Here is a 72089-nt window from a genome sequence, read left to right as displayed (position 1 = left end):
AATATAGAATGGAAGCATTTTCATGTAGAGAGCTCAGACTAAATCTTGATGCTGCCATGTCTTGATTTTTCTCCTCCTTTAGCTCATCAGCCCATTTCTATAGGATCTTTGCTGAAGTATGTGGCAAACAACACCATAACTATAATTTTGTAAATTATGTGTGATAACAGAACTATATTTTCTTCCAATTCCTTGTTGTGGAAATTAATAATTTCTTTCATGAAGATACGTAAGACTTGAAGCCTCTCTGTAAACTGAAACTCACTGACAGCATCACCAGATGATTTACAAAATCAAGTGCCTAATTACACACTCTCATAAATATTCATTCTCATGTTCACAGTTATGGAGGAGAGAAAGTGAACATGTTGATTAATCAATTGATAGTATCTGATTCATCTGGCTATACAAATGGGAAAGAAAAGGCAGCAGAGCAATTTCCAACAAATCTCGGCTCCAGCAGATTGCATTGCTTAGGAATGTTAACATGAAATGAAAAGTTAATAAGTGCTAAAATTTAAAGGGTGCAGGCAAAGTGAGTAGTTTTTCCACATCAGCTGGCCCTGTTGCTTAATTCAGGTGGTAGTATAAAATTCATGCTTCCATTACTGAAGGTCATAACATTTGCCTTTTTAAGCTTTGCCAAACTGGAGATATTGTGGCCAAATGGTCTGATTCATGCTGGGTTTTTTTTTATTTGGACATAGGAAAAACGACTTAGCCTTTTCCACAAATGCAAGTAGTAAGGAATAATTGTTTTATCTGCTTTAACAAAATGTGAGGAAAATAAACCCTCAGTGCTAGTGCTAATGGCTATTAAATCCAGAGGAGGAAAATGCCTGTCAGTTTCCAGTTATTCCGGAAAGGGTGGGGAAGCACAGTGGATTTGTGTGCATCATAAATCTTTGAAGAATTGCAAGCTCACATTAGAAACTTCCTATGTCTTGGCAGGTTGAGCATTAGAACAACACCTTGGAACACCTGCACCTCCCCTGGTCTGCTGAAATAATCCACTTTTGGGACATGATTACACTGCTCTGTAGTGCTTGGAAAGGAGGAGGACAGAGACATCACTGAAATCTCCTCAAGCAGATAGGAATTTTTGTGACCTCTGTCTCCAGAGACTCTCAACAGCCTTTGGAAAATTGGTTGCTAATTAGGCACCTCAGCTGTGCTGAGCTCCTGATGAACTGAGAGGGGTCAGGCCTGACTGAGGAAAAGGCTTGAGGAATTTATTCCTACAACAGCTGGTCAGAGATGGGGGAGCAAGGAAGGGATAGGGAAAAGGATTTGTCTGAAGCTAGACACAAGGGTAGGAAAATGACACAACTCCCTGCTCTCTCTCTGTTTCCTATCAGCAAGACCACAGGGCTCATTTGGGGTCACCTCCTGCCAAATACCCCTTGCTCTGCTCAGATGAATCCCCTCATTGACTTCATGGCTTTGTGACTGTCCATGCCTTCACACCTTTTAATTACGCTGCTGTAACTCCTCTGCTAATGCTCTGCAAGCTCCTGTGCTTCTTGCTAATTGCTGCTTATTCTAGCTCTACTTTATCAAGTGCTAATACAGTCTCCACTAGAGACTGATACTAAAACTCTTTCCCCACACAGAAGTTTTTTTTCTTCTCTTTGCCACCACATTTTTTTTCCTTCTGCCTTCCTTACTTTTAGCTCTCACTGTGGATGGTTTGCTGAAATCACCTTTGTTTTTTTGCAGTCCACTGAAGGGGAATTCAGGAATGAGAATGTGCAGGAAGGAAATGCAACTATCACTTTGATAAAGAAATAATTCATTACCTATTCTTACAGAAATTAAATCATAGTGAAATGCCTAACGTGAAAGAGTTATGCTCTTTATTGTACTAAATGCATTAAACAGTATTAAATGTGTACCATTCTGTATGTTACAGACATTCTTATACATTACAGGCATATTTCCATATGTCTTTACAGAGGAAATCAGATATTTGTATGTTATTGATACAATTAAAATATCCATGTAAGAAAAGTTATTTGATTGTGCGTGTCAATAACCAAAATTGTACTCTCTATTGTACTGTCATATTAGATGTCCACAGTCACTTTTCAGGGATTATAATAGCATGATGGCTGTTTTTTATTTTCCCCCCCGGATTATTTACTGATTTTAGCTGTAGGAATATAAGATTTTTTTTTTTCATTGGAAAAACATCTTGGCTGCATGCAGACATTGCCTTTTACTGAAGTCCTTTCCTGTTTCAACTCACATGACTTCCCAAGAATAGGAATTTTTATTTTGGGAGTCAGACTCAAATTAAAGCAGTCAAAAAAAGGATTGATTTTCAGATCTCCTAAGCTACATCCTAATGCAGCCAGAAACAGAGCAATCCAGACTTCCTTCATCCTGAGCTAAGGATTTTTAGGATGCTCCAGCATTTCCTACCTCTATCACACATTGGTCTCCCAAAACACGTGTTTTGGTTTTTTTTCTTTCCCCACATGATTTTTCAGCTTTACAGTCCCATTGTTGTAATGAAATACCCTTTCTCTGCACACAGCGGGTTTTGTGAAAGTCCTCAGAGCAGCCTCTCACACCCTGTGCCAGCCACTCCTCTCCATGGGCCAGCAGCCCCATGGCTCTTTCTGAGTGCCAGAGTGCCCCATGTCCTTATGGCCATGGGATGCAGTGGCTGGCTTGCAGACTTGTGCCTTTCTAGTGCCACTTTATAGCTTCATTTTTAGGCCTATAGTGCAGTAAATTGGTTCCCAACAGGCTGTGAATAAACCACTTTTTTTTTTTTTTTTTTTTTATGCTACATTTGTTTTTATGATAAAAACGCATTATGTGTGAGAATGCATAAAGCTGGTAACATAGTTATGGTGCCGGGCTCCATCTGGGAGGAGGGATGAGTGTGACCATTTTCCAGCATTAATGACTCCCAAACTAACATCTGTGAAAATGCTTCTGTCCCAGCCATGAAGCCTTACTAAAAATTGGAGCTATGGACTGAATTATTCCAGGCTTCCAGAGACCTTTTGATTGGCTCGTTGATGCCTTGGGAGGACTGACCTGAAACAGAGACTGGACAGAGCTAGAGAATAAAGCAGGTATTTATTGAAAGGTCTCCAGGGTATACCTTGGCCAGGGCTACACCCAAGGTGGACAAAGAATGGTCACAAAATGGACAATTGGTCAGGAGTTCTTATATTTTAATAAGTTTTGGTGCATTTGCATATCAGTGTTTAATTGTCCAGTTACAGCTTCAGGTTGTGAAGTCCCATCCTTCTTGTTTTCTCTCTTCTGCCCACCATTGTTTGTGCTTTTGGGCCTGAAAGTTGTATCCATTGTTATTGGTCTCCAGCAGGAAAAGGATTTGTTCTGTCTCCCTGCTCTGTGAAGAGAGCTGACTGGCACTTAATATGAGGCTCAGAACTGCACCCCTGGGCAGCACAGAATCTGAAAAAAATGAAAGCTGAAACTTAAGGCATCATTGTTAGCAACATCATCTAGCCAGGAACCAGCCAGCGTCTATGTACCTTTCTCAAGTTCTGTGTGGTTTTGCCTTGCTTGTACCTCTTGCATTTTTCTTTGTTTTCAGTCCTGAACATGGTGCAAATCACAGGGGTAATGAAATCAGAGCATATTGCTCAGCGGGTGTTCAGACATCAATGCACAGAATAACAGAAAATGGAGCAGTGCTTTGGGTTGAAGGGACCTTAGAGATTATCCTATTCCAGCCCCTGCCACGGCCAGGAACACCTTCCACTATCCCAGGTTGCTCAAAGCCCCATCCAACTTGCCTTCGAACATTTCCAGGAATAGTGAATCCACAACGTTCTGGGCACAATTCCACTGCCTCACCACCCTCACAGTAAAGAATTTATTCCTAATATCTAATCTAAACCTGCCCTCCTTCAGTTAAAGGCCTCTAGAGCTTTGCTGGTTTCACAACTGTAAACAGAATTTAGCTCAAAAAAAAAAAAATCTGGGGAGTAAATGCCTGTAAACAAGACAGCTGAATAAATTACCAAAAAATGTTGTTGCTTTTGTTTCTGGCTGTGTCCACAAATTCTAGATGACCTTGTGAGAATAATCTCTTAGGAATGGAAAACTGAAAACTCATTACTAATAAGAAAGGCTTTAAAGGATGGAGTTTTATTACATTTACTAAAGTTAATGCTTCTTCAATTCTCTCTCCTTTGACCCGTTCCAGTATTATCAGATTAAATATATTCTCTATAGAAGAATTCTGATTCAAGAGTCATCAGAAACAAATAACATTTGCAGAAGGACTTGCTAGTAGAGCTTTATATTCAAGTGCTTTATTAAACTCACCTAAAGTACTGATTAAACTGACCTAATGGAGTAAAGGACCAGCAAAGTGAAGATTTGAGAGCAGGATAGCTGACTAAGTCTGGATTTGGTCATTTATGTCAATCTTCTCAGGATATACTCAAATCAAAGTTTTTTAGTATGTGTCACCCTATTTATTTATTTATTTATTTATTTTCCTTTTTAACATCCTGAAGACCAGAGCCCAAACTTTTCCTTGAAGCAACCTTTTTGTTAAATACAGTGAAAACTGATTGGACACTTTTTGCCTTATCATGATTTTCAGTATATAATTCAGTCTATTGTGAGGAAAATGTGAGAACTCTCCGAGCATTTGGTTAACTAAGGAATCCCAGGTCTCTACTATTCTTGATTTTATTGAAATTTAGGTAGCTGAACAGAAAACAGAAATTTACACTATTGGTTTTCTCCCTTTTGTAATAGAGAAGCAACTAATCAGATGATGCAAATACCGAATGTTAGTGCAATGAAATTCTCCAACTATTGAAATGTGTAAGCACTTCCACATTTCTGTGCAACCTGCAATTTTTCTATGAGCAAAAGTTCCTCTTTCCCTCACTCATTTAATGATTTTATTTACACGTAGAATGACAGAATCACAGAATGGTTTGGGTTGGAAGGAACCTTGAAGATCATCTTGTTCCACCCCCTGCCATGGGCAGAAACACCTTCCACTACCCCAGGCTGCTCCAAGTCCCATCCAGCCTGGACTTGAACATTTCCAGGAATGGGGCAGTGTTCCAGTGCCTATTTGTTTTTAAGAAAACCTGTATAAATCAATGCAGAAAAATTATGATGAGGAACTAGAGAATGCATTTCCTGATACAGGATGTACTTTAACACTTCTGTCCCAATGTCTCTGTAAAATAACTTTCTTATACGTATGTTTTACAGTAATTTCTCTCCTTCCCTTTAAAAATACTTGTTTGTGTAATTTCCTTTAATTTCTAGATTAATATTTGCAAAATGCCTCGTTGCTGAAAAAAGCACCAGCATTGCTATTATTATTTGTGCTTGGCTCCTCAGATGCTGGTGCATGAAATGCATGAGAGAGAACACAGAGTAATTTAAAATCCTTCTTTGTAGTTTGAGACCTATCTTCATTTTTCATTTTCTTTTTCTTATCATGCCCAAGAAAAAAAAAGCACAAAAGACAGGCTTAAAAATTGGTTCTGAAGATGCTTCCACTTTATATGTACACAGCCAACAAGGCAGATTCAAACACAGCCAAAAGCTTCCAGACTGGAAATTAATATTGGATTTTTTTTATATTTTTTTTTCCTCCAGTACAAACACAAAAAAACTAAACCCAAACCAAAAAAACACAAACAAATCTGCAGGAAGTGAAAGCTAATTCTGAAATTATAGTTGAGGCTACTTATTTTTTGCAGAAGACCTTCCTAAATGAAGGAGTTTGCTGGATGCACAACATGCTCTTGGCTTTATTGCACAAAGCTGCAAGAAATCAATACCCACAGCCATGGTATTCTGGGGCCATTGATAAGAGAATTCACAGGAAGAGGGAAATGAGAGTAAAATTGCTCTGGTAAACCATTAATGTGCTTTAGTAATATAGCCTGTGCTTAGGACACAGGTAAGAGGACCGGAAATCAAATTACAAGTGTTTGAAATAAGAGGAGATTAAAATTATCCAAATTGAATGTTGTGTGAAAAGCTCTACCGATAGAACCAAATCAGAGCTCGCTACAGGTTGATGTCCAGCAGGAGAGTTCAGGAGAGGGATTTCCTCATGGGGGAAATAAAGGAGTGACATTTCCTTCTCAGCTGAGCCTGTGTCACTGACTGCTGCATGGAGCCAGCAAGGACAGCTGGGGTGTCTGGCACTTCCCAAGTGAGGGAAAAGCCTCTGGAGCTGTCTTGGAGGGGAGAAGACCAAGTTCATTTGCAGAGCTCCTTGGGTTGTTGTGCCTACACATGTGGAGGCTCCTTGGCTCCCACAGGTCAGTATTTGCTGTGCTCCCAAGGGAGGAAGGGCAGTTTCTCAGCCTCTATTAAGAGGTGACAAACCCTCAGTTTTCTGTCTGAAACAGCTGTTCCCAATCTCCAGAGGAGTGCTGTGTGCCTTCCTTTTGCCTCTTAATTAACCTCAATGAGTTCTGCCTGTTGCATTGCATCCCCACACCCAGGCAAATGGTTCCATTTTAGGAAAAGAGTTTCAGTTTCACCCCTTGACTTTTAAGGAAGCAGCACCAGAACCTTTTGTTCTTCCCTCATTGGAACTGGCCCAGTGCCAGCACAGGGGTACCCCTCAGACCTTTGAAATGTACCTCAAAACTTGTAGCAGTTTCTATTGGGCAGCTTGCCAAAAAACTCTCCTAATAATTTTGAACATTAGAAAGAGCACAAGGCTTCTCAGTGCTTTTTGGGGTGCCTTAGCAGGTGCTAGAGGCTTCTCTGCACTGTGCACGGCTTTTGCTTTTGTTTTGTATCATTTATTATTTTCTCATTTTTTTAAAAACCCTTTTGCTTTTCAAAGCACACCTGATCAGCCATCCTGCTAATTATTTTAAGCCATCTCTGAGAAGCTGCTGGTCAGCCCTCAGAGCTTGATACACCTTCATAGGTCTCATAACATGCTGGTCTCATGCAGAATTATATCACCTGCCCATCCCAAGGGACAGTGTACAGTGCAGGGTGAGGCCAGACCCTGTTGGAATTCTGGAAACTTGGATTTTGGGATTTTAGTATATAGCAGTGTGTGTGAGTCAAGATGGAGGTTTTAAGGCATTGTCTAAGTCTTTCTTCTCCACCTTCTTCTTTTTTCTTCATGGGTATGGGTGGTTTTCTGTAATTGGGTAAAAAGAGCTTGCATTGCAAGTCATTATTGGGTCAGAAATATAAATAATAGAGGTGTCATCTTTTTATTGGGTATTTGGCCCTTAAATAACCTTGGAAAGAGTGAGAAGCACTCCGTTTTACCTCACTTCTCTAACTTGCTAGTTAAAGCTCACAGCTCATGAGTCTGTAAATAGATAAGAAACAATAAACATCCAAGTCTGAACTCGAAAACCTACATTTCCATGTCTTAATGCTGACCTCAGCAGAGAAAAAGGAACCAGAACTGTCACAAGATCCTACCCCTTTTCCTCAAGCACTGGGCTTTAAGTGCTCCCTTCTTCCTCTCAACACGAAGTTCAGCTCAGCAATAGCAAAGACCCCTAGGTGACAGAATGCAGTTTGTCTGTCTACATGAGACACTCACCCAGTGTAAATTGGCCTTTCCACATAGTGGAAAAAGAGGGGCTCATACAAAGTGAGAAATGGGCTCATGACCTAGAAAATGATGAAATAAGAACAAGATATGAGTAATTGAAATATAGGAATGCTGTCAATTTGTTCCCAAAGGTCTGTCCTGTGAGGGTGAAAAGGAGGGACTACATCCCAATCTGGGTTAAAAGAGCCCACCTCATGCTGGTATTGTGGTATATTCGGGTTTGTGTTACATTTTATAAGCAACAACTCAGGTAATCTGCTCATAAAGAAAAGCAAAAAAGCAAGCACACTCAGAAAACCCTGGGATTAATGTGTTATCCACCAATATTTAGAAATTGAGGAGAATAGTAGCTCTGAGCTTCCTCTGCAATGAATATGGAAAATGAGCCCTTCTACAGGGCTGCATCTCTGTCCTAAAGATCTGACTCACCCCCTGCAGTCCTGTTTTGTCCATATTGTCTGCTTTTTCCCCTGAAAGAACTTGGGACAGCTCCTCCAAACTGCTCTCACTTAACAGCCTGAAATGAAGTCAGGTCAATCTGTGGCTCAGGTAAGATTGGAGCAGGACTGCATTTCAATACTTTGTATTTGGCCCATTCATCCAGAATTAGATTAAAGCTAAGATTTCTCTCCTTTCTTTAAGACAATGGTTATTTTAGGAACCTTTTATCATGACTTTGAATACACTCATGAATTTGAATATGTATTAAGTACTCGTGTGTATTTTCCTTAGTGTCCTGACTGAAAAAAGTAAAAGCTTGGGAGGGATTAGTATAAGGTTCCTGTAAGAGTGAAAGAAAAATTGTCATAGAAGAAGAGATTAAAAAAGCCCCAAAAACCTAATTACTTCTAACTTGGAATCTGATATGTCCAAAAAGAGTATTTTATGATCAGATGTACTTTTAAGGCCTCACTGACCCAAGAGTTTTTTTGTCATGTTGGTGGTTCTGTTTTGTTGAAGATGAGATTTGCAGTCAGACCTGCAATATTTAAATCATTGTCAAAACAATACAAAGCCCCATAAGCATACTGGATCATCTTGATAAAAACTCTGAAGAGTTCACAGTTTAGAAATACTCAGGCTCAAAGAGATAGCTTGTCCTTAAATTGAGCCAGTCCCTTCCACAGTGAAAATAATGAATTTATTCTCATGCAAAAGTATCTGTGGCACAGAACTGGAGATTTAATTTTACATGCAGTAGAGCAAAGAACACAAAAAATGTCTGTTGGAAAGCAGTCCATTACATTGATCCGCTATCTGTACACATTCATCTTCCTCTTTATTTATCATAATTTGTAAAGAAGTATTATTGCTTGCCATCCAGTAGTGCTCATCTCATATTTATCCACAGTGTTAAGCAGATGGCTGTGAGTGTAATTAAAGGGAGAGGAAAAAACCCATTGTTCTTTATTGATAAAAGATGCAGAATGAGACAAAATTATTTTTTCAGTTTGCGAGCTGGTATTTTGTGACATTTACATGTAAGAATAACAGGTCAGATAATAGGTCTTAAAACTATACAAATGTAATTGTCTCAGCACTAGAGACATAAACAGGGAATTTGTTTTTCCCTGTTTTCAAAGAGAAATAAACTGGAGGATTTGGTCCAATCTTTTGTATTTGTGCTATAATGTCAGAAGGCATTCTACATTTTAAAACTGTTAAAAAGTGGCACTCAGTTTGTGCAAGCTTGTTTTTGAGTGCCTGCTTTAACTTGCTGTTGTCATCATGAGGTACTTGTTTATTTTGCCTCTCACCATAGTTCCCCAGGGCAGGATTTCAAGACCAGTGGAGATGATCTTTGCATTGACACACTCAGGGTCTCTTCAGAGGCAGATAGGTAAAAGATTAGACTTGTGAAAGACAAGAAAACAATTTTTTAGTCTCCATTATAAGTGCCTCATCAAAGAGGCATATTTACAAATCTGCCGCTGTTACTTTATTGTCTTCAGTATGTGCCCAGGCCATCACAGAATCACAGAACAGTTTGGGTTGGAAGGGGCTTTTAAAGGCCATTTAGTCCTACTCTGCTTTCTGAGCCGGGACATCTTTGGCTCCATCAGCTTACCCAAAGTCCCATCCAACCTGGCCTTGAACGCTTCCAGGGATGGGGAAGCCACCACCTCTCCGGGGAAGTTGTGATCCACAACTTTGGGAAAACTGGGCTTTTCCTTTCCTGGTTTCCTGAAATTCCTTATTGTGCTGAGTATAGGGTTTGGGGATCTCTGTCCTATCCTCTGTGGGAAACAGGACCTCCTTAGCTGAGAGTAATCCCTTTTGCTTTCATCCCCCTCCACAAGGATCACAACCTTCATTTGCATCATGACACCTCCACCAGCCAGATGAAGAGGAAGGAAGAATTGTTGTCCTACAAGCATCCTCTCTTCTGCCCTGGTCACCGCAAGGGTGGGATGCTTGGGCAGAAGGCCATGTTTTACAGAGGTCATTTATCTATTCTGGAAATCACAAGGTAAGAACTATTTCTATCATTCTGTGTATTTTCCTTCAAGCCTCAAACCTGCCCTGAGTAGGGGCACAGAAGGGGTGCAGAGAAGACAGGCAGAGCCATCCTGTTATTATGATCACACATTACAGTAAGGCCTGAAGATCTTGTCCAAGAACAGACCTGAAAACTTTTACAGCAAGAGGCAGTGCCAATGCCCTCAGAAGATGCTGCTTCAGTCTCAGTTTTGCTGCTGTGCTTGCAGTAAATTCTGGTTCACGTTTATGTGGGAGCTTGGAGGCTTGAATTCTGTATTTGGATCTTGCTCACGGCAGTGGCTCAGGAATATGCCAGTACCACCTCCAGCTCCTAATACATTTTTAATACATTCATATATTTTAGAGCCAGAAAAGAACCATTTTACCATCTAGCCTGATCTCCTTTAACTTACACACTCAGCTCATAAAGTTCACCCAGTTACTCTTCCGTTGAGCACTGAAGAATATCTTCTAGAAATGGCTCCATCCTTCATTTGAGGGACAGTCTGCCTCTTTCCCTGGAAACTTGCTTCAGGAATTAATCACCCTCACTGCTCCAAGCTTGTACTTTACTACTGAGAGGTATTGGTGAGGACAACCTTCTACCACCCATTTCTCTGAAGTTTTTCTCTGCTGGATTAGATGACCCTCTGCTGACTGGCATTTTCAGATTCAGCTGCAAGTCCCTTCACCACCTTTTTTTTGATAAACTGAGCAGATAACAGGAGAACAATATAACACTGAATCTTGTTTTATTGAGTCTCACTGATTATTTCCTACCCTCACTATAGTCGTCATTACTTTTGGTTCGAGTCAGTGACCTGAGACCCAATGTTCTGAATTTTTTGTACTTGTGTGAACTGGAAGCACTCCAAGTCCTGCCCAATATTATCACTTTTAATAATGTACACTACCATAGCTCCTATTCTCTGAACATTCTCTTCCCAAGGGAAGCGAGCAATAAACTGCATCATCTAAGTTAAATGTGGACTTTTCCCATTATTCTCAGCATGATTTGAAGAGTTTCTGAGACTCAGGCAAAAGCTCTGAACCAAAAGTCAATGACAGGAGTGGGGACTGGCCATTTCCATTACCTTAAAATTGTTTGTGAGGAAAAGACAGCTCTGCTCTTCAGAGACCAGAGCAGAGTAAAAGTTTTTCTGAGTCTGGGTAAAAGTTTTACCCAGCCCCATATCTTGCCCTTGACATCATCAACCGTGGTTGTGGAAGAAAGGAATATAAAAGATCGTTCTTCCCATGATCGTTCAATTCCCACAGTTATTGATACCATGATTTTCTGGTATGGAGATTGGACTATCACTTTTATTCTCTGCTTGGCCTCCTGTACAGTTTTGCCCATTTTTACCCCAATTCTGACCTGCAGCAGGGGAAGTTCCACAATTTAAGTATGTGCTGTGTGGAAAGTGTGACAGTTCCCTTTTTGAAGTTCAAACCTGCCACCCCAAAGTGTAGTGTGCTTCCTCACTCCTATTTTTTGAGGAACTGTGGGCAGTTTTTCTCTCTTCAGATTCTTTGCAATTTCCTAGCTGTAGAGGTGTATAATTTCTGAACAGAAGAGAACATATAGTCAGTGCTTTTCACACCTAAGAAACTCTAATCCAAGCTCCTGGTTGGACTGAAGCAGGAATCCTTTGGTCATGTAGAACATCAGAGTCCAGAGACAAGACACCTATAGACTTGGGTCCAGAAGGTGAGCATGCATGAAGGCGCCTAGTTTCAAAGCTGGAGCCAATATTTTCAGTCTGACTTTACAGCAGCCCTACTTTTATGAGATTACATTTGTCCTTATTAGTTTTTCACCTCAGCTTTCCCTCTCCAGTTCATTCTGTAGGTACACACTGCACCCACCCACAACCTGCAGGGGGGCTCTGAAAATGGATCTCCAGTTAATACATGGTCACTTACAGAGCTGAAAGGCTGTCTGGCTTCTGAGGAGACCTCTTTGTAAAGAGTCAAACAATTTGGTTTAGATTTGGAAGGGGAGTGCTGGATTTTAAGTGCAGTGATCACAGATGCAGCTGTCACCACCTTATGTTCCATTTCAAATGATTAATAATATTTGTCAATTCTGGTATGTCACTGTGCTTTATTGCTGTACAGCATACTCCAAATGATGGTACTCTCTTTTGGATTGATCTGTTTAATGATGGATGAATCTGTTCCATTTCATCGTAAGCCTCTCTTAACTGAATGGCTTAGGTTAAAAGAGAACAACCTCCACCAAATGTTATGAATTATTGCATCATTTAAAGCATGTTTCCTTTCTCCTTTTGCTAACAGTTTAGTGACAATACCTGAAGAATTTATCTTAATTACTTTTGATCAAGCCCTGCTCCTCCGGATATAAACATGCCCTCAATTTTACTTTTATGATTTAATTTTTATTTTTCCCAGCGATGAAAGTGTCCTTCTGTTGTTACAGTGCTTTATGCTCTACAACAGATCGTTTCAGCACTGCAGATGCCCATCTTGTTCCTGGTGAAAATTGCTCACCACACCACAAAACCCTCTGATGATTTATCCTCCTTCCTGTGCCCCCATTGGAGGAGCTGCTTTGACGCAATGGCTGCAGCTCATAACAAAAAGCTCGTATTTAGGCTCTATACATAGCTCTATTGTTATGTGACCTGAGGCTTTGTTTTCATGTCAATTGACACTGCTTGTCCAATTCCTTGTCAGCCTTGTTTAATTAGCTGGTGTGGCCCTGTATGGCAAGGACTTTCTAATGTTCGTTGTTTGCTTAGTGCTTAGCCTCAAGAGTGCCTACATCTCTGCTGTTGTAATGCACAGAATAAATAATATTAGTAGTTTAACCAAAAACAGCAAGAAAATCTTCGGTTTCCTCTCCTAATTAGTATTGCCCATGTATTCTCTGTAGTTAGCACTGGCAAACATATGTTGATGGTAATCACTTACAAAAAGTAATAGCAGAGGTTTAAGGGTTGACTACTACATCAGTTAGAGACCCCAACAACTGTTTTTATGCATCAAAACCTGTCAAAATATGTTGCTCTAGTAAGAAATAGAGCTTCTGACTACAAATGTTTCTCTAGGTGTCATATTTTCCATGACCTGTGAAAGAACTTGGGGGAGGTTTACTTGTTTCATCCTTCAGATTGTTGCCAGAATAATGTGAAATATAAATAGCAGAACCACAAATCTTCACACAGCATCAGAATTAGTCTCATCCAGAAGCCTTTTTCTCTTCTGAGACTTCTACTGAGACTTTCTTTCAGTCACTCACACCTTAAGATCCAGCATTTCTGGTCTTTAAAACAGACACGGGGTGTTCTTCTGGAGATACTAAAGATTTAATCTTCTGGACTATCTCACTGTCCCCCTTTTCCATCCTGTCTGCAAGCACATGAAATGGCATTTTAAACTCCTTAATGCAGGTAATGCAGTCATCTAAATCATAGACTTTCCCTGGGTTCCTACGCAGGTTTTGTAAACACATGGTGAATTTAGTAAAAATTAGTGAGTGCTTGCCTGAGATGTATAAAATCTGCAGGCTCTACAGCTGGGCTGTTTAGAGAAGGATAAATCAAATTTAGGTAACCTACTCATACATCCTTGAACCTTGAGGGTTTTCTACTAAATAAAATAATAATAAAAGTATTTATTTTCAGGAGAAGGAGAGCTTTGCTTCGGCCACAGGTTTTATCCAGAGTTTTAAATGACAACACTTATTGCAGTCTACCAATCCTTTCTTTCTGGCTCTCTGCCTCTTAGTGTCTAAAGACACTGCATAAGATCATTGTGGGTTCCAATTTTATCGGTGTAAATACTCAAGAAAAGTAAATATTTTCTTTAGGTAAATATAAAAGCCCAAACACTGGGCATACCTAAAACTCACATATGCTAATTATTTTATATTTGCAGTAGCCTGAGAGGAAATCTTCTCAAGATGATACACACAATTTAAAATAATAAACAGAATTTAAAAAGAGAACTAGACTGAACTCAATAAAGATAAAAATAAACATATGAGTTATAACAGAGTAGAACTGTCTTCTTAACAAGCACTTCTGTTTTATCCACTCTAACATACCTTCTTGCATCTTCCTATCTGACACTTATCTGTTGAGTACCAAGAGCTGAAGAAAGAAAAAAAGTAATTTTTTTTTTCCCAAGAAATCAAGAGGAATGACTGATGGTGCCCACAAACTGGTTCTGTTTAGCCTGAAAGTATCATTTTAGTGTGGTAATCTCAGAATACACGAACGGCACATTGACTCATAATGTGTTACTCAAACATTGTAATGTGTTTTTATACTTTATATTTGTGAAAAACTTCCTTCCCAAAGCTCAGCTGGGCTCAAGATGCTTCACATTCACCTCAGAAGCAGCCCACAGACTTTCTGGTGAGCTCATTTGATCAGATTTTCTTCTGACTCACTCAAGTGTTTGCACCAAAAGGCAGATGAAGTTAATGGTGGTAGAAATTCCCTTTAATCAAATTGGTTTGACCTTTCTGCTCCATAGAAAACCTTGGCTTAAGGAAAACAGATGCTCTTCACAATATTAAGGTATTTTTGCTTTCCTCCCACATAAAATGAGCAAATTACCCACTGCATTTCTCAGTCTAGACTGCTTTTACTTTGGGGGACAAGGGATGAAGAAACATAAAAAGTCTATGGATGTGAGGGGAAGTACACAGTGATTCACTGTAACAATTTGCAGAACAACATAAAAATAGTGGTTGAGTCACAGCTGACCTTTCTGAAAAGGTAGATTCGCATCTACATTTTAAAGGGTGCACAATGCTAAAATAAGAATGACACAGGTTCCATTATTTTACCCAAGCCTTGTGTCAGAAATAAAGTAGTAGAAGGGCTTTTATTCTGTAGGGTGCACAACTAAATTGATCTATTATCATTCTTTCCCTTTTCCCCCCACAAACTCCTTTATTCTTCTGGAGAGATATTTTACTCAGGTTGTTTGGGATAGCTGCTTTAGCGTGGCTCCTATCTCAGCAGAACTCCATTATATGGAATCTGAGGAAATGGAATTGGCATGGGATTTTTGCCTTTTTTTTATCCCAGTGAGTCATGTTTGGTTTTGTGGCCCAGCCTGGCTTTCAGTAAGGTGCCTGCCTGGTGGGGTTTGGAATCACAGCTCAGTGAGTGTTCTTACTTCCTGAGATCCAGGTTGACTGCTTTTGAAGATTGTGAAGCCAAGTCTTCCACACCTCAGCAAAGTGTCCTATATACTGATTCATCAGCCAAGAAGATAAGAATTATCTCCCTCCCCTCCTGTGAGAAATGGCTACTGAAATGGCTACCAAATGGCCTCATACCCGCTTTCCTGTGTAACCAAATTGTTCTACAATTAACCCATGTATATCTTTACAAACACAGATTTTCCGCTGTCATTTCACTCTAATTCACACTGAGGGATGTATTAACAAGATTTTGGGTTACCCTGACCTTCTGTGGCAGGTCCATGGCACTTAGGATGGGGAACACTGAGCAGGAGAAGGAGCTCTAGCCCATACAAAAAAAAGTGGGGAATGAATGCCTCTGTGCAGCAGCAGGAAAGCTGCACAGACATTCACTTGTCTCCAAAAGCCACATGACTGGATGTTCCACCACTGCAAGAGGGCCAGCTGAGGCAGATAGAATATCCAAAATTGGAGTTATTAGCTCTGATAGATCCGAGGTGTGATGTGCAGGTCCTTAAGAATTTAACCACAAGATAGGGAAAGCAAGAAATTCCTCAGTCAAGAATCAGATGACTCTCTCTATGCTTGGAGGTGAATTTATAGATGCTTGAGTGATGTAGGTTTTCCAGAGACATTCCTGTCTCTCCTGAAACTCATCTCCCTGCAGCACATGAGACAAATGAAGCCTTTGTCTGCTTTATCTACTCAGTCACCGGCTCTTCATTAACACTTTGCACTGGAAGCAGTGTGTGAAGCTTGCTGTTAGTAAGGTTCAGAGAAAAATATGAGTAATCAATTAAAAAAAATCCATAAAGACATGCTGTATGGCAAATTAAACATGTTTGTGATGAAGAACAACAGCATAACACTAGAGGTGTAACTGCATTACTTCTCTGCATTATCTCAGCATTTGAGACAATTACTGGTCTATCAAAAATACAATTAGAAGACAAATTAAGCAACACTGTACTAGTTAGGGCACATGAACAACTCAGTTGGTCACTTTTAAGGGGAGTGTTATTTAGGAGACCAAAGCTACCAGAGCAGCAAGGCATGACAGATTTTGCTGTAATTTTTGCTCCCATTGCAAGGCTTCCTGTTACAATTATGAGATGTCATAGGTGAATTCTGGTGTAGAGAAAAAAAGTATTTACCTATGCTTGTTAAGTGACAATGATATTTTTTTTTTCAGCATTGTGAATTCTATTTTCATTAGTTCCTGCAGTAGACATTCAGAAATGTGGCAGTACTTCCAAGCCTGTATTATTATTTTCACATGGGCATGACCTTTCTTTATCAAACCTACCTTTGAGTGTTGAGACACATATGCACACCCCCAGTTATTTATATATTTATTTAGTTAGCTGGTTATTAATATTTAAAAACTTCAGGCATTTTCCCCCCCCTGAATAATAGCCTTGATTTCAGGAGAATGGATTAATTCAGGATTAGGGGAATCATGATGTTGCTGAAGACCTAGGGAATGACAGTTCCACTACAATAGGTCTTGACAGAGATCTTGCAATATTATACATAAACATCAACTCCAGTGCCTTGGGATGCAGTGTCCTTGAGATCCAACCATCAGAGTTAAGTCCCACTTGCAAAGTTTGTCGATTTCATTTTTTGGCAATTCTTAAACACAAGCATTTTTGCACTAAGAAACTCTGTTACTTTTACAAGGAGTTTCTGTTTTGTGTCTTACCTCTCTTTACATTCTTTGTAAAAGTAGGTCTTGAAGCTCAGCTGCCTTTTAGGCTGATGAAAGAGAAACTGCTCTGATATAGGTGCTTCAGACTGCTGGGATGAGTTTCGTTTTGGAAATTGCCTCCCCTGTAAAGGCTCCAGGACATCATCTGTAATGGTAGAGCAGACTGTCAGCAAGCCAGGATGTTGTAATTACAGATTGCCAGGTGAGATAAACCTTATTCTTCCCAAATTAGTTCTAATTTCCAACAGAGAGAGAGAGCTTGATAAGACCCTTTCCTGTGTGCTCTGCTAAGATTGACCTCTCTTTGATGAGGGAGCATTCCTGCCTTCACTGGGCACAACAGGCTGCAGACAGGCAGCTGACACTCAGGGAAATGCTGCTGTTCATGTTCTAGCTGGATGGTGGCTACTAATTGGATGCTAAGGCAAATTACGTCGTGACTGCCTGCAGCTGTGGGTATGCAATGCTGCATGCTTGATGTGCCCATTCAATCACGCTCGCTCAGACTCCTGCCCAATTTGTAAATGTTCACAGAAATCCACACACCCACTGCCAGGAGTGAATGTGGGTATCCTGAGTGCTTGCATCATTGTCCCGCAATGTATTTAAAAAAGGATAAAAAAAGGTTCCTTAAATCAGCTTCCAGAAGACAATTCATCTCACCTGTGTTAGGAACCTATTTTAGGATAGCTTGTGCATGTACCAGCTGCTCAGATTTTTTCTTTTTTCTTCATTATTAATGGATCTCTCCTTGGTTTTAAATGACAGAACTATAGACTCTATTTAACAAGGGGTCAGATCCTGCAATTCTTTGCATTTATGCCACATGATACAAATTATAACTTGGTCTTCTTTCTCTCTGCTAACATAAATCTGAATTTCCCCACTGGGTGTAATCATAGGCCTCATGCATGAGGATTTAGATTCACCAGGAGAGCAAAGGCTAATAAAACACCACTCTGAAGATGGAGTATCTCATGTCTTTTATCTAATTTTTTCCTTGTTTTCCCTCAGACTTCAGTGTAGGTGAGTTGGACCATTAGTTATTTTTATTACACTGACAAATGCAGAGTCAGGTAGGGGCACAAACTGGCTTTGATAGAGGTGTAGGATCCCTGCAAATATAGAGACTCTGCTTAGGGAATGGCTAAACCAGAGAAGGACATTGTGTATTGCTGTATTCCATGAAACCCAGGGCATAGACAAGAGATCCCATCTGCTCTACTAAGTCAGCAAAAAGGATTTCAGCCTAGTTTTCAACTCAAAGCCTGGAAAAACTTCTCAAGACTTGGTGTGTGTATTCCCTTTTTCTCCTCACGGATTAAATGTGAAGAGGGAAGAGGTTACAGTTACTTTTGATCATGATGATACCTTTGTCCTTTCAAGGCTATGCTCTTAAGGGCTTGCTGGGCCCTTTTCAAAAGGCTAATGCTGAGGAACCTGCCTGTTCAGACTCTCTTTATATTCTTTTTAACATTAATTGCTCATATGTTACCTGCCACTGGTCTTCTTCAGCTCAAGCACTGCAGGCCAAAGTACAGAGCTTTAAGAACTGGATGGTAAAGTCTGCAACCTCCCACTCTGCACAGAACTGAATCTGCAAATAGTGGGGGTATCTCTTATTCAAGGTTTATTACGACTGCACTGAAGTCCCCACACATACTCCAGATGATGATTTCCATCTAAATCATGGCTTTGTGGCACAGTGGAATAGCTTGATCTGGCAAGTCACTTCCAGTTTCCTGTCTTCTAAATGCCTTGGAAACCCTCACTCTGTGCATGTATTGCATTCAGGACAGCATTTCTTATTGCATCCATTAAGATCATGCCCATGAAGTCAGATTGCAGAGATCTGAGTGTCCCTGTGTATTATCTCGGGAAGGGGCTGAGTTTAGGACAGAGCCAGAATTCTCAGGAGAACTTTCAGGGAAAGCAGCCACTTTGCAGGAGGATCTGACATTATGGAGCAGGAGAAAGCCTGATCAGTGAAAAAGTCACCATCACTTGTGATTCAGGGTTATTTGTTTCTGTAATCCAGTGCTTGTGTGTGTGGTTGTAGAGTTTATAAGCATGTGAGGCTCCTCATTCCCATCACTTCCAGTCAGACAGGCCTGGCCCTGAGTGCCTTGGCCTCACTGATGGATTCAGCCTCTGGCCAGCCCTGTGGAGTAGAACTACATGAGCCTTGTTATATTTAAATGGCTTTCACAGGGTCATGAAGCCAATAAATGAGGGTATGAGGGGACAGAAGTAGACACCCATCATCTTCTGTGTGACAGAGACCCACAGCAAATCCTCACTTGTCCCTTAGTCAGGGACTTGAGGTGTCTCCCAACCCCTGTGTGTCTGTGCACCCTCCAGTTTCTTCTCCTAAAACACACTTTCATAATAGTTGCATCCTTCTCTCTTTCAGGGCTGAAGTGGGGTCCCTGTGACCTCTCTGGGTCCCTTGAGGAGTTCCTTCAGCCCTTGGAAGGCAGAGGGGGCAGCTGCACTGAAATTTGTGCAGCTCAGACCATGCAGCAAATCCAACAGTCTGATTAAGAAGGCTTGGCCTCAGGACTCTGCAGCCTTTAGGCAACAAGCTGGGAGGGAAAAGATGGTAATCCAACTAATTACTGTGTTACAGTTTACTAATTGCAGCTATAATCCGGTATAGCCAGGTCAGGTCCGGGAAAACAAACCTTAAGACACCACTTCCACAGTTAAAGCCCTTAAAATCCAGTTGCCCTGTTTGCTTGTCCCTTCTGCTTTTCCCTGTTTCCTCTGACTTTCTGCTTATGTTTCCCTACTAGTCTCGAGTGCGACTTGTGCAAGCAGTTGAGGAGCCTGTGCCCTCTCACTCTTCTCCCTGTGATTCATTATTATTAATAACTGGGATATTTTTGGCTTTTGCTCATCAGGCAGCTTGTATCAAATCAGCAGCCTGCCTTTCAGTGCTGTCAATCAAGCCTTTCATTCTGCTTGTGGGAGCAGAATGCCTCGTCCAGTTCGGGTTCCTCAGCAGTCCTGCTGCTGCTACCCTTACCTAACACTTACACTTGGACTTCAGTGCATTCATATGTGTTTGTATGGAGCAGGTATGAGAGGTAGGTATACCGACCTACCTCTCATATAGGTATATAAAATATAATATAAAAATAATAAAAATACTAAAAATATATATAAAAACTATATATACAAAATAAGTATGAGAGCAGCTCATGTTTTCCAAGCCCCTCTCTTTTGGAGGCACAGCAAAGACTGCAGCACCAGGAGATAAACATGCTCCATATGGCACCTGCCTTTTGATGAAGTTCTCCTCAGCCTGGGGAGACCTGTGGTGCTGTGGCTGTGTTCAGTGTGCTTTACAGTGGGTTTGTTTTAGTTTCCAGCCTGAAAATCTATGCAGTGCAGAGGGGGAGGAGGGTGGCTGTTAAAATGACACAAATAGTGGTACCAAACCAGATGGGAAAAGCAGATAGAGGGAGGAAAACAAACATGTTAACCTTCTAAAAGAGTTAGGGGACACAATTTTTTTAGCTGGGCCTGTTGCAATAGGACAAGAGGCTTTAAGCTGACAGAGGATTGATTTAGATTAGATATAAGGAAGAAGGTTTTGACAAATAGGGTGGTTGAACACTGGCACAACTTGCCCAGAGAGGTGATAACATTCCCTATCCCTGGAAACATTCAAGGCCAGGTTGAATGGGACTCTGAGGAACGTGGACTGGTTGCAGATGTCCCTGCTCCCTACTGGGGCTTGGATTCAATGACCTTGGAATGTCCCTTCCAAAACAAACCATTCAGTTTCTTTATTGTCCTTTTTTTAACGAGGGGTATTGTTAATTACTGAGAGGTACCTCTGCTGGAAGGCACAGATGAGACTCTGTCCAAAAGTTAGTAATATGAATTTTATTTAACAGCAAATAGGAGGTAGAGAGTTAGGAAGAAATAGGAAAAAAAAGGCAGGGGGGGAAGAGAGTGAGAGAGACATATCAAGCAGAAGACAGTCAGCACCTGTGGATCCAGTGGTGACCTGTTGGTGCTTTGTCAGCCTGGACTTTTTGGTTTGGAGGGTCCCAAGGCAGTTCAAAACTTTTTACTATTTATATATTTTAGAAAATAAAGGAATTGATGCTCATTAGCTACACAGTTCTCTTGTTCTTTTGATTAGTTTCCCTCACTTCCAATGCTATTTTGCTCCTTGCTCAGTCTTTCTCTTTTTTTTTTTTTAATTAATGTATTTCTTGTCTTGAGCTGATGTTCTCCCCCTGACAGAGTTACCTTTTACCCAATCTGAACTGATTTCAACTCAGTTGCTTCCCTCATAGCCCATAAATTCTGCATTCTTTGTGTGCACTATCAAAGGCATAGTTGTCTCCTCCAACTTTTTTAACCTACCCCAGATCTGAGGTAACAATTGGACAGTTAGACATTTATCTTGTCTCAAATTCTCTCATGGTGCCTTAATTTACAGTTCAAATTCCAGGTATCCATGGAGGCACAGTTAGGGTGGGGTGTGTTTTATAGTGTATGTATTTATATTTGGCATGTGTCTGTAGTGTTGATGCTTTAATAGGTGAGCTAATTATTGATACAAACAATCAGGAAAATAGCAATAATTTATCCATAATAAATACCCATAATTTATCCATGAACATAAAGAAATAAGAAATTCTTTGATCTCTCCTGAATTATGCAGGAGAATCAGGTGCAGCAGAAAACCAACAGAGTAGGATTAGCTAAGTGTTAAACAAATATCACGTATCTCCCTGTGGCTGACCACCATGCCCAGGTGCCCCTGCTGTGGAAAGCAAACTGCTGAGATCAGAGGCTGGGAGTGGCAATGGCCTCTGTGGATTTACTCTGTGAATTCATTTGGTCTCAACTGCATTTGCAGGTTCTCAAGACTGAGTGCTGGAATAACTTGTGGTGTCACTTAATCTATCCCTTTGCTTTCCGCTTTTCCCAGTGTCCATTTCTGCCTCACGTGTTTTTCCCTGCTGCGCTCTGTGTGTCTCAGAGCTGAGGACTTGGGCCATTATTCCAGGGCCCAGCACACCTCCAAGCACAGAGGATGTGCTGTGCATCACTGAGCTGCAGCAATTTGCTGTGTGCCATGAGAGATAATGTAACTTCTGCTAACCCTCTGTCCCTGTGAGCCAAGCTAAATCAATTTTCTGTCTGTTTGCCTGGGGCTGAGGGTGTGCACAAGGACCAGGATGGTGATTTGGCTGAAGTGTGCCAGTTTGTTAAGCCATGAAAGTCACCTTATAATTATTGTTATGGTCACAGCTTTATTTTAAAATTTAACATAATGTCAGTAAATGTCATTCAATATGAATTTTTAGAATTTAAGATCAGTTATCTAATCAACCTTCTGACACTAAAAAAAGGTAAAGATCAAGTTCCTTTTATCCATACCCCCCCCCCCCCCCCCATATGGGATTGCGGGCACCAAAACCAGTCTCTTTTGACAACTAACATTGTCTTCAGAGTCCCACTGAGGACTTGGCTCCCTCTTTGGGCACTATTCTCTCTTTCCTCTTCTAAAAGATGGCAGGGAGGATATTTTCCTTCTCCTCAAGTCATTCTTATCTCTTTCTTCCCTTTGCATGATCCCCTTCTTATCTTTAATCTGTTTTATCTTTTATCTCCTTATCCCAGCACTACAGAAGGTCCCTGCCCCAGCTCACTGTTCTGCTCAATTAGCAACATACCCAGCAAGTGGTGTAAAAATGTAAATAATGAGGAGACAGAGGTGAAATGTCCTTAAAGTCCTAATGGAAAGGACAGCCTGCAAGGAAAAAGCACAGCCTCAGAACCTGCTTTTCTTTTGTGTTCCTCAAGCTAGGACAATATCACTTAGTTTTATTTGATGATTGTTTAGAATGTTTCTTTTCATATTATTGAAGTAAAAACCATGAATCATGAAAACTTGTTTCTTGGTAGCTATTTGCAGTAATTTCACCTTGATCATAGTCAGACACAAATGGTATTGGATTCAGGTTACTTTCAGTCTAATAATTTTTTTTTTTTTTTGATAAGCCTGAAAGCATCAAACTTCCTCCTGCACTAGTGAGCTTAATGTGTTTTCAATTCAAAATCTTCCCCACCCATCACTCTCCACACATCAACTTGCCAATCCAGATCCCTATGCAGCATGCTCAGTCACTTGTTAAAGTGTTCTGTCATTTCTTATGCAAGCTGGCAGCTACAAGAGCTTGGTGTGTCTGATGCCATGTTCATGTGACTAAACCTTGCATTTGCAATTTATCTTATTTGTAGACCTAAAGTGATCATAGACAAAGACCAGAAGACACTGAACAGTGTTCTGATTAGTTTTGGGTGACAAACTTTATGCCTACCTTCCTTCTGCTCCTCAGAGCAAGTCAAGAGCTTGCACGTTATGGCCTGTCTTGTGATTCAGGGCATAATGATTTGTTTTTAAGAAGAAGATAAGAAAATCTGTGAGAGGTGATGGTCTCCTGAGGAATGGTGAGGGTTGCTTAAAATTTCAGTACATCCAGATCTGATTTAATTTGAGATCAATCTTAAAAACAAAGATGGCAATGTTTATGTAAGTGGAACTACTATGCAGGATAACTGAATTACCACCAGTTTTGCCACATGAGCTTCAAGAACAGTGGGTTAAAGACCATAAAAGTAATGGAAGGTCTGAATAGGTTCAGTCACTGAGAAATGTCTCAATGGCACAGTACCAGGTGCACTGGTTGTGGGGTTTATGACATTTGGGGAGCAGAGAAACATTTGCTTTTTAGGGCATCAAGGCACTCTAGAGTGGGCGGGGTGATACCAGCCGGCAATAGGACAATAAATCATGTTTCAAGGGCAAAAGTCTTTACCAGAAGGAGTGTCAAAAGTACTAGCCTGTCGTTGGTGAGATCCTGAGTGGCTGTAAATTGGGCCAGATCCTGATGTGGTGTGTTTATGGAACTGATTTTCTCCAGCTGAAGGCCAGACAGGTCAGCTCTGCTTCCACTGAAGCCTAGATCTCTTGCCTCACCCCAGACAGTGAGTGATTTTTAGACTGCATGGATTCAGCCTGCAAGAAAGAGGGGATGATAGTCCCAAAACCCTCAAGCATTCCCTGAAATCTCCCCCAAATCCCTAAGACAATGTAAAACTCAGATTTGCCTGCCTGTGGTATCTTGGCTGAAAATCCTCTGAACAACCAGGAGGAGGAAGGGGATGATGCATCTCACACATGGTAACATGTTGCAGTCCCCCTGAGGCTTGAACAGAACATGGGCCATCTGGATTTTTGTAATGTGAAGTTCAATTAAAATGTTTTGATGTTAAGCACATGCCATTTTTGAGAATACAATTTTTTTCTCACCAGCTTTCCATTTCTCTCTATTCTGTTAGAAACAAGAATAAGAGAGAGAGAGAGAAGAAGTTATAAATATTTCACATGAAATTCCGTATGGCTTCTATCGTCACACTAATATGCATTTAGGACTTATTCATGTTTTAATAAAGAAAAGCAATCAAAATATGAATCTTGCCCTAATAAGCTAGGAAAAGAAACTTTGGAAATACGGGTGACTATCTAGACCTGTGTATTGAAGACTGATGTGAAGAAGGGGACTTCTGTCATTGGACAAGCCTCTACAGGTGAAACTGTCAATATTTATTCCTCCTGGGTCAAACTTTTGAGCTGACAGCTCCAGGACCATTGGCAAGTAGTTAGAAAAGCCAGTGTCTTCTCAGTCATGTTGGAATTACCACATATTGACTTGCAGGTCCAGAAAAATGAATATACAGACCTGAAAATCAATTAAAAAAGGTGAAAAAATTCTGCCCTCTGCCCACCCCCCCACCCCCCAAAAAAAAAAAAAAAAAAAAAAAAAGGTGAAAAACCTTTGCTCAAAGCACCTTCCCCTTATTCTATGGCCACATCCCAGTGGAATGTGGGTTTGGGAAACACCACCTTGAAAGGATCTTTGTGAGGAGCGTATGGCACCTTCAACAAAATTCCTTTGCTGTCAAGCTTGACAGCTGTCTGTGCTGGAAGCACTTCTTGGGACAAACACTTGGAGACCTCTTGATATAAGGAAAGAGAAATGGGCAAAATGCTCTGGCTGGTTCACTAGTTTTTTATTTGTTGGCCTGTTGTTCGTGATTGGGAATCTGCAATATTGTGGGTGCCAACAAGGCAACATGTCCCTTTCACTTCCATCCCTGGAAGTGTCCAAGGCCAGGCTGGAGCAGCTTGAGATAGTGGAAGGTGTCCCTCCCCCATGGCAGGGGGCTGGAATTGGCGGATCTTTAAAGTCCCTTCCAAACCAAACCATTTTGTGATTCTGTGGTTCTGCTGAGGACCTCCTCTGGTGGCTGTCTGTGCAAAGCCATTTTAAAAGGGATTTCTTGCTTGGCGTCACTGCATTACTGATCCCACCTTTGTGCTGAGCAAAGCTGTGGCTCTGTGAGTAAAAGCAGATGCAAAAGACAAAGTAAGGTGCTCTCAGTCTAATTAATTCAGGCCAGGTTTACTGCCCCAGCCCCGTGGCTGTGCACAGTTTACCCCATAGATCAAGCAGACACTTTGGATGCACTGTAGGAGTATGATGAACTTTGGATGTACTGTGAGATTTTACTGCATGCAAGCTAGAATGGTTTTAAGAGTCAAATCCCCATCTCACTTAAATTGGCAGGATGTTATAAATCGTTTCATAGTTTAATACTTTGAAGCTGCCTTCTTTATATTGACAAAGAAGGATGGTCACATTCATGCAGAAGCTGGTTCTGTTAATCAGTTCACTGCTGTTAACTGGGGCAAACCTTGTTCTTACCCAGTGTGGGCATGGATTCCTTTTGTTTGAAAAGCAGGCTGGAGAAATAGATGAGAGAGCTGTTTTGAATCTAGCTCAAGCTGACACACTGTCTAATTCTTCCCTGGTCCAAAATATCTCTATTTGGCTCTTCATGTTTGTTGTGGAATAACCCCACACTTTTTCCTTGTGGATTTCTGGCCACATCTGCCAACTCTGAAACTTTCAGTGATTTCCTAGGTGCCAACAGAGCATTCAAAAATCAATAAATCAATATGTACATGGGTTGTTTTCCCTGGAGTGTAGAGCACCAGCTTCATCTCTGAGAGAAGCAATACAGTTCCCTTATAATTAAATGTAAGTTACGCTGCTCACAACACAACTTCTGAAATGTGCTTGGAAATGGCCTCTGTGGGAAGCCTTTAAAGCTTAGTTTAAGCAGATGAGTATTGCTGCGGAAATAAAGAGGATTATTCGTGTGCTCACAGATAAGTGCATGCATAAATTCTAGCAAGATTGAAGTCTTTGAGTTTATGTTAAAGTGGAAAAAAAGTAACAAATTTCACCTACTTTTTGTTTTGCTTACATTTTATGCCAAGCTGGTAAGCCCACTATAAAAAAATAGAGTGCTTGAGTGAGTATATGGGATTATTTATATTACCTTTTGTAGACTTTTTAATTACTTCAAATAACATCAGGGTGCAGATAATTCTCAGTTTAAATTCTCAAGCTAAAGAACCCTGGAAAACATTGCAGTTCGAATCCCAAATGTTCTACATCCTCAAGAAAATGTCTTCCCAGGACACATCTGGGATGAAATGCTTTATTTACATTGATTGATCTTGGATTATGGCAGAACATCCAGATTTTTCAAACTACATGGAGTGCTTAAAGATGATTAGTGACCCACATTGAGAGAGGTCAATGAAACAGTCCGAGAACAGTTTTCTTTCTTCATTAAACAGGAAAAGCATCTGTGCTGGTTCAAAATATGCTCAAAGTTTGATTTTGCCAACTACTGATCAGTCAGAGAGATTTGAAATTATCTGGGAAATACTGCTTTTGTTTATGTACTGCTACATAACTTTAGTGGTTGGTTTAAACTCAGGTGTCATGGAAGGATGAAGGGAAGGATGAAAGTGAAATTAAAACTGTGAATCACAGAATGGCTTGGGTTGAAAGGGACTTAAAAAGTCATCTTGTTCCAACCTCCTGTCATGGGCAGGAGCACCTCACACTAGACCAGGTTTTTCAAAGCCCCATCCAACCTGGCCTTGAACACTGAAGATTGACAAATGACCCCTTCCTCCCCCAAAATCCAGTGCCAGAACAAAGACCTTACCACTGAAGACAGTTTCTTGTTTGTCCCTGTTTTGTGTTGTTGTTTTGGCTCTTTAGTCTTTCTCAGGACCTCCTAATAATGGAATGTAGATTACAGTAATATTAGGACTTCTGAGTCTTGACATCAGGGAAATGAACACTGAGACAGATGAATAAGTATAGAGAATTTTATTACATATACAACACTTTAAAACCACTAAGTAGAAAACTCTGGACCAGCCATATTAAACCTCTCATTCCTTTACTTGTTAAAATGAAGTAATAAAGTCTCTAATAAAGTCTCTTTCAGATGGAAAGCTCACATTAGGTATGCCATAGTGGGTAAACAGTTGTGAGCATGAAAATGACCTAAATTCTGCTTCCCAGCATCACAATATGCTGTACTGAAATCAACCGTATCTTTTGGAAAATAGGATGAAAATCCAAATGAAGAGCAGCATCCTGCAAATTTAGTTCTAGATACAGAAAGGACAAAATTATATTTTAATCAATAATCAGAAATAACCAGAAAACTACGTCCTCTCCGCAGGTTTGGTGGTTGTGGTGTTTTTTGGGAAAGGAATATTCCTTGGTCCTTCCCCCCTCACTCCCCATACTCTTCATTCCTATTAGTAAAATAAGGGGCTCTGATTGAAGATTTTGACTTTTATTTCTGGTGTCTCTTGCTGCTTTGTCAGCTCTGAAAATGAAAATGTCTTGAAAATGGAATTGGAAGAATTGTATGTATGAAAGAATAAAATTTTGAAAGCATTGCAGATATTCCGAAGACCTATAAAATCACCCAGCATCTGAATGTCCAACTTGATATCAAGAGTATTTCCCTTTATGCCCAAAATCACAAAAGTGTCATGTCATATCCTTATACACAAGATATTTTCCGTGTTTGGCACCATCTTGATGTGATCAGGTAAAAACCAATAGCAGTAAGAAAATCCTAGGTCCTCTACATGACTTCTCTCTTCTGGAAGACACCTTTCTGCTTTATGGACGGCAATGCCAGAGTGTGATATGATGTTAGTAACTGAAGTAAGATTACAATGACAGAAATAATAATAGAAAAACTCCTGACTACTCAGAAACTATCAGAACTCACTGGGAAGATGAAAAAGAAATATTCGCCAGTGAAGAAGAAAATTCAGCCCCTGGGATATTAAGGAAGCCTTAAGAACCATCCCAGTCTAAAAGTGCAGTTTTGGGCTAGTGCAGTGATTTAGCTCCAAGTTACCCAGGTTTGCTTGGATGCAATTATTGCCCAAATAATTGCTGCTCAGCAGCTTTTTTCCAAAAGAGCAGCCAGCGCTGAAGCTCGCCGTGTGTTGCAGTGCATCCCCTGCATTAGCAGGTGTTCCCATATTAGGAAAGGATTTGGGTTTCATTGTTTCATTTATAAAGTAAAGAATCAGAAACTTCAATACCCTCCTCACCATAACTGGCCCAGTGCCTGCACAGAGGCACCTGTTGGATCCTTGAGCTGTAGGTCAAGACCTGTAGATGTTTTCTATTGGGCAACATGCCAAAAACCCCTCCTAGATTGTTGAATACTTAAAGAAGAGCACAGAGATTCTCAGGGATGTGGTAGCAGGTGTATGGATCCTCCCTGCACCGTGCCCTGCTTTTACTCTTTTGTTTTGTATAGTTTGTTATTTTCTCTTTAAATATAACCTTTTTGCTTTTCTGGACACCTCCCATCAGCTGTCTCACTGTTTTCCTAAGCCACTTCTGATAGGCTGCTGGCAACCCTCAGAGCCTGATACACCTTTGTGAGGCTCATAACATGCTGGCCTCACACAGAAATGTATCAGCTGTGCTCCTGCGCCCGGGCTGCCAGGCTTTGCTGTTGAAATTTCTTAGATATTTGGATTGATTGAGGCTGAGCAATTCCAGACTGGGCCCTTTGGCCTGCAGAGCCTGTGGACCTCTGAGCCCACAGCACCTGCAAGCCACAGTGATGCAGTTAAAAATTCATAGTTGTGGCGCAGTAGAAAATTCACAGTTTATATTAAGGTGTTCTGGGAAGTAATGGGTTTCTAAATGTAGAATTGTAGTTCTGACACTTTAGCCACCTTAAGACTTGGATAAATAAGGGTTGTTTGCTTTCTTTGTATAGACTGCAACTGTAAACTATGTGGTGAACCTATATAACTCACCTTGGGCTGTTAATAAACTGGAATTCGACATTGTAGCTGCATTGGTTAGATATGTTTTTTCTCCTGTCTGACCTAATAGTCAGGGACCCTTGCTACACTTTGCTTTGCAGAAGCTTTCTCAGAGGTGCTTTTTGTCATGTTGGGGCTTTGCACCCCACCACAGGAGCCTGCTTCCCACCCGCTGCCAGAGGCAGAGCCCTTTGAGCCTTGGGGAGAGACCACCTGAAGGAAGGGCTCCCTCAGTCCCCCATAAAGGTCGTTGTGTGCACAAGCATAAGAGGATGAAGATTTGACTTTTTCTCTGCCTCAGATGTCAGAGCAGCTGCTTTGAGGCTGTTCTATCCTCTGAAGGAACATTCTGTCTCAGCAAGCAGAGAAAGGAAAAGAGAGATCTTACACCATGATAATTACTTGAGCAAAAATAAACACACATATGGTGTGACATTTTCCTAATGCTCGGATCCTATTTGGAAGCAAATGTATTAATTAAAGGGGCGAGTAGAAAGGGGAAAAAACAAACAATCTCTGAGTCATGAGAACATGACAAGCTGTCCTTTGAAAACGTTATTTTTATTTTTCATTGACACTGGTGTTAATTTATTAGGTGTAATAGTGTGTGCTTACTTTTTTGTTGTTCAAAAGCAATAATTTTATTCCTTGTTGCTTTTCTGTTTCATGTTTCAGTTTTGTTTATTTTTATAGACAGTGCTGAGCTAAGAAGAAAATTCACCCCCAGATGAGAGGCCATATCAATGTCTTTTTGTCCTTGAAACTCTCAAAAGCTGATGTTAAACTTTCCCTGGTCTCATAAAAGATTTGATTCAGCTTTAGAGGCAGAGAAGATATGAAATTCTCTTTGTTTCTCTTTGATGGTAAAATTCTCTTTTTACTTAAGACATGCTGCACTTGGGCTTAGGCTTCAAATGAGAACATCTTTGACAATTGTCTTCAAGAATTAGAGGTAGAAATGCAAAGTGCAGTCCAGAAATGGCCATTCCAGCAAACACTCACAGTGTTGATGCAGCAGTAATTAAGCAGAAACAAATCTTTAAAGACTGAACTTCACACAGAAAAAGTAAAAAGAGAAATGGATAAAAATCACATGTTTCTTCCCAACAGGGTACATAAACAGGCACTCAAGGAAGTCCCCTGGGGTTTTCTTATTGCTGCTGTTCTTCAGATGACTATCTTTCTAGTTGTACAGAAGGGAAAAGCCATATGCCAACCCAGTGAAAATACTGAGCTTTCACTACCCACTGCATTTTATATTTTGCAAACTTTTATAACTGTTTTCGTAACTATTGGTCCACAGCATTAAAATTAAAACCTTTAGAAAGAACACAGTAATAGCTTTTTTCCTTTTTTAAAAAAGTGTTCTTTAGTAGTTTCCTACTCTTTTCTGTGAAATCTTTCCTTGTGGAAGTATTTTAATTCCCCAGAAATGTAAAACAGTTTAGTTTTATATTTTACATTTTCTACTTTGCCTCTCTATTTTCACTCCTGTCTTCTTTCTCAAAAGCAAAATAAGGAAATAAAAATAAATAGTATTAAACCTGTAGATGCTGGAGGGAGAAACAAAATGCTAAAGAGCTATTTTGTTTTTTATTTAAATATGAAACCCCATTAGTAAATAATGACATTGTAGAGGAGAAATTTCCCTTTAGGAAAGTACAATTTTAAGCTGAATATATTTTAAATGTAAGCTTTAATTGGTTCTTGAGATAAATGCCACGTTTCAATCTAAAATAATGTTTGTTTTATTTCCATTCCCTTGTAATTTCAGAAAATGTACTAACTATAAGGCATTGTGAAATAAATCATTATATGTTTCAGTCAATTATATGTTGTAATAAAAACCCTGTAAGTGTTTTGAATCATGGCTGTTGTGTTCTTTCAGAAGATGTATCAAACTTCTTGCCTAATCTGTGGAGTTGTTCACTCCCAGCACATTTTTCAATCTATTCACTCCTGCAGAAGCCATCTGGCTCTCAACTCAGTCTTTCTCATACACTCAGTTTCTTTTTTCTTCTTCTTCTAAGAATCTTAGGCTAATAAAGATTTTTTAAAATATAGACCTGGGCTGGTTAAAGTACAATGCACATTCTTTACGGAAAAAATTGGTTGAAACAATTTTTTAGATTTTTAACTGTTGGTTTCTCCCATCCTCTTTTTCGAAGAACCCCAAAAAACCAAAACGCCTCCATTTTTTGTTTGTATTTCTCCCCTATTTCATCTGCATTCTTTGTATTTTGTTTCCACAGCAGCTGGAATATATAGATAAAATATAGAGAGGAGTGCTATTTTAGCTGCAGGTTCCCTGGCACTTAGTTGCTCCCCGACTTTGTTTCTTGGACACTACTCCAACCTCACTGACCTTCTCCCTGGCATTGCCAAAAGCATCAGCATTAATGCTGGAAAGGAAAAAAAAATTGTTCTTATGGGATTTGTTGGGACAGGAAAGAACTTAGAGTGTCCTGAGAGGGAGAGAAAGAGGTCTCCTGGCAAGGAAAATGACAAAGTTATTGTACCTTTCTCTTCAGTGCAAGATGCCATGAATGGTTCTTGCTGTCTGGATTGGGCTTTTGGTTACTCTGCTAGGTCATACCAAATGGGGAATATATTCTCTTACTCTCCCATTTTTCACATCTACTTTTTTTCCATTTCTAAACCTAAGAAGTCTCAATGGGCTACACAGAGAAGGAGTGGCAAATCTTTCCTCTCAGAAAGAAGTACAGTCAAGAGGCAACTAATCCACTTGTTTAACATATTGACAATGTTAAATATATTGAGTAATTTTTATTTTATTAGAGGAATTTAAAAAAAGAAAAGCAGCTAAAGTAGAGATTTGGCTTTGAATTTCTCTCCTTACATATTAAATGGATATGATTAGGCTGCATGCTGGGCTATCATCCTACAGAGCTTCCTTTCAGTGGATCAACTGTGAGGTACTTGAAATGGCAGCACATTCCTGGCAGAAATGTCACAGGAATTGTGGGACATAATCCATAAGGAAATACTCAGCTTTACCTGGAACCATCCGTGGAATTCATCAGTGAGTTGAGAGTGTAAAACCTGCAAATAGGAAGGGCTGCTTGCCAGTTCTTCTAATTGCACCCCTTGTGTGTTATTTACCCCATGCAACAGCCAAATGCTTTATAACAAAATGCCTTGAGGACTTTCTACAGTTGATTTTCTTTCCCTGGTACTGAATTATTTATTACTTTTCCTCCACCTACAGTTCTTCATGGTATATGTTATCATTTCTATTTTAAAAAGTGTTAAAAATTCTCAAAATAAAAAAAAAAAAAACAATTTGAGAGGTTAACTTGGGGTCTTCATGTTCTCTGCAGTTTTTGTGCCAACTTTCAGCATAAAACTGGTGATTTAGTATATGAAGACATCTCTTTGGATTTCCAATGGAATTTTTAGTACTGAATGCAGATCGACAATCGAGGATCAAAAACATGGTTCCAAGAGGCTTTTGTGCTCCTTTTTTTGTGCTCCGAATGATTTTAACGCTGTTTTTTCAACATCAGATATAAAGAGCACACAGAACAGTTTAGATTAAATCCTACGACTCTCAAAAAATGGAGGATTTTAAAGAATCTGAGCTTTTGGAAGAAATTTTTATCAGAGCCAAAGATAAATCCAAATCTGTGTATAATCAGGAGTCTGACTTCTGTTTTGTCAAACACTTGCTGGCAATAGAAGGAGAACCAAGGGGGAAATCTGTTAGCAGGGGCTAAGGGTGTAAAAAGGAATAAATGAATTGCACAAGCAGTGGCCAGCAGGGAAAGGAGAAACTGCTTTATTTTGCCTGTAATTGCAACTTCAATTCAAGGCACTATCAGTGCGGGGTGATTAGGGGGGGTGATTTAGATCTGCTGTCCAATTTGACCTGTTGCCATAGGGTTAGAAGTAATGTGTATAAAAAACCCCACAGGACACTGATAGGTTGTCATTCTGGGTTTACCCTCCTTTAGGAAGTGAGATTCACAGAGACTTCTCCATTTGAAATATAAACTGCTCACCTCAGGAGGCTGACCACAACCTACTGTATATTTTTAGAGTTCTTACCATCTCAAACAAGTTTTGTTTCTGCATTGTAAAAAGGGTCTGTTTAGCTGAAAATTGATTAAACAACAAAAGGAAAATAAATTGCAATTCCAAGTATGAAAAATGACACATGAGTTGCATAACTGCAAAGATAAATAGCTGTGCCTGCAGGCAGGACCATTATAAACAACATCCTCTAGCTGGTTTCACTGGGCTCTGAATTTTCCTAGTACATGACTTAAGATTAATTAAATAAGGCAAAAATGGTAGCTCTTTGGTATGAATAATTGTCATGTCTGCCAAAAGTAGCTGCTGGAAAAGAATTAATCATCTCTAGTTCAGTTCCTCTTCATCAGCAATTGGCTTTGTTATGAATGAAGTTCATGTGTATTATTGACTTACTCTTCTCAGTGATAATGAAGTCTCCTTCATTCAGACAAACAGATTTCTAAAATTCAATGAGGAAACAGTATGCTAAAATTACAGGAAGATTGATTTGTGAAGTTTTCTGGAGGTGGTGGGTACAGCTTCCCTCGAGTGCCATCAATCATGTGCAGATGGAGCTTAAACACGTTTGTTTGGAAAGATGATGAGGCTTTCCAAAAAGCAGCCATAGTGACACTTAGTCTGAGGATCAAATTCCAGAGAGAAACCTGGATAACCTTAGTTTCTCAAGGAACAAACACTTTGAAAGTCACAACACTGAACACTCAAATCAATAAACACACCCACATATTTTCTTGTTCTATCTGTAAGACAAAAACACCACTGCTCAATCCAGATGTGAAGGGATCTAGCCTTAAAATTTGAAGTATGACTTTTTGCACTAGAAATATTGTTCAGTCAGATTGGCTAAACAGTCTTCTAAGGCCACTGTGGAGAAAAAAAGACTAGTGTCAAGAGGTTTTAGTAATTGTAATTGTAATTTTAGTAATTTAGTAATTGTGGCAGCAGCCTTGATGAGCAAACTATCCTGTCTTATCATATAATGCAGTATACATTCAGCAAATGAGAAAAAAATAGTCTTCATTAGGAAGCTCTACATCCATTCTCAGTACCTGGGCTTTTTGTAAGGCCTGAAGAGTGAATTTGACTTTCTTCAAGACCCATGTTAACCTGAGATATAATAATAATAATCAATATTATCACTGGGCATATAAATATGCATTCTTGTCAGATATTACACATGAAGTGGTCCTTATGATCTTCTGCAACATTGGGTTACATGTCTGGATTGGCCAATAGTTTAAGGGAAAGACAGCTGCTTTATCAAAGGCCATGTAATGTATCTGGTTAATAATATGAGTAGGATAAAGGTAAATCTTATTCTGGAATGTGCTCACAGGAGAAACTCATGTCAGGTCCTGGATGTTACCTTTGGATGTGAACTCCACTTTCACACAGCATCAGTCCCTGCAGACTCCTGTGCCCAGGGGTATTTTTTGGTGCTACTTGAGAACTGGAAAAAAAACTTGAGCAGGTATGACATAGAAGAGATTCCTGAGCTTCTCATTTACTCTAAATTGGGGAAGATTTTGGTTCTACCTTCCTCAGTTGGTAGAACAACAATCCTCCAATGTGTACAGCTCTGAATACAAAGCAGATGAGGTTTTGATATATCCCTTGCAAGGTAGGAAGAAAAATACTTGTTTTAGATTGCAGAAAAGACATGTGACGTTTGTTGAATATTCAGGGACCCATCCCAAATGTAGTGGTGATGCAACACAAAACCAGGCATCTGAATGGTGCTGCAGAGTCTTCACTGAGGCCTTTCTAATCATGTTAAAGAGACACCTGTCAGGGGTAATTTAAACATCCTTATCCTGTCCAGAACAGATGATGATTTAGATGGACACATGGAGATGCTTCCAGAGTAAACAACAGGGTTTTTTGGCTAAGCACTTCTGGCTCCTGCCACAGATGTCTGATTGGGCAGTGAAACGATTTTCCCATCGCCTTTCTGGTTGAAAACATTTCCAAAATGCTATGGCAACCACCAGACTTAGCCTAAAGAGAACCATGATCACCCACCTCCCTTTCTTTGTGGTGTGCCATATGCACTACTATACTGCCAGGGAGATCAAAAAGGAATGGAAAAATACCTCCAGAATAAGTACCTCTAGAATTATAGAACAGTTTTAGTTGGAAGATATCTATTTCCAAGCCCTGCCATAGACCCTCTCCCACTGAGTTCCAGGTGGCTCCAGCACCAGACTCAGCTGGTTTGAATCTGGCAGGTTCACATTCCCACAAGGTTTTCCCTTAAGCTGCTGTAGCTTTGTCTCTTCCCTTCTCTGAGCACTTTGGGGCTCTCTCCTTTTCCTATACTAAGCAAAAACTGTCCTCTCTTTGATACAAATCTCAGCTTTCTTGTTTAGTTATCCAAAATCTTATCATAAATCATCAGAAAATGTGTAATAGGAATGAGGGGAAAAGTACCCATCTCTGATGGAGCTCTCATTAAAGAATAAAATGCTTTTTAATTAACCCTAAGTAGTTTTAGCAAGACATGCCAATTCGTCTGTGTTACCATTAGTCTTGTTTCCATAGCACACTTTGGGTGGCAGATAGCAGGTCAAGTTTATTTTAATTAACTTTGGGTGCCTGAAAAAGACAGACATTTCTATCTCGTCCGTCTTCTCTAATCTCAATATCTTTCTCAAGAAGATTTGAATAATAATAACACAGAAAGCCCTTCAATTCATTAATTCTTCATGAAAGAGAGAAAGAAAAAAATGTTTTTAAAAAATAATTATGTTTCTTGCAGCCTACAAAGCAATCTAGTAGTTTATAATACATGCTTTAATCTGCTCTCAATTAAATAAAACATATTGAAAATACCGTTTTTTTCCCAAAATGCAATTAATTTCAGATTAAACCTACTTTTATTCTTAGCACCTTTGTATGTGGGGATCATGAACTGTGTAATCAGTGAAGGGTAGAGAGGGGCATGTAAAGCTCTAAACATTGGATATTAATAAAAGGGCAGGAGATAGGCTTAGGGAGCTGGAAGAAAAGTCACCTTGTCTTCTGCCAGTTATTTTGCAGCCAAATGTTAGAGCCATAAAATTTATGGGAGTAGGGATCTCTTTCCACTCCTGGCATGTGACATTTAGCACGATGGTGCTGACCTGCACATGAAGCTCTCCTGTCTATTGGAATATGACTGCTGCTTTGTTAAAGTAGGCATATTACCAGCATATTTTTTACCAGATTCCTGAAACACAGAGCAGGTGCGGATGCACTAGTTCTTCTTATTATTATTAGGTAAAATAAATGTGTTATAATAAGGTAATATACTGCCATAACACAGGGAAATAAGGTAATATATGCCATAACACAGGGAAAATCATCAAATGAGACTCCTATAAGAGAAAGTTTTCTCATTAGCTTCCAGTCTGAGCCATCAATGTGGTGATGAGTCCCTCTGAGTCCCCACAGGATCTGTCACCCCACTGCAGCAGATGCTTGCTGAGAAATAAATTCGTATTATTTCCAAACTTAGTAGATCGAACTCCACATCTGCAGACTGAGGATGTGAGGGTCTTCTTTCTGGAAATGTTTTCTGAATCTCTAACCATCTAACCAAAAAGAACTTCTTGTAGGGTTGTTTTACCTGTGAATTCTGCCGTATTTATTTGGTGCACTGGATTAAGCCAAGATGAGTATTTGCTCTACAGTGATTATCCTGTTTTTCTCATTATGTTAACATTTATCTTTATTCAGTATTTGAATTCAGAGCCTTTTTTCCTAGTGTTACCTGTCAGTCTCAACATTTGTCATTTCTCACATTCAAAATTGCCCACTACTGCTGTTAGTTGGATTTTGTTCATATGAAAATCATTTTCCTCCCTTTATGAAAAAAAGAAACAAGTTTTAAGAAAATTTGAGTCCCATTGCTTGAATTATTCATGGACTTGTTTTTTTTCCCCAGCAATTTATCTACTAGGTCTGTGATTTTCTTCTCACTGTATTTTTAGTGTATACTTCTGGTAATACATAAACAATTCCACAAGTAATAAAGAAACAAGCAGTTGGCTGAGTGTTTTACTTGAGGAAAAAACAAATGCTGCAAATATGTCCTTTTCAATAAAACAAAACAACTGGAGCTGGATGCAACTCTGACACAGAGTTGAGCACAGCATTCTGAGCTTGCTTCTAATTTTTCTGTGATTTGAATTGTGGGCCTTTCTTTGCTCTGGTTTGTCTGGCTCCTCACCCAGCTTCTCCAAACTGGATATCACAGGAATTAGAGAAGTGGTCTCTTCTGTCAAGGCCAGATGATGAAAAATAACCCTATAAATCAGTGCTTAGTGGGTTTGGACAGAAGCTTTCCAAGTCAGAGGCTTGAGCTGATTTCAGCAGGCTCTGGAGGGGCTGCCAGCCTCCTTCCCTCAGGCAGCACGAGAGGCTCAAGCCCTTGTTTGCCTGAGCACGAGGTCTAAGTGCAGAAATGGTGTTCAGTGCATGTTTTATGCCTGCCTGTCTGTTCCACTTTCCATGCAAATCACTGGGAATTGCTCCCCTAATTTATAGAGAAGAGGGGTTATCTTTTAAAGGAGTTTTAAAAGGCTTGGAATCATGATAAGAGTCATAAAATATCCTCAGCTGAAAGGAATCAACAAAAGTCATTGCATTCAATTCCTGACCTTGCACAAGACACCCCAACAATCCCATCCTGTGCCCCAGAGCATTGTCCAAACACTCCCTGAGCTGTGCCAGGCTGGTGCTGTGACCACTGCCCTGGGGAGCCTGTTCAGTGCCCAGCCACCCTCTGGGGGAAGAACCTTTTCCTGATATCCAACCTAAACCTCCCCTGACACAACTTCAGGCCATTGCTCAGGTCCTGTCACTGTCACCAGAGACTGAGTTCAGAGCCTGACTTTGTACCTGTGTCCATCTGTTCCAGACAGCTTTGGGATCAACAACTAAGTTATTCTTATTTTTTAAAAGAATTAAAACTTGTATGTGAAAATATCTCTTTTTAATGCTGAATGATGAGGCAAAATAGTCCAGAGAATTCAGTCAGTGAAAGGCCTGGACTACAGAGGCAGGAATGTGTCCCCTTCCCATCTGGAGACTTAATCCAGATAATTTCAATTATTTAGCTCATGAATGCAGCACCCTTGACATTGCAGTCAACATTTTAATTTCACAAGAAATACAGTGCAATTATGACCTACTGAGAGAAATGACAGCTCCATTTATGTCACTCAGTAGAAAATTACAACGGGGTAGAACAATTACTGCAGTTTATTTTTGTTTATGAAGAAAATGATGCTTGTGGCTTTTTTCACACCCTGGGTACCTGATGGGCAGCTCATGACAGGAACACAATCCCACGAAGTAACACAGAATTATTAAGATAATTTCTCAAAACCACTTCCCCCAAGGCAAATGCTAAACTTTTTTCATTTTTATTTTTTAATTTTTAATTTTAGCATAACTTGTGGTGGAAAGTAGAATTATAAATTAAACATATTTATATAATTTTTAAAGCAAAATTGGCATTTCCTGGGCATAATAACACTCTATGAAATATTGCAATGCTTTGCCTGGGGCTTCATCTCACTTTTCAGCCACCATATCAGCAACTTGTAAGCTCCCATCAAAGGCAGGAAGGTCTTTGTCATGTCATTAACAGAGCTCTTTCTTGTACCAGAAATATGTCAGGAGGAATTTCAGACAAATATTCCCAGCTTTTTTTTAGGTATGGCCTAGGAATCGGGATTCTGAGAGAGCAATCACTAATTTTATAATAATTGTCTTTTTTTCTCAAATAATAGCTGCTCAACTGCCTATTCATCAAAGGTTCTGACCAATTTCAAGGGCTCTCCACAGTTCATCTTCTTAACTTTCCCTTTCTATATTTTTTTAACATGTTAATTAATTTACAAAAAGGAAGGAGGAAATAAAAGCCAGTAATGCTGCGTGATAAATACTTGCTTATTTTCTCAGGGGTTAGTATACATTTATTGCTAAACAGTTTGAGGTGTAATTATGAACTAAATATAAATATCCAGAATATGAACAGATTTAGGAAAACTGGTGATCTCTCAATTTTACAGCCCTTACATCTTGTGTTATTTGTCTTTGCTAAGGCAAAGCAATCTGCATCAAAAGAGTCCTTCTGATTGATGCTAGCTCTTCTTCCAAAGGATTTTGGAGATATCTGAGAACTATCCTGAAGCAGCATAAAAAGTGTGGCTTCTCTTTTTCTTCAGTAATTCAGTATTCCTTGAGATGTTGTTTGCTTAGGGATAGGCAAAGTTTACCCTGGTTTTAGCCTAGGATTTGGGAGACACAGGACCCAGCCTCTGCCTCCTTCCCCACAATTCTGGGAGATTACAACCCTCTTAAAGATTCAGAATTCACATGGTAACATGGATTTGCAGAACTGCCTTTTTAATCATCTCTATTTTAATGGTTCTGTTAGTATTATAGTCTGTTTGAACCGCTTAATACTCTCTGAATTAATTTTTCCGTGGATCTTGGTATTTCCTTTGAATATTTCTGTGTCTTTGGCTGAATTGTCTTCTCCTTAGCTCTCTACACAGATAGCTCTGAGCTATGAAGGACTCTCAGCAAAGATAAAGAGGAAAAGCAGTGAATTTTAGGGTCCAGTATGCACGTCCATTGATGTGCTTTAATGTCTCTAATTGAAATTCTGATTTCAGATCTATGCAAAAAGGTTACCTGATGCACTGAAACAGAGATGTTCATTGTAGAGGTGACCTCTGGGTTGTTCAAAATCGAAAAAAATCACATACATGTGATGAAAGAAATTGTCCCTTAGAGATGCAATCTGTGAAGAGCTACAATTGACCTAATTAGTAATCCCTCCTAACACTATGATACTTGAAGGCAGCAAGGAGCCTTAGTTCTTCACACTCAAACTGTGCCTGCTAAACACTGGGGAAAGGACCACATTCTGGAGAGATGGGATGAGAAATGAGGATACGAAAGGAACCTCTGGAATCACAGGTATTCATCACTTTTTAACTGAGTTTACACAAGTTCCTTTTATGCCAAGTTGTTCTGTGAGAGCACCATCATGTGCTGGTACATCCTGGCTAAATGAACATCAAGCCTATTAACTGAGTAATTTGTCTTTTACACTGAGACTTTGCTAATGCCTGTTGGGACAGTTTTTCATTATAGATGAATTGTTTTTTCCTTCTAACATAGGTGAGATGAGTCTCACATGGCACTGGCAGCCACGCTGAACAGGTGTCTTTAAAAATGCCTTATCATTATTACGTTATCATAGTTACTTAAAAAATAATAATAATCTCATTAACTTTATTAAAACATCCACTGATGCATGATCAGATTTTCTGGCTGTGAACTGCCAGGCAGCCTATGCTGCACTAATGAGTCCTTTGAAAGCTGAAGTTTTACAGCAGGTACCCACTTGTGCTGCTTGAAAAATTTCTCAAAAAAACCTTTATTTTCAATCCCATCTCTGTGGATACCTGGCTGTCTCACTTAATAAGCTGCTATGAAGCTTAGCACAGAATCCTTTGCTCCATAAAACAGATGCAGGGTTGTGTTATTCCATGTTGAATGTAAAAATTTTATTTTAAAAAGCTGTTTTTAACAGTTCAATTCACCTCTTATTTGTGGCAAATATTCCCCATAACTGACAAAATGAGAAGAAAAATTTGTAGTTTCTGATTTACATGGAGCTTGCCAGGAGACAGAATTCAGAACAGCACATTCTTCTGTAATATATTCCTTGGGAACCAAATACCTTCTCATTGCACACCTGCACTTTTAAAAAATTCATTCAGTGCAGCTGAAATGCCTCAGCTTAGCAGCTCAGGAGACAAACATCCTGTATCCACCCACAGAAAATGGGCTGCCTTAGGCAAAGCAATCCCACTGACTTCTTTGAGTCTACATTAGCAGAGATGGCTATTGGGCTCCTTCCTTCATAAAATTGCTACTTTTATGGCTTCAATTCAGTGATACCATGGGAATCTGTCCATCCTGCTTCAAGAAGATTTAGGAATTCATCTTTATCCTTCAGAAAATGCCAGCTAAGAGGTTCCTGCCATGGGAATTATTTTGGCAGATCACACCAGAAGGCAGCACTCAAATATTGGGCGGGATATGGGTCTCAATGGGGGAGGAGGGAAAGGAAGTTTATGCTCTGAAATGGATTTTCTTTTTTCAAGGGAGGAAAAACAGGTGAGTCCTCCTGGAGAGAAGCACAATGTGGCCTTTGGGTTGCTTCCCATGAGCCTGCTGCCCACTTTCCATGTTGGAAGAAGGGAAAAGCAGTGAGTATCAGAAGTCTCACTGAGAAGGGGGATTGCAGGCAGCAGCTTGTGAGCCAGGCTCAGACAGGTTTCTGTGGAACCTGGAAATCCTGACCCCAGCTCCTTGGTGCCTCAGCTGAGGAGCTGTGGATCCCAGCTCTGATGCAGGCCAAAAGCCAAAGTGCAGGGACATCTTGGAGCAAGGTGTGTGAAAAAAAATCAGATGACTGGGAAACCTTGGGGCTTGGCTGCCAGCCAGCAGAGAAGGTGCTGTGCAGGTGGGCTGGCAGAAGATCAGGAGGATGGGGATGATCAAGTGCTTCAAGTTGTGTTTAATTTTTTACAGGAGCCATGGAGAGGGCTGCAGGAGCAGCAGAGTGGCAGAGAAACTCAAAGCAAATTGGATGTTTGTTACTTTTTAATGGAACTCTGGGACAGAAGCCAGAGATCTGACAGAAACAAAGACATGATTCAAAAAAAAAAAAAAAAAAAAGAAAGGCCACAGGTACTGAGGGATGAATTTTGAGCTCTAAGATGGGGATAAGCTCTTCACCAACAACAGAAAATGTGAGGCAAATACATGAGAAATGTATTGCCTGAAAAGAGACATTCATAAAAGTGTTTGAAGAAAGGGTAAAGATCATCATGTTGGAGATATGCTGTGATGTCCTTGATGGCATCAGAAGAATGCATTCAGCAGAGTGGTATTGGACAGAATCATTGAGGCAGAGCTGGAGTGCCCCTCCTGAGTGCAAACAAATGAAGCACCTGCTTGACAGAGATGTTTGCCCCCATTTCCCATCAGAGCAGCCCCTCCCCAAAAGACAGAGATGTAAAGAACAAAATGGATAGTGATGTTTAAAAAGCCTAACTAGAAGAAGACAGGGAGTAAATTGACTTTTTTTCCACTGGTACCTGCAGGCAGACCGAAACAGGCTCAGGTTTTTACTCCAGAATAGTCCCTGAGTAACTCAGCAGGTATATAGGGAATAACACTGTGATGTCTTCAGCACTGGGGAAGATGGCTGTGATTGTGCTCAAGCAATGATCTACTTGAGAAATTGCCATTTTCACAGTCTGGTTAAGGTGTTGTGGTTTGTACCCAAAGTGTTCCAGCCATATATATCACCACTGCACAGCAGGCAATTAAAGGTAATATCGTGAGCAGCTCTAAGACAGCTAATAAATGGATTTTTGAGCTGGGAAAAGATGGTAGAAGTACATCCACAGCCTGTTGTGGGATTTGGGAAGAATCAGAGCTAATGGACTGAAATAAGTAAGTGGTAATGAAGGCTGCATGCAACACATGAAAAAAAAAAAAGCTAATGGCAAGGCAAATCATGGAATAGTTTAGGTGGGAAAAGACCTTTAAAGTCATCGAGTCTAACCCTTGAACCAGCACTGTCACACCTGTTTCCCTGCCCTGTAGGAGGTGCTCCCCAGGGGTTTCTTTTATAGATGTGAGGGACGTTGGCCACGTTGCTTCTGGCCCTGCTCAGGTCCCATTAGCTGAAATCAAATAGGTTGATCACAATAAATGTGCTGACATCCTCACTATGTTTATCCCAGAAAAGAAAAAAATGGGCATAAAGGTGTCTTGGAATAAAGATATGTGTGCCTAACTCACCTGCCCAAAGTAGTTATCTGAGAGCACTGCAGTGCAAAGACACCTAATGGCAGTGAAGTATAAATCTTAATAGGAGTTTGAAAATCTGGCAAAAGTTAATTCCAGATATCGTCATACCAAAGAACTCCTGGTGTCATTCCACTTTAACAATTTCACCTGCCTGAAAGTGTCCTGTCTTTTTGAGTCAGTTCAGCTCAGGTTATTATAATAACTTCTGATTTGGTCCAAGACAATTTTTCCCCAATTTTTTCATCTGTGTTAGAAAAGGACAAGTTTCTTGCTGTACTTGCCCATCTTCCTCTACTGATGAAAAAAAAAAAAAAAAAAAAAAAAAAAAGCTCCAGTGCACAATAAAAGAAAAGAAGGGTTTTATTTTATTCCAAGCACTTAATATTCTTGGGGATTTAATTAGGAGATGATATTGCTAATCTGAAATAAGATATAAGATCACACCAGATAAGACATAAGATATTTATTACTGTGAATGGGAGTGGCAAACACCACCCCACACCTGAAAACACAAAGCTATTTGTTCTCCCCAGCTACAAGTGTGTGCCTTGCAAATTGAATGTGAACTTGGGTTGCTGGTTTTATTCTGATTCTCCAGAGGATCTGACAAAATGCAGTGAAGCAAAGTCCAGAGCACAACTGGAAAAAAGTAATAAACAGGTGAAACAGAGAATATGTTCCCTTTTCCCAACAGATTTTAAGGTGACATGTAATAATAAGGCATCTCTAGGTTATTTATCTTTAAAATTATAGAGAAAAAGTAATTTTAACAGATACCTGAACATAATGTATGCTCTAAGAGCATTGGACACTTTTTCTTCTGGCCTTAACAACTATTTTTTTCTGAACCACCGTAATATTAGGGAAGCTATTGGAGAATGTATGTCTGAAAATTCAGGTCAGCTTAAAAGACCACTCCAAGGGCCTCGTGGAGGAGAACTCACAGACATTTTTACATTGTCTGAGTACATAGCTCCCATTCATAGACCTGAGTTAGCTAAACAGCCAGTTGGCGAAACCAAAAGTATTTTTGTTTAATGTGACATGAATATCACCAAACACCCAACAAATGGTCACACAGCAGAAGGAATGGAATTCAATAAGGATTGGGCAAAGCTAGGCTATGCTGTGTGAGTCTCATCTGTCTCCAGTCAAAAGTCACTTATTAAATCCCAATAAATGAGGTCTGGAAGATTTGAATGTCCAGTGGAGGTCAGGGAGGATTCCAGGGTTACATCCCAGCAGCAAAAGCCTTTTCTGTGTTGTCTTCTGATGCAATAACCATTCTTACTGTCAGCTAAAGGGAGTTATTTGATATTTTTAGCATCTCTGCAGTTGCACTTTTTCATATTCTCATGTTGAGTCAGTTTCACTGCCCTGTCTAAAAGTTTCAATAGTTTGGCTGTTAAAATAGAGACTATCCATTTTGTTAAAAACAGAAACACAAACATTGTAAGGGCACTCTGAAAATGAGCTGTCTGAGAACTGAGCTCAGAATTTAGGGTGATATTTCTCACTACTATTCATTAAGAAAAAGGAAAAAAAAAAACCATTCTAAACTCTTATTTCAGGAAGCAAAAACAGTCTATGATAGGACCAGGAGGAGAAAGCACACAATTTTGATTTATTCTCTGTTTTAAAGAACTTACAGTTTCTGACTATTTATAGTACAAAGCATTGACAAGTTTTGAGGAACTTCACTGCCTTTAGTTGTGAAGTTCAGCAGTTCCTGACTTACCTGTCATGTTTCTTTGCACAAATCTATTAGTTAATGTGGAAATGTTGAATTAATAAGACTTACACTCTTTCCTAGCAGTCTCACCTAAGGAGTCTTTCCTATCTAAGGCATTTTCTGAGTTGCCAGCCCCACACTTGCTCCCAGTCACTACATGCAAAACTATCATTTATTAAATATTTCTTTTTCTAAGCAAGCTCTAGGTGGAGACATTTATCCATAAAATTATTTTGTTTAACAAAATTTGTGAGATGAACAAACCATTTCCATTTGAAAAAAAATGCTTTGAGAATTCATTTTCAGACTCAAGTTTAATACAAAAATAATATAAATTATTAAGTGATAAAATTTTTCACAAATGTCACTAAAAAAATAACAAACCTTTGCAAATGTTAAACTAAATCTATGAATCAAGGATGTGGTATTACCCCATACATATTTAAAAAAAAAATCAGATAAAAAATTTCTTTATATATTCCCTTTCGATTTAAAGTGTAACCAGTGTTCAGATCAAATGACAATTAAATTTTCTTTCTTAAAACCAACAATTGTTAAGTGACTGTCCTTAGAATGTTGGGAAGTTGTATTACATTTCTGAGGAAGATTCCCATATATATTTAATAAATAATGAGATCATTCTATTTAGTGACCATTTTGTTTGTGATCTTCCTCTAAAGAGCTGTGATATGTGGAGCACCTAATTTAATTTATCTTCCAGCACATGTGTTGTGACTAAATACAACAGCTCCTGAGAGCCTTGTGTGGCTGTGGATTCATCCTGGCTGGACACCAGGTGCCCACCTAAGCTGCTCCATCACTTCCCTCCCCAGCTGGACAGGGGTGACGAAAAACAAGGAAAGGCTCTTGGGTCAAATAAAGGCAGGGGAGATCACTCCCCAGTTACTGTCACTGGAAAAACGGATGCTACTGGGGGAAATTAATTTATTACCAGTCATATCAGAGTAGGGTGATGAGAAATAAAACCAAATCTTAAAACCAGCTCCTTCTCACCCCTCTCTTCTTCACAGGCTCAAATTCACTCCCAAATTCCCTACTTCCTTGACTTCAGTAGCACAGGGGTCTGGGCATGGGGACTGTGGTCACTTCACCACACCCTGTCTCTGCTGCCCCTTCCATGGAAACCCAACACACTTGGTTATCCCTACAAAGACCCCTGGTGCTTCCCCTGATGCTACAGCCTTCCCTAGAAAACAATTTCTTGGCTCTCTAACATGCAGTGGGTGAATACAACATATTGCCCAGTTTGACTCTCCTAACAGTTCATTTTATTTAATGCTCCTGTGTAGTGGAAGGAAGAAGTCATCATGATTATATATACATAATTCCCTTTTGCATAATTTTCTACATTACATCTCCATTCAAACATACAATGTTTAAAGAGAGAATTATTCCCTCTCTGTTTTTTATTGACTTGAACTCTCCCCTTTTCTCACAATCTAAAGGAAACCAGGACTGTTTAAAACATTAAAAAACCATAAGAAATCACTGAATGTAGGAATGAATACACAGCATTTGTTCTCCAGATACTGACTGTGAAAATTCAGATTTCTGTTAGAAATTTTAAAATCCATTATGATAAAGAGGAGAGGAATCTCCAGGGGGAAAAAAAAAAAATTCTGCATTAGGAATTTCATCTCTCTCCCAGTCTCAGTCACTTCTGTGCAGGAATTAGTCACCTCTGGGCCTTTGAATCCATGGTCTGAAACCTCCACTGTGTTTAAGGAACTTTTCTAAATAAAGAACATACAAATTGTTAAATGAGCACTCTGCGAGTTACTACACAAATCCATCATGAAAAAACCACTTATGCAGCTGATTTACTCTGCCAGTCAAATAATTGTAAGAAACACTTGCAAAGATGGCAAAAGTTTGTAAAATATTTCAGGGAAGAGCTTTGAGTAACCACTTTGTATGGTATTACATAAAATATTTAGTCGTTTTCCAACTTCGTGTTTCCTGTTTCTATAAAAACCCACCAAATCAACCAACAACCAACCAACCAACCAAAAAAAGTAACACCTAAACTGCTCCATGGCTTTAAATTCAGCACAGACAGGGCAAGTCTTGCATGCTTTCACCTCCCCCCATATTGCTCATGATAGCTGATAATGAGTAGTGCCAGCACTGACTCTGAATAGGAAAATTAATCCAGAAAGATAAAAATCAAGTTAAATTCTCAGAAGTTGGCAACACTCAACAATGGGGGAAAAAAAAGTTTAAAAAAATTCACTTTTGTAAAGTCTCAGCATTTTTCAGGCATCGCTGTTTTCATTCCTGGTCACTGTACTTAGCAGTTTACAAACAGATTGATGTATGGTTTCAAGATATTTAATAATGGGTCCTTAAAGCTGGTCCACATTACCAGCTCTTCTCACATCTTCATCTGGGTGCAACAACTCTTGTCTCCTGCATTCAGCACACAAGTGCTCCATGCACGGGGTTGTTAATTAGTTCTGATATATTAACACACTAGGCTGTGAAACAAGCCCAGCAGAGAAAGCATGCTTTACTTTCCTCATGTTATTATATAGATTTCCATCCGTTTCATGGTGTAGTTCCCAATAAACAGAAATGAGAGCCACAGAAAAGTCGAAGCTTGTGAAGAGGAGAGCAGCCAGGGCAGCTTGAGAGGAAGCAGCAAGAGGAGTCACAGAATATCCTGCGTAGGAAGGGATTCACCAGGATCATCGAGTCCAACTCCTGATCCTGCACAGAAGAACCTAAAGAATCCCACCCTGTGTCCCAGAGCATTGTCCAAACTCTCCCTGAGCTCTGCCAGGCTGGTGCTGTGACCACTGCCCTGGGGAGCCTGTTCAGTGCCCAGCCACCCTCTGGGGGAAGAACCTTTTCCTGATATCAAACTTGAACCTCCCCTGACACAACTTCAGGCCACTGAATGAAAGTTATTGTTATCATTCTGTCCCGTGATAAAACACAGACAATTCAGAGAGACATTGAGCTTCCCAGCTTCCTTTGAAAGGCTCAGTTCCTTCAGACTTCTTCTCTGTCTTGCAAATCAATCTAATTTTAAAATCTCCATATTAAATAAGAGTACAGCTCTATTCCCAACAGCAATGCATATATTTCACTTAATGTATGCTTCATCTTTTCCTCTCTCTTAATTGGAACTGACGGATGCTTCTTGCCCAATTTCTTGGCTCTCTAGTGCACTCACATCACTGAGGATGTTCATACAAACACTTAATTACCAGCGTAACTTGAAAATGCATCTCTCTGGCATGCACATGGTAGGAAGATGCTGTGACTTCATTCAGCATTTCCTTTGTTCAGGCATGGACCCTGGTGCTAAATGGAGTTTGCCAGTGTTTCCACGGAAACCAATCAAAATTCATGAAAGGACTGATTTGACTAGTTCCAACCAGTGCTTTATTTCATTTGAGGGCCCAACAGCAAAAGATACCACTTTCATCTACTTGAAAAAGAGAGTGGATTGAATTGTTGCATCAAGGTTTAATGGTGGCAAGAAAAACAACTTTATCCAGCAGATTGCAGGCAGGTTGTCTGTTCATCGCTGATGGCAGCCCCCAGCCCCCAGCTCCATAGCTCCATGCACATCCCTGTGCCTCTGGAGCACCTGCAGCAAAGCAGCACAGTGGAGACAGTCTCAAGTCCTCCCCCTTCCGGCCTCTTTGTCCTCTGTGCAAATTGACAATAAATTCTTACTCATCAGATCATAGTATTCCAGATGGGGGAAATTGATATAGAAATATTCAGTTCTTACCTACCCTCATTTTACCTGTGTTGTAACAGCCTGTCTTAATTTGTATTATTTTTCTTCCAACTGGAGGAAGAAGCTGCATAAAGTTTTATGCCAGACTTCATTTACTGTCTTGTACATTGTTGCAGTAATAAACTCAGCATGATTGCATACATTTATTAATTTAGAGCTTCAAAACGAGACCATTTACACATGTGATGTATCTTCAGTTTAAGACTTCTTACAGCCAGTTCTGTCTGACCGAGAGAAAAGCTGTGTTGTGCAAGACCCAAAAGAACTGCATCCCAAATCTCACAAAGGGCTCTGCTACTGGATTGGATGAGAAAAAAACAGGAGAGAGAGATGAAAAAGGATGGAGAAGAGAGGACATAGAGGTTTAACAGAAAGCTCTTCATGATGCCATGGGGAAAGGTCACCTCACTGGCTCTGTGGAGAAATAAATGCAGTGAGGAGAACCAACTGTCCCCTGAACTGATGTGATAATTGACCCATATGGGTCATTTCTGCCCTAAACAGCTCTGAAGACTTAGAGGCATTCTGTTGCTTTGACTGAAATTCTGCAAATAAGCAGCTGAAAACCATTTAAATCTGGTTTATGCACCCAAATACTGCTTTTTATCTAGGCTATTAGTCATCTTAACATCAGGTGAAGAGCTATTTGTTATTTAAATAGCTTAAACTCCTTGTAAAATAGCGGGTCTGCCTCTATATTTCTTTCTCTTAATCTGCAGTTCTCACCTTTATGTTTATGGATTTTTAGCTATAAAAGGAGCTGCACCCAAACATCACTTTAAAGTTTGGAAAAGTTTGCACTTCAGTCCCACTGTGATGCAACACACTTTCAAAGAATGTGCCTTCACTCCCACAACAAAGGCATATCCATTTTTTGTAGTCAAAGGACTTTTAAGAAATTTCCTTTAATAAAGGTATACACTATGGAGTTCAGACAGAAAGAAAGGGACCCTCAGGAAAATTTATCACTGGAATAATGGGAAAATGCCAAGACTAACTCCTCCACAGGGTAAAAATATACCACCTTTGTCCCAGTTCTGCAAACATATTGGTGAGTAAATCAGTATGGGGGGATGACCCTACTCAAGGTATTGGGATCAAAGTGATGTTTGAAGAAATAATCCAAGTTATGAGCCCTTGGAGAATCAGAGCACACTGGTTAAAGACAGTCTGGTTATTTTGTCATGTCAAAGCTCTTACTGAGCTTTATCAATGCTGCTAAACCAAGGGGATACAACTACAAGTTTTCAAAGATAGCCAGGGTTCTTGGTGTACAGGTGTACTGTACAGGAGCAGAAAGAAATGTGCATGAAAGGCAGTGTGGGCAGGAAAGGGAAGGGATTCTGCCCCTCTGTCCTGCTCAGGTGAGACCCCACCTGCAGAACTGCCTCCAGCTCTGGGGTCCAGCACAGAAAGGACCTGGAGCTGCTGAAGTGAACCCAGAGGAGACACCAAGATCAGAGGGATGGAGCTGCTCTGCTGTGAGGAAAGGCTGGGAGAGATGGGATTGTTCAGCCCAGAGAAGAAAGGGCTCTGGGGTAACCTCATTGTGGCCTCCAGTGTCTGAAGGGAATCCACAAGAGAGGTGAAACAAGAGTATTTTCAAGAGCCTGGAGCGGCTTCAAACTGAAAGAGGGAAGATTAAATTGGATATTAGGATTTAGATTGGCTATTAGGAAAAAAATGTTCTCTGTGAGGCTGATGAAGCCCTGGCACAGGCTGCCCAGAGAAGTTGTGGATGCCTAATCCCTGAAAGCATCCATGGCCAGGTTGGACAGGGCTTGGAACAACCTGGGATAGTGGAAGGTGTCCCTGCCCATAGAAGGAACAATGTGGTTTTTAAGATCCTTTCCAACCCAAACTAGCCTCTGATTCTTTGATTCTCTGTGTACAACATGGGTCAATGCACAGTCGGATTTACTGGGATGGGGAAGGATTTTAGGCCACAGACCACTCTTCCAGCTCAAAACCTCTGTCCCCATCCCTAACATGGCAATTGAACAACTAACCTGTCTCAGGGAGAAAATCTCACAGAAAGCACACCTGGTCTGCCTCAACCAGTACTTAATGGAAACTTAAAAACAAATCAACATTTCACACATTTTCACAATGCCTACGAAATGCAGTTCTAAATTCCTATGTATGTCTGTTATACAACCCATATTCCTACTTCTTATATTTGTCATATAATAAATACAAACTCATACTCCCTGCTCAATGCGCACGCCATTTGCTAATTTCTTTGTTTCTTTAGCTTGTTTATTGCTGTTTGATGTTTTGTTTTAAAAAATTGTATTGATAGGCATCACTTGCAAAAATTAGCTTTTATAATATAGATGACTAATCTTTCCAGCTTTTGGAGCAGCAATGAAAATAGAAGAACGAATAGTAATTTTAGAGAAAAAAATTCTCTTTGGAAGCAAAGGCAGTCACTGCTAATGGCTTTAAAATCTTTTCCTTCTACAATTAATAACCCAGTGACATGGATCTTTTCAGGCTATTACTGAAGAGCTGTGTGTTTCATACCACTGGCGTCACTTTAACAAATTGTTGTATGAAATAGCCCTTCAGAGCTTTTGTTGATTGATAACTGAGTTAAAGAAACTTCCTTTTGTGGAAAAAAAGAGAGTGAGGTGGAGGGATGCAAATGACTTCTAACTGCAGATCAGAAAACGGCCACTCCATCATTCTGTCTGCAGCTTGTCAACATAAATTTCAGTAAGTGTTTTTTTTAAAAAAAAGAAGAAGAAGAAAGAAAGGAAGAAAATTAAAGACTGAGAGTGCCATTTTAAGCATCAATATTTCAAATAAGTTCCCACATAGTTTACACAGCAGGCTTAAGTTTTGCATAAATTAACAGAGAGAATTTTTTCAAACTCGTGATAGTTTGACTGATCTTCAACAACTGCTGTGCATCATTTCAACTTCAAAGATTCCCCTAATATGAAAGCCATTGTAGCTATATATATCTATCTATATATATATTTTTTTTAATTTTTATGCTTTGCTTTTCCTCCTCTTTCCAGCACCAGGACTCAGCTGTTGCTTTACAGACTTATGGCAGGGCACAGGTTTATGTGCTTGCCGAAAGTTCAGCTCCATAAACCTGTTCTGGAGAGCAGAACCTATAAATGCTGCCCTGCATAGACCACTGAGGGTTATGCCTCTGTCATATTTACTGGGCTAGATGGAGATAAATCATTAAAGCAATATCTCTAGGTAAAAGGAGAAGATTTGTCTCTCAAATACTCTTGTAGGGAAAGGACAGCCTACCTGGAGCAAGAGTAAGTCAATACAGAAGTTTTCACCTCTGAAAAAATGTTAAAATTTGAGGTTTGTTACAGCATGCTTTGATATCCTTGGCTTTAATTTAAAACACATTTCTAGATGCTAAAATTATTTCCAGAGGATGAAAAATATCCTAGTCAATGTAAGAGGCTTAAAAAAAATCTTATTATTTAATTCTAAAGACAGGGAGCAAGCATTAAAAATGGGCATTACCCAGCATTTAAGTAGCATGAGAATTCACTGTCGGTCCTTATGGAGTAGGTCATCTTTAACACCAGGAGAGGAAAGCAAGCAAGGAGGCAGAATTTGAGAAAAAGCTGATTTAAATAATCTCGGTGTATAATTTTAGCCAGTGGAAGGGATATCTTCAAAATTTCTCCTGCTTTGGACAAAGCTATTACTAAAGAATATTCCAGGTCTGTGTATTGCTGCCCACTAAAACTTCACAGTCCAGTAATTATGAGACACAAATCTGGAGAAGTAGAACTCTGTAACAGGTTTGACCTATGGGTAAAGCACAAAAGCTGCCTGTCTAAAAGACTGGGAGGAAGTTTTACAGTGAGCACAGGCTGGGTTTTTAAATCTCTGATGAAATGATTGTTTTATTTAAAAGCTGCATTGCGGGCAGGCCAAGAGCTCTGTGTATTTAAGGTTGCCTGACACTTTCCATTACAAGGACCTGTTTTCAGACACTCATACCTTTGACAAATGTGAACAGTTTGGACTGAAATATCTCATGCCAGGTGTCTGCCTCAGACATTAATTCTGCTAGGAAATTATGTCAAGGAAAGTTTAATGTTTTTCAAATATGAGGCAAAGAAAAAAAATACTGTGTTTTATTCTTAGTGAAAATAGGGACTTTTTTTAAAAAACTCTTAAGCAGAAGTGCATCTTTCTTGCAGAATTACTCGAAGTTTGTTGGGAGGTCTTTTCTGTTTATCAATGTTTTGTGATCAACCACTTAAAAGTGGTTATTCTGCCTTTTTAAAGTCACAGCTTGGGATGGACTTGCAAAAAACCCACTACCAAGATATCCACATAGAGCGTGCTCCTGCTTAAGGTTGCTGTTGACAAGGAAATAAAATTCTGAAATTTTAGTCTTCGATTGATTTTGAGTCAAGCAGGACATGGTTCTGAGACTACACTGAGGTCCAGGAGGATCATTGCCATGGTTTAGGAATGGTATTCTCCAATTTAGTGCACAGAAAATTGGACTTGCTTTAATTTGGGTATTTCTTATTACTTGGGGATTGCTTTGTACTATTATGGGTTTTCTTAAATCCAGTTATGGGAATATGATATACAGTGTTTATCTGTCTGTCCATCAATCCATCCACCCAACCATGAAGGACATGAAGCATCCCCTGTTACCAGCCAGTTTCTAGCATTTTACCTTTATCTGTGCAGCTATGTAGTGTCAGTTTGATCTTAATGAAATATTTTGTTTTTCTGCCGAGCCCAAGTTCTATATCCAGGGACGGCCAATGTCTGCAGGATTTTCCAAATTCCTTTTTCCAAGGCAATAACCCTGGAAAGGCAGAAGTGTGGGTGGAGTCAGATCAGATAGATGCGCATGTGATTCATGTTTGAATGGACCTTGAACCGCTCTCTGGGGCCCAGTGATGCAAAAGTATTTCAATTTTCCTGTTTTGCTCCTGCAGTCAGCATTCAATCTGCTTCCCCAGGGTGCTGTGAACCTGAACCTCTGAGAGGCCTGGGTGAAAAATGCATCTTAAATTGTCATCAGGGCACTCAGATCACAACAGACTTCTGTGTGAAAGATTTTGGGGAGTTATTTTCACATTTGGTATTTTTGTAATGAGAGGTTGGCTAAACATTGGTGAAAATTATCCCAGATTGGACTTGAGCCCGTGTCACAGGGATAAAGGACAGGGTTGTTCATCTTACAAGAGTTCTTTGAGCCCTATTCCTTGGGATTTTGAGGTTCAGTGACCAGCACTGACATTGAATTTATGTTGAATTTACATGCTGCTTGGTGCTATGGGCTGTGGTTTTACAGAATGGATGAGAATCCTTGCGTGGAATTAGATCACAATTAAGACAATTAGAGATTTTTGCAGATAAACAGCTTGCCTCAACTCTCATTATGACTACCAGAGCCCTGGAGGTAGATTCACACGACTGAAGGTAAGTTCCTAGGGCTGTTTTAGATATCCTGATCTACCCAGTGACTTGTTTTGAAGTCCAGTAGATGTACAGGCATCATTTTGCTATTGCAATTTTGAACATTTAGTTTTATCTGTTTTAACCCTTCTTTGCTGGTATGGTTATAATCAATCCAGCCCACTCAGGAGCAACCTTTATTCTAATGCTTCTAATTTACAAATATTTTTTTTCCTTTATTCAGAGAAGAAATCATGTCCTTAATTTGTGGCCATAAATATTTTGTGGTTAAGCTTATATGGAAGATTTCTCTTGGGAATTTTGTTTTTGTAGGGCTAAAGCTCTTTGAAATCTTTCAGTTTCATTTTTCTATTACTTTCATCTTTCTATTAAGAAGTATTAATGGAATGGGTTGGGTCCTTTTTTTTCCTCTAAAACTGGATGAAAAAGTTTCTATTCCTTCCATTATAAAATGTAAATAGGCTGACAAAATAAGAATAATCAGGGTGCATTTGGAGATTGGCTTCTTTGAGTTTAAATGTCTCAATTAAAACCTAGTGCTTTCTTCAAAACATCTGGTGAGTTTATGAGAATTCATATATTCCAGAGATCTGACAATTCATACGAACATATTTTATTGCACTGTTCCTGTGAAATACAATGGAGACAGAAATATTGTCCCCTTGCCTCAGCAGGTTTGACAAAAGAGAAAAATAGGGCCACAAAAATTTCCAACAGGTTTGGAAATTTATCTGATCTGTGGAAGGTAGTCCTAAGAGGAAGAGAGATGTCCTGTGAGGAGATTTAGATCCAAGTTTTTAAAGATATATGGATATTGGTCTGCTTTGCAGGACGAGTGAAGCTGAATGCTGGCTCCTGATGTATGAACTCCTGAAGCATTTTGACCTGGAGGTGTGGAAAGAGGTCACTTAGTGGCCAGATCTGGTGTTCAGAGATGGGACACGTGGACTCCCAGGGATGAGGACACCTGTGAGTTTGGTCCCTTGCTTGCTGTTCTGGGTTCCCAATTAAAGGTGGGTCCCACTCCTTTCTCCTCCAGTCACAGGGAACAAAGAGGGGCTGCAGCCTTTGATGAACTCACAGCTGTTGATGTGCTAGTATTTAAGCTGGGTTTTCTGGGGAGTGTAAGTGGGAAAATTCCTGAGCTGTGGGTCCTTTCCAGAGCCTTTCAGGTTCTCAGGAAACAGCTCCGAGAGCACGTGCAGGGAGAAGGTCAGGACACCACCAGACAGTGCAGGTGGCCTGTGGGCCAGGGGAGGCTGGGGCACCTCCTGAGCTTTGATGGGCACAGCCTGCTCATGTTTTGTGATGAACACCTAAGAATTCCCAGGTGTTTCACCCCAGGCTACAGACTTCTCAGAGGGGAAATTTCCTGGGCACAATTATACTCTTCAGATCAGGCACTTGAGAGCTTTCAAGGATGTTGAGGAAACATTGAATTTTGTGCAATCCTTAGCTGGTCACCGAAGTGTGGCCAGTCTTGGTTGTGGGATCTGAGTACCTGAGGTGCGGGAACTGACTTCAACTTTGGTCCCATTTCCCATGTTTTGGAGCCTGTTCTCTGTCACTGCCTGTCTCTGCAACTACAAACAAGTAAATTTACTGCCTTGGTTTGGGAAGACAGGGGTCTGCCAGGGAAAGCAGAAGTTTCCCTTTAAATGGAGAATGTAAACCTCCTCCCTTCAAATGATTATAATTTTGCAATTCGGGGGGCTTTCAGGCAAAGACATGCAAATAGGAATAACAGTTCTTTACTAGGAATAGTAAAAATACCAATGTAGTAATAATAATAATAAAAAAACCAAAACAACAAAACAAGCAAATAAAAATAAAAATCCTAGAAACACTGACAGAGTCAGAACACAACCTGACATCCTGTTGGTCAGAGTGTTGGGAGCAGTCCAATCAAGTCCTCCTGGAATAACAGATGTGGTTCTGTTGAAGCAAAGATGATCCTGTAGAAGGGTCCAGTGGTGGCGAGATGGATCCAGTCTTCCTCTAGGAATCCATGCAAACAGGCTGTGCTGGTGCTCTGACTCTGAGGTTTCTATGAGGTAGGAATGCTTGGCTCCTCCCCCTGGGTGGAGCATCTCCCAGTGGGATGATGTAATTGTATCAGTGATGCAGTGAGCCTCGATGGCCCAATAACAGCAGATATCCCCTGGAGGGAGGATGGATGGTGGAAGAGATAAAGAACACTGCCCCACCTCATTTGAACAGCTGGGCCATTAACAGAAGGCACCCACCCCTTCCCCCCAGGACTTATGAGGGATGGGTTATACAAGAGATAAAGAAAACATCTCCTCAGACATTTTCAGCAGATGGCAAACAGAATACACATTTTTGGTTACATATTGCAACCCAAGACATTCACCCTCCTGAGTCTCTCTGTCCTCAGCCCTTTTCTCTGCCATGCAGTGACTCGTCTGAAGCAGGGCCAGTCCGGATCTGTGTGTTACACCTACCCTGGTGAGATGTGGAAAAGAAGGTCGGGGGATTTTGTTGCTCCAGGAGCACTGTGTGACAAGGGAATCCTGACCCCTTACAGACCCATATTACCATGTTTTATTCAAAATGCATCAGCATTAGGATTTGATGAAAAACTCTGACTGCTATAGTGCACTTGGGAAATCACAGAACACCTTGGGATCCTTGTAGTCAATCTCTGCAGACTCATAAGTATCCATTTGCCCTAAATTTCATGTGCTACATACATAAACATAAAAATATTTTTTTGGCACTTAATTCTGATGTGATTCAAAGCTCCAAAATGAAATGCATTACAATTAGCCAATCTCATATCCCCAAAAAGTAAAACAAATTTCTGTTTTTAAAAACAAAATTTGCACCATTTTTGGAATAGACCCAGTGAACCTAGAAAGAATGATAAATTAGTAAAAATGATCCTTTGGGTATATTTTTATCCCTACCCAGCTTATAAATAAGTTGCATTAAAAAAATGAACAACCCCTTGAAGTGCATTTTAGTAAATAAAATAAAATGATTCAGATTTATTGCAGCTCAAGAAACAGCAAACAAGCCACCTGAAATATAAAAGTAAAGAGTTTCACAATGTAATGAATGGCAAGGTAGGAGCTATTATTTGTCTGAAACTTGCTTAAAAATAAGCATGCAGTTAGCAAGCTATATAACATTTTTCTACACTGTACTACTTCCCAATTTTGAATTTTCTTAATGAATGGGGGAATTGCTGTTATTTCCTAAAGCACTCTGATCAGGAATTGTTGTACTGAGGCATCCAGCTGACTTACTAGCTCAAAAACTGGAATGCAGGGAAGGAAAGAGAAAGCAAAAAGGAATCAATGGGTGCTAAATACCCCAGCTGAAAAGAAAGCACATGTCACAGATGCATTTAAGTGTGGCATGTCCAGGAGTAGTAGGAATTAGCATAACTGCTGCCATGGAAATCAGCAAGAGTTTAATCATCAAGTTCTGTTGGTGATGACTCAGAAAAATGCTGAGTGCTTTTGAAAAATCTTGTTCCAATAATTTGACTTTTCCTTTTTTTCCCCTTTTTTATGACTTAGTAATATTAAGAGAAGGGAAAAGGAATAGAAGGCTATGCTCCATTTTGTCACATCTGGCATGGTGATAAATCCAGTTGTGCAGTGATCTCTATGCACCATTACAGAGCTGGAATTTGCTGACTGAGATGAGAGCACCAAACACTTGAGAGGTTACAGATCTGAGCTGCATGACATTCTTGATTTGGTGAGTGAACTGCTTTGACATTTCTGAAATGCAATGCCAGTTTCATTTCATTCAAAACTCCATGGATGGTTCAACCCTAAATCATAAATGGTTTAGGCTGTCCCAAAACTATACTTTCAATGAATAAGTGACTTGTCCCTCCCAAAATCTCCACATTTGCAACTTGCAGTAGGAGCTGGAAGAAACAGGCAGCTCCATAGCTCTCGTTAGTCCAGTGGAAGCCAAATGGCAAATCCCTGCCTTTTGATCAGCCCTGAGTGACAGAGATGGCAAAGCTGACAGTGAATGCTGACAGAATAAGTCAGCACATGGCAGGTTTTGGACTGAGTGTATGAAGGAAGGAGTGAACTGAACTGAGAACAGAATCTTTTTTTCTCAATCTTTCCACTATGAAACTGCACCATGTCAAGATAATTTAAAAAATGCTGATTTTTCTTCCTGCTCTCTGAAGAAGAAATATGAAACTTTTAATGGGAAAATTATTATAATATTATTAAATTCCATAAAACAATTTAAAGCAGACAGAAAATAAAGCTAGCACTTTGAAAAACACATTGATTTAAATTATGAAAGGAATTTGTGGAGGCAGGGGAAAGGAACATGGCTTGTTGTTAATTACTGGAACACCTTTGATTTGTGTAGACAATAAACCAGAATGAAATAGATGAATGCATTAGATAATGCAAGACAAGTATTGTCCCTATACCCTGGCAACAGATCAAGAAAAAGTGGTACTGATTATTATATTATATTTGAGGTACGATTTCTGTCTCTAATTCTTTCCTTTTGTTTATTTCCATTTATCACTGGAGTGATTTCATTCTCGAAAATTATGTATATTTTTACAAAGAAGGTAAATAAAATTAGTAACTTGTTGCCTGGAGAAAGATCTGGCATTTTGCTCCTGAATGAAATTTCTATCCTTTCATTTCCTTGTTTCAGTACAAAAAAAGTCTTTTTTAAGTGACTTTAATTTCTTGTCATCTCCAAATGGGGATGGACCCAAGTCCTTTCAATGGTTGTTTTCCTTTTTGTTCTGCTGAGTTTCTCTGATTTGCTCTCCAAGTTTTCTTCCAGTGGAAAGAGAACATCAGTGATGTTGACCTTCCACTTTGACAAATAAAAAAGGCATCAGACATAATCTACTACCCCAACTTCTTCTCTGCACAAGGCTGTAACTGAGTAGTCTCCCAGGAAGGACATGAAGTTGGCATCCTTCACACCTGAGACAGAGTAGCTATTACAGGACAAGTAAATCCTCTAACTTTGCTTTCAGAGTCCCCACTATCTTGTTCTGCCTTGTGTGTCTCAGATAAAAAAAGACATGAGTTCACATTTTGAGGTGTTTGTTCAACATCTTAAAAAGAAGCAGAAAAAAAATCCCTTTGATTTTAGCTAGTAAATGCAAACTTTCACTTCTCCTTTTTGCAGAGAAAAAAAAGTCACTGTCAAATTTGACTCCAGAGGTTTGTATGGAACAAAAGTTTGGGTAACCTGGCATCTCTTTCTTTTCTATTTTTAGTGACAGTTTAAAAGGAAATTCCTAAAGTGGATTTTCATTCTTCTCCTTAGGGTACATCAAACTCAGCAGGTGGCAATATAAACTTCAACAGATGACACAATGATTCTCACCCATACCACATGAAAGAACAATTCTTGAGGGGAAAAATAAGGTGAACTTTTTAGAAAATACTCTTCTCTGATATGATCAGAGAAGAGAACATCAAGAAAACTTAAGTCAGCAATTGCACAAATCCTTTAAGGCATTTATCTGTCTTAGAAACTTAACTACTCTAGTTTCCCACTGGAGTCAGTGCATGAAAGAATGTTTCATCAGATGGTCTTTTGTGTTCAGATCTTGTGCTTGTCTTCATCCATCTCAGTGATGGATCTCAGATCTTCAGATCCCAATGATGACAAGGCCTCAAAATTTTAAAGTCTCAAGTAATTATTAATTTATTACTGTTCTCTGTTCCACCTTTGCCAACAAAGACACCTTTCACGAAGGAACATCTGAGATGGGCCAGACATTAGAGTGACCACAGTACTGATCACCAGTGCCATCTAGCACCCTTTAACTCTTGTGAAATTTCTGTTCTGCTTCTTTGTCCTATGTTATTTTCATCCTCAGTGCCCCCTTATTCTCTTCCCAGCTCTGTTCTTCTCCACACTCTTCCTCACCAAACATGTGCTCTATCCTTCTCTTCACATTCTCTTCCACTTCTCAGATCCTCTCTGCACTTCAAAGCATGTTTTGCTGTTATACATTACATAAACACAATACATGAATACTGAAGTTAAACCGATAAATTTTTATTAGTAATATCTATGTCCTGTAGCACACTTATGATTTGAAATCCCTGCCCCTGACAGCTTTACTTGCTGAATAGCTCTGTCCTCAGTGTGGTTTGTCCATTGTGAAGCCATTCAGGCATGGAGGAACTCTTGTTGCATTATTTGTTCAATGGGGACTTGAACCCATCTGCTCTCAGGTGTCCCAAATTCATAAGAAATCCTCATGAATTTCTGTTCCAGTAGCAGGGACCACAGGTCTCCAGGAGACTTGCTGAGGAGTCAGCACGTGTTCGGTGAGGGAGTGTAATGTTTCCCATGTCCACACTCTTATTGGATGGCAATAATTTACTGTAATCCTCTTTTATTACAGGCCAGACTAAATCCATTATTAGATTTGGAGCGGGTAACAAAGATTTGAGAAAATAATTTGCAAGGCTCCATCAGCACATGGCAGCTGGTGAAACTGTTGTAGTGTCACATTTTGTGCAAATCCCCTGAAAATGTGGCCCAGTTTACTTTTGCACTTTATCTAAAACTGCTTCTAGGGAAGGAATGAAATAGTTAATAGCTTAGATAGGGAATTTAGAAGTTTGAGTTCAATTACTGAACAGACATTTCTTGAGTGACCTTGGGTAAATTACAAATTGACCTGTGGTCCTGGTTTTTCATTGCTAAACCTGCTGTGGGGGAAACTCCATGAAATACCAGGATTTTGTAGCAAGAACAACTGCATGAATACTCCAAAGGGAAATGAATTTGCAGCACATGATGTTTTCATTCATGGGGTGTCAATTTTGAATTACCTCAAAATATTGCCCATGCTGAGGAGGGAGCCCTGGTGATCCCCATCATTTCAAGCTGGGCAAAATAAATTCCCAGTTAAAGGGTGTCAAGTCCTACCTAATTTTTCATGCCACATCACTTTTGTGCAAACATTTAGAAATATAACTTTAATATCACTTTAATAGAAGCCAAACATTGTGCCCTTTCCATTCAATGGAAGATTAACCCTGGAAAAAAATAATTTACTGCCCATTGTTTTTGTCTTTTAATTTAATGAAGCTTTTCAATTATTAACAATAAAACAGGCTTTTACACAGAAAATTAATTTTATACAAGCAATATCCTCACCTTTTTTTGTTCAGTTCAGTGTCATAATGTTCTTGGGACTCTCTCCTTACTCAGGGATGTTGTTAGGAGGTACTAATAGTTGGCTATTGCTCATCTGTTGGATCTACAGTCAATCACAGACCATTGCTGTAAAATTCCTAATGGCTCAGAAAGAGCTTTCTGGGGCAGAAAGAACTTGGGGTAAATTGCAAATCTCTGTGTGTGTTTCCTAAGTGTCTGCACCTACAATGCCCTAAGTGGATGCAGTGGATTTACACAGGCAGCTAGTGACAGGACGAGGAAGAATGGTTTTGAGCTAGAAGACAGAGGCAGATTAGATGCTAGGAAGGAGTTCTTTGCTCAGAGAGAGGTGAGGCACTGGTGCTGGCACTTGCCCAGAGAAGCTGTGGCTGACCCATCCCTGGAATTGTTCCAGACCAAGCTGAATGGGGATCTGGAAAACCTGATCAAGTGCCTGTCATTTCTGCCCAGGGCAGGGGCTGGACCTGGATGATCTTTGAGGTCCATTCCAATCTAAGCATTCCAATGATTCTGTGATTTGCCACAGGCAAGAGGAATTTGGCAAACATTGGTGGTTTCCAATGGACTCATGCCTCCTGGTTTGACCCACATGTGGTTCAGTGCATCAGGATCTCCTCAGCAATTCTGTTTCATGTTCCAGAGATGTGGAGCAAAACAGTCCATGCTGCCAAGGAATGAGGCACTCCTCCCACTTACTCCTGACGTGAAATGAGGAGGCAGATTTGGTTCTGCAAAGGAGGAAGATTTGGTTCTGTTCCACCACCTCCACCAAGAAAATCTCTTCCCCTGACTTTGGCTTTCAAGCCATGCAACAAAAAAGGGTTCTTTACACAATACCAAGAACCTGTTTCTGTGTTTTGAATACAGATGGCTCCCAAATGGAATGTCAGCCAGTGAGTCCTCTCACTGAACAAATATTTAATTCTGCAGTCCAGTGTAACCATGAGCACATGAACCTTCTCTGCTCTGTCTCATGGTTGAGAGCTCTTTCCTGAGCTGCATCTTGTCTATATGCTTGGCTTTTCTAGCAAGGGACTAGATGAAAAGGGAATGATATCTATTGAATCACCCTGCCATTATGTCAGGAGCTGACCAAACTGTGTCCTAACTCAGGAACTGCTGGGAGCATTTTGGATAAGAACTACCCTACAGTGAAGACACAAACATTGCACTGTAGCCCCACTCAATCCTCTTTATCTCTTTGCTCCTGAACATGGAGATGTGTACTGCCAGTCTATTTTAATCAGGGAGCTTCTCTGTCTCTTAATTTAGCCACACTGTCATGTCTACTGCCAGTTCGTTTGCCTCAGAATGCCAGGAATTTGTCATGAAGTGAGCACCTCTCTGTGTCAGCTCAAGGGCTCAGGTCCACCTGAACTTGAGCCAGAAGAAATTTGGAAGTGGTTTAAAAGCTGCTCATCTCCACAGTCATTGAGAAGGGATTCACTTACAGTAGATTACTCATTCCAGCTGTCTCAGACATTCATTTTTGGGGATGTTGGAATGCCCTGTGAAAATCTCTCACTTCTACTGTCCACAGGGCATCTATTTAAATAGCATCTCCTGTGAACTTGAGCTAGTTTCCCTGGTCCTCATAAGAGATGTAATACTGATTTCCTTTGGAGACACAGGGTGTACAAACCAACCCCACTATCTTACATGAGGAAATCTCTGAGCAGTTTTGATTCTAAACTGAATTTCACCCTCATGTCTTAACAATTGGTAGGCTGAAGACAGATGACCTTTGCAATGCCTAAGTCAACTTTAAAGGAATTTAGAATTGTTACCTTACTTTATTTTGGGACATGCTGTGAGTCAGAAGATGGTACCAGAAACAAGAACATTTTCACAGTTCTAACACATCCTGCATCATGTCCCAGGGAGAGCAAAGTCCATATTGTAGAGAGTAGAGATTATTTACAGATTTCAGATCCTACTGTATTTTCAGTAGGTGGTGCTGGCAATGGGAGGCTCTGGGAGAGGCCTCTGGGAGAAGAGGTCAAGGGCTTATCCTGTGGCAAAAAACTACAGCCCATGGACCCACTGCAGGACAAAGCTGAACCCACCAGGGAATTTTGTGGTGCCTCTCTGTGTGGTAATGCATTCATCTCTGGGATTTGAATAAGAGCAGGAAATACTGGAGGAGTGGGAGGGGATCTCAGAGAAAGAACGGAGGGAGTACCAAGGTCAGAAGAGTAGGAAATGCTTCAGGGTGGGGCAGATATCCCTGGAGGGGCTGCAACCCCTGTGGATATGAGGACCCACACAGAGAAGAAGAAGAGAGGAAGGAGCAACACAAATTGTGGCAGGATAGCTGAAGGACCAAAAAGATATCCCAGAAAACTTTAAACTCCACTAGATGCTTTCCAATGTGCACCTGAATTAACTATTGATAGTTTGGGCACAGGAGTCTTAGAATCTGGGACCATTTAAAAGTAGCAATACTGACTCCCTTGGAACTATAAGGAAACATGATAAGGATTGGTCTGTTAAAAAAAAAATGGGAGCCAGGACTCTGAATGTTTAAACAAGAAGAGGTATCAAGCCTAAATGACAAATTAATAAAAACAGAATCTAACTTAAATCTGACAGGATTTAAACTGATACGGTTTCCATAGTAACTTTGCTGTTGACAAGCAATACTTGCAAAATTTCCTGTGAATTAAAACCACTGTTTGGTGCTGCTGAGAGGTGCACAATGAAATGATTCCATTAAGTGTCCCCTAGAGGATGCACTCAAGTGCTTGGATGCATCTCAATTATGAGCACACAGTCCACACAGCCAGGTACATTACTGACCTTTTGGTTATCACAGAAGATTACAGGATGTGTCAGTCCATGACCAATTTCAAAAAATTGCATTCAAATAAAAAAGAAAAAGAAAAAAAAAAAAGGGGGGGGGAACCCCCTATGAGCTTGAAGCATTAACTCCTGCAATATAATCACTTTATCTTACAATGGCACACATACAACATGAATCCCTACTGTTGCTAATCAGAGAGTTCCACGCCATGATCTATTAAAATCTGAATTTGTTTTCTACCTGCTTTTCTTGTACATCAACAAGCTCAGAGAGTCTTTTTTCCTTTTCCTTCCTTTAGATCTTAAGGTTTTCTGTAAAAATTAATTTTATCTGTTGAATGAAGGATGAATAATCTGGTGACAGTTCTGCAGACCTGATGTCAGGAACCTCTGATAGTGTTCTTCAGAAATGATTCTCTTTTGTGTGGCTTGTCTGTGAGGCAATTAGCCTGCAGCAAGTCCAGGTTTTTTCATTCGCAGAACCTTTCCTTTCAGTACTACAAAAATGTAGTATTTTCTTTTATTTTTTTATCTCCTCAAAGCAAATAATAATTCATTAGACTTTTAAATTAAAACTATGGATAATGTCTTCCTGATATTAATCTGAGAAAACATATACTATGTGCAGTTTTAAAAAACACTCATATTTATTCAAAATAACACACAAGTAACATTATGGTTTTTAAACCTGTGACATTGTCTTTTCTGTCCTTGTTCATGTATACGAAAGTTCTGGAAGAAAATATTATTTATGGAAAGTGAGAATTCAGTAACTGAAAGCACATGGAAGGTAAAATGTATCCTCTCATGTTGACGTACCCATGATTCTCTCTAAAAATTCAGAGTGGTACAATGCTGTCAAGACAGAATACAGAGGTACATTACTTTTAAATTAGCATAGGTGAAATAATTTGTTCTTAAGTCATAATGACAATTCCTATAGAATGAACACCCCAAGTATTTCACAGTGTGGGATAGAAATACTTAGTGTTGGTGTGAGTTTCCTGTTACCAGAACACTACTGGGATCCAGGTAGGAAGTACCCGAGCTGTGTACCTTCCTCTAGACATGATCCTTCATTTGAAAGAACATTGCAGTTTCATGAGCAAATGAAGATATTATTAAAGACAAGACTGTAAATCAACTTCATGTAGTTCCAAGAGGGCCCTTGCAAAGTGCTTCCACTTGAAAAGCGTAGGGCTTGAAGTCATACTTACAGTCTTTAAGATCTATTCAAACGACTTTTGAACAAACAAGAGCTTCAACAGAGTGAATTTTTCTGGTGCTACATCGAAGTGCATCTGCACTCAGCACAGACAGAAAGATGTAGAATAAAATATCTACACACCCCTTTTATTCAGGAATTTGATCTCTGTTCAGGACCTATATCAAAGCCATTTGTTATCTTTAGTCTATTTCTCCTGATTTCTGTTCTGATCTCGGTTTCTTGGTGTAGCTACTGTGAACACCTGTCACTTGAAACACTCAGACATTTCTAATAGCCATACAGCACAACCAGCAGGAGTTAAAATGCTGAAAATATGAGCACAATTAGAACCAGGTTCAAAGTCAGGCAGCTGACTGCTTTTAACCTTTTCCACTCTCCATATATCTTCTGGTACAAACTGGGAGATCTCCTGCTGGAGCTAAGGAAGCTACACTGATTTATACCAGCCAAGCATTACAGGGTAATGGACTGTTTAGACAATTTTATATACAGCTTAGTTGTCACATAAACAGCTGAAACTTCCCTTACTTAAATGAAGTCTTTCTTGATTTATGCTGGTGCAGTGACAGTAGAATTCCATTCGTGTTGCACTTTGTGCTGCACTCAGTGGCATTTGTGAAGTTATAGAACGTCAGACACATTTATAGAAGCAAAAGAGTCTAATTTCATTTAATGAAATTGCCTCTAGCGAAAAGCTGCTTATTTTTATTTTTATTTTTTTTTAAAGAAAGCTGTAACGAGTTACTCATTTTTGTGATGCTTTCAGTTCTGAGAAGCTCTCAGTTATACACCACATGCCAGTTTAGGACTTGAAGCCTGTGATCAGCTCTGTGTTTTTTCCTAGTTAAGCTCTGAACAATTGCACACTAGTTAGCTGAAGTGAATCATTATTTTGTCAAATCCCAGAAACCCTCTGCGCTGAAGTGATTCTCTTTCAAAAGTCACACCATAGATTGGCTGTCCCCAAAAGTAAGATATTTCTTGCTGCTTGTGGGAATTGAGATGTTTTTAACAAGGCTGAGCTAGTCTATGTGATACAAGCCTTGTTCAGCAAACTCTGCTGCTTGATCGCTTTAAAGAAAATGTTTTTCTCTGTTACTGATATGACTCCAAACAACTGCAGTCTGTAGGTTAATATAGGAATGCAAAATAAAATATTCTCTGGGCAAGCAACATGGTACTAAAAATCCTTTAAATACATTAATATAAAGGCAAAATGGCCTTTATATTATACCTTTATTATACAGGCCAATAATTTTACCTTTAGAAGACCTTGAAACTGTTCTGTATCTGTCCTTAACATCAATCTTCTCCCATGTGTCTGTCTACATGCACTTCTGTAGCCTTATTCCTGGATAGGTGAACAGATTTTCATCAGTGAGATGCCAGTCCAAAGCCTGTGACCCAGAGGGTACCCGGGGGCCATTTTGAGCTTGAGGGCTTGAAAGGTATTGAGAGGACTTGCAGCCTCTGACAAGCCAAGAATTTTCCATAGGGTGAGTTCCTGGCAAATGCATGTACAAGATTTTGCTCTATGGAAAGAAAATAAATATTTAGATGAACATTCATCTGTTGTGTTCATCTTTTTCTACTCATTTCTTCTTTGTGAGATGGATGCCTTCAACAGATGTAACATTGACTGGTAGGATTGCCTTTCAATAAGTTAAAAAATCCAAGCCAAGCTGCTCTTCTCCACGATGTCCCTGGAGAGCAGTGCTCTCACAAGCCCACACTCAAAAATTACCAGCTGAGATTTGCCAGGCAACATTACAGGGAAAAGCTGGAGGAAGAAAACATGAGGGCCAGATAGCAGTGTAGGGAGCAGCTGAAATTGCTAAGTGAGCTTGATGCCAATTAAAGCTCAAGGTGAGCACTCAGGGCCAGTCAGGAGAAGTAAAGGATTCAAGCTGGGGCCCAACACAGCCCAGAGGGGCCAGAAGGGAAGATTTCTTATGTGCTTGGCTTCACACATCTGCTGATAGACAGCTCTGGTCATGGAGCTCTAACCCCATGGATAAATCAACCTGTTTGACAGAGAATTCACAAAATCAATTCAAGCTGGAAAAGACCCCTGAGATCATCGAGTCCAACCACCTCCCAGCACTGCCAAGGCCACCACTGACACATGTCCCCAAGTGCTACATCCACACAGCTTTTAAATCCCTCCAGGGCTGGTGACCCCACCACTGCCAAGTCTTGACAACCCTTTAGGTGAAGAAATTTTTCCAACACCCAAAGGATTTGAATCCACTACATTTTGAAACCCATTGGTTTTGAATTCCACTGCATTTTTTAAAATACAATTTGGAGATGTACTCATACAAACAGAGTGGAGAACTGAATCATCCCAGAAAGAGTTTAACTCTCAGAAGCGGTAGAGAGAATTTTCCTTTCCAGTTTCATTACTGGACTTGAAATTCTAAGTTTATATGCTGCTTTTCTCTCCATGGAAAAGAAGGCATAGCTCTAACACTACCTCTGCTACAATTTGGACATAGTAAAATTATAAAAATGTTGATAAAAAAAGAAGATACGATTTGTACTGATTCAGGAAACTCAGTGTTTGCAAAAATGTGTGTATACAAATCTAATTTTTTTCAGTTAAAATGAAAGCAAATATTTATTCTTTTTTTCCATCAATGGAGAATGAAAAGAAATAAAAATAAGGTAAAAGAATATTCAGAGAAAGAAAAAGTGATAGATGAAAGGAAAAGTAATACTAATTGATGATTTAAATAACTCCGAAATTTGGACTTTATTCATTCCCTCTCAGGAAGAGCAGCATCCCCAACTCCCTTTAGGAAAAAAAACTGTAGATTTCCTTCTATCTGCTCTGTCAAAAACAATCTATGCTTTAGTCAAGCACAAAGTCAAGCATGAAATACTAGGTTAAAACTCAGAGGAACTGGGTGAAATTAAAGGAAACGAAAATCATCTTTTGGAGCTACTGGTCTTTTGGGCCCTATAACTTAGGAAGTTTTAGGATTGAAGCAAAAAAAAATCCAGAAGTTTTCACTGTGACAGCTGGCACAGAGAGAACACATTTTCCAGCAAGAAAACACATCCTAGCCTCAAAAATTGGCAGTAACATGAATAATAACACTTTTTAACTAACCCTGACCTTGCAGTCCTGCCAGATCCTCCGTGCTTCACAAGTGCTGCTCGATGCCCTTGCAGCTACAGTGACTCATTAGGAGCCATCAAAACAACCATCCAGTTATTACAGTGTTAATGTGCTTTTAATCATAATTATTTATGGCATCTGTAATTTTGAATCAGTTATATACCAGGCTGCCCATGTCAAATAATGTAAATTCCTCCAAAGCTGAAAACTTCCAGAACAGGTGCACTTAGAATAACCTATCTTATGCAAAGCGTATGGCAGGTCTTAATAAGGCTTAATTAAGTGCTTGTTTAAATCCAAATGCTGCAAAAATATTTATTCTATTTTTATGTGTAATTAAAGTGCATTTGTAAAATTATGCTAATTGCGAGGCACAGGAGAAAAAAGACATCCCTTCCAAGTGCATTAACCAAGCCTAAGAATGCTGTGCATTTACCTTACTTAATGATAATGAGATAACACTTGCAAAGTATTTTGAAGCCTTGAAGGGCAACATTTTCTTTTATTCACTATTGCTGTTCCAATTACTTAAGAAAAAATAATTTAAATCATAGAGTCAGAGAATGGTTTGGAAGAGATCTTAAAGATCATCCAGCACCCTGCCATAGGCAGGGACACCTTCCACTGGACCAAGCTGATCCAAGCCTCGTCCAACCTGACCTTGGACACTTCCAGGGATGGAACAGCCACAGTTTCTCTGGGCAACCTCTGCCAGGGCCTCATCACCTTCACAGGGAAAAATTTCTTCCTAATATCTAAGCTAAAGCTATTCTCCCTCAGCTTAAAACCATTTCATTTTAATTTAATAAATTTTAATTTTAATTCTTTTGGCCAATGTCACACTTTACACACATCTTCTCCTTTCCAGGGTGAACATTCCCACCTCTCTTAGCTTGTTTTCATAAGAGAGGTTCTCCGGCTCTATAATTTTTTGTTTGTTTTACTTTTGCTTTTTGCTTTTGTTTTTGCTCCCTGCCAGGCTTTGGCTCAAAGGGGCTCTGAGAAGTGGAGCAGGGAGGAGACCACACAGAGATATCTGCAAGAGCTCCCTTTTTTTCTCCATCTTGCCCTGGTGACATTCTGTGCGACAAATATTCAGGTGGGTCACCACATCTACGTCCAGGGAAGGCACAACTGCAGCCTGTTATCTCCCTGTAGCAATGAGTCTCTTAGTAAGAGGTCCCACAGGTGCCTCTATCCCACACTTCCAAGATCAGAATTGACCGAAGAGTTATGCAAAGCATTTTTATTTTCTGAGTGTCCACACTGTGCTCCAGAAGGCAGCTGCTCTCTGTGGATGCTCTTCCCTAAATGTTTGCCACAATCAAAGCAGGCTGTACGTCCGTGTACAGAATTCCAGTGGGCTGAACTCAAAAGGCTAAAATCCCTTATTCTGTCAGGAGAATGTCCACTTTCCGTTTTGAGGAGAACAAAGGAGAGGAGAGACAATATTCTCCTTTATCCTCCACTGTGAAAGATGTACTGCAGGACGTTTGTAGATTTTTTTTTACATCTCTCTGACAGCACCACATCTGTCCTGGCCAGTCAATACAATCTGGTTGTGTTTTGGATTTCTAGTTCCTATTAACAGCTCTCTCTTTGTAGCAGGCTGAAGAGCCACACCAGATGTAATGGGCTGCTGTCTTTTCAGATTGCCCCCAAAAGAATAGATAATTTCATCAATTTTCCAACTACTTTTAAGCCAGGAGTTTGGTGCAGTGTGGGGTCACGTTTTGTACTTGCTTAGCTGGAAGTGCAGCAGTATTTTCTTTGACTTGAACAAATAACTGCCCTATAACTCATAAAAAGGCAGCTGCTGCACTGTTTTGCCTCTAAGTTACCATCCATAATCGAGTGGTTTTGAATTTGATATGCTTTTATTGATGCTTAATATAAAACAAATGCATAAACTTCATACAGGGACACTAATTCACCCTGGAACGGCAGGTAACTGGAGTGGGTGCAGCAACTCTTTAAAGCCTATTTAATGTTATAAAATAATACAAATCTATACTCATCTCTATGTGCTGCTGATCTATCCAGATTTCTATATCAAACGGATATGTTTCTTTCATTTCTTCTCATTTTTGGGCTGGTTACTTCCCACCTGTCAGAATCCATCCATGCTTAGGAAGATGTGTTAGAGAATGGGTATCTCCCATTCTACAGCCCCCACACAACACAATCAAGAAAATACAACAAACAGACAGAGGGAAAGACATGGGAAAAATTATTAAAAATCTGAAGTTGGAGAGATTACTATGTAATCAAATGAAATCAAATAAGAAAATTCAGTTTAATAAGGGCACACATGGGAAAGAACACATGCATATGGGTCTGGGGCAGGTGTGAGACATATTAATTATTGAAATCAATGAACCTGACATCCAGCTCTAAAAAGAGACAAAAAACCCCTATGCATTTTGAACACAGACATGGTCATACAATCCCATTGGGCTCCCACTGTGAATCTGTGTTCTGTATGCAGTAACTCCATGGAAGTCTGAGGGCTGGGGTAGGTTATAGGATGAAAAAAGCTTTTCCTTGTGGATGTGGGTCACCCACAAGCAATGTGGCCACTGTGTTTTGAGAAATTGAATGTCTAATGGAAAAGAAGAGAAGGAAATGGTCTCTCAGTAGTGCTATAGCCAGTGAGATATCTGTGTGGTCTCTTCTGTGGGTGACACACAGTATTTGTTTACCTGGATTTTCACTCAGCAGAGTCCCATGACCTCATAATTTTCCAGTGGTTCATGTTAAGTATTATCTCTCTCCTTTTTCTGTTCATCTGACAGGAAAGAGAATGAGTGGGGGAAAACCCTTAAAAAGAATCAAACTTCTTGCCAGCAGTTCACACGGAAGCGCTGATCTGCATTAATTACAGCCTGGAAACTGTCCCACCACCTTCCCAACTGTCCCAGAAAGCCAGACCCCTCCAATACCAACACCTTCTACACAGGTGAGACGGATAAGTGGATTTAACTTTGACAATTCCATCTTATCCATTTGTGGGATGTGTATGAACCAGCTGCAATTCCCTGCACATTATCCCCTTAGGAAAACAGTGGAGGACAAAATGCTTTGGTCCTGTCCCTCCAAGCACACACATCTCATATCTGGCTCCAAGCCTCAGCACAGCTGCTGCACTTTCTCTCATGTTTTATTGTATCTTTTCCATGTAATGCATTAATCTGTAGTGCCCAGTTCTTTGCTTTTGTCCAGGGCTGAATGTAGGAGAAGGGAATACAGGTGACCTTGTCCCTAATAAGTAACAGTTGTGTCAATCACCCAATACAGCCTCACCCCGATGTGCCACAGCTATAGCCACTAAAGATAAATGTGATAAAAGGGAGTGGGTTAGCTGCTGAGGGGGGAATCATGAAGGAGGAGCAACCTTGAGCAAGAGGGAACAAGAGGCTAATGAAGAAGAAGGCTCCTGGAGAGACACTTGCTGCTATGAGGTCAGTCTGGGTCAACAGTTAGAGCCTCTTGTTGGAAGCTGCAGTCACAGTCTAGCTGAGTAAAAGCCTGCAATCAGAGACTGTAAACTAATACCTGCAGTCAGAGGCTGCAAAGAAAACATCCAGTAGAATCTTGCTGCAGCTAGGGTCAGTGAAGAGTTGGAGTCAGGATGGCTGAGCTGTAAGG

The 72089-nt window shown here is 40.0% G+C and overlaps 1 long non-coding RNA gene across 1 annotated transcript; it reads left to right on the top strand.

Moving 5' to 3' along the window:
• Nucleotides 1-41110: 41110 nt before the first annotated feature.
• Nucleotides 41111-43496, top strand: LOC136359899 (uncharacterized). The gene is made up of 3 exons (XR_010743368.1): nucleotides 41111-41317; nucleotides 41449-41736; nucleotides 41879-43496. It is a non-coding gene; the product is annotated as an uncharacterized lncRNA (long non-coding RNA).
• The last annotated feature ends 28593 nt before the right edge of the window (nucleotides 43497-72089 follow it).

The sequence above is a fragment of the Sylvia atricapilla genome, chromosome 4 (assembly GCF_009819655.1).
Source record: "Sylvia atricapilla isolate bSylAtr1 chromosome 4, bSylAtr1.pri, whole genome shotgun sequence".
NCBI lineage: Eukaryota > Metazoa > Chordata > Aves > Passeriformes > Sylviidae > Sylvia > Sylvia atricapilla.
This window is presented reverse-complemented; position numbering and strand designations above follow the sequence as displayed.